The sequence below is a fragment of the Lytechinus variegatus genome, chromosome 15 (assembly GCF_018143015.1).
Source record: "Lytechinus variegatus isolate NC3 chromosome 15, Lvar_3.0, whole genome shotgun sequence".
Classification (NCBI taxonomy): domain Eukaryota; kingdom Metazoa; phylum Echinodermata; class Echinoidea; order Temnopleuroida; family Toxopneustidae; genus Lytechinus; species Lytechinus variegatus.
Window position 1 is genome coordinate 22,082,117 of NC_054754.1, and position 72,089 is coordinate 22,154,205.

The 72,089-nt window shown below is 37.3% G+C and overlaps 2 protein-coding genes and 1 pseudogene across 2 annotated transcripts; all 3 read right to left on the minus strand.

Annotated features, from left to right (window-relative positions):
• Positions 1-24,910: 24,910 nt before the first annotated feature.
• Positions 24,911-30,357, minus strand: LOC121429089 (annotated as a pseudogene).
• Positions 29,897-36,889, minus strand: LOC121428460 (B lymphocyte-induced maturation protein 1 homolog). Its single transcript, XM_041625075.1, has 3 exons — positions 36,083-36,889; positions 35,068-35,425; positions 29,897-30,653 (listed from the first exon to the last, which is right to left on the minus strand). The coding sequence occupies exons 1-3, from the start codon at positions 36,525-36,527 to the stop codon at positions 30,542-30,544; spliced, it is 915 nt and encodes a 304-aa protein (XP_041481009.1). The 5' UTR covers positions 36,528-36,889; the 3' UTR covers positions 29,897-30,541.
• A 27,218-nt stretch (positions 36,890-64,107) lies between these two features.
• On the minus strand, positions 64,108-65,431 carry LOC121429091. The gene is made up of 2 exons (XM_041625994.1): positions 64,235-65,431; positions 64,108-64,131 (listed from the first exon to the last, which is right to left on the minus strand). Exons 1-2 carry the CDS (start codon positions 65,429-65,431, stop codon positions 64,108-64,110), a joined length of 1,221 nt encoding a protein of 406 aa, XP_041481928.1.
• Positions 65,432-72,089: the final 6,658 nt, after the last annotated feature.

Sequence of the window (72,089 nt, forward strand, 5' to 3'; positions counted from 1 at the left end):
AAAACTATTGTAAATGTAAATGATTGTTGGAAATGGAAAAATAAATGAAATGAAATGAAATTTACAAATGGTATTAGATCTTTGATTTCAGGTGGACATTTACTGCTTTTGAATCCAAATTTGCTATCTTCAGAGTGGGTGTTCTGGTCTATGACGTTGTTATTATCGCTGTCTTCATGATCTCTCAGGAAAAATACGGCCTTCCCACTCATGCTTTTGATGACGTTTTCAACCTTTTCAGTCAGTCTCTTCTTGAATGAATTGCGTGATGGTATTTGGATGTTCTTCGTAGAGTAGTTGAAGTTCACACGGCTTAATATATGATCCATGTCGCCATCCTTATACGTATAGAAGAGAGTGCTCGACAGGTATCAGGGGCATGAATACTTGAAAAATTCAATCCTTCTATACCGAGTGCTAGATGTCCTTCGCAGCAAGAGCTTTGAATAATATTTCAAGATCACACGGTTGATTATTGGTTCATGACATTTATTGCTACTCCGAGTTTAATACGAACTTCGTGATGTTCGATCATCAGGCAACTAATAAAGCTTTTCTGATAATCGTTATTACGCGATGGGTTTTTTTATTAATCGATTATTATAGAAGATGCCAGCTGTTAATAATGAAAATCGTCGGTAATGGAAATAATCTGTTGTCTCACGATGCGGCAAGCTGAAATTGCGACGTTTCGACTGCACCTGCTAGTCTTCGTCAGACAATGAAGTGAACAGTCGTTGCGTGCGCCTTTCATACCGTAAGCTGCGTGCCGTCGGTGCCGGAACCGCCGCGCTGCGATTGGTAGGAGCAACCGACCAATCAGAAGCCGCGGACGGTGCGATCGCTGGGCGGCATGCGGACATCGGGATAATCCCGTCGGCTGCCGGCGGTGTGGAAAGCAGGCGATTTGCGGACGTCGAGAATTTATCAGCGGCAGCTGTACAAATACACCCTCTGACGTCTGACTCTAACCACACTAGTATTTGTACAGCTGCCGCTGGTAACTTCTCGACGTCCGCGAGTCGCCCATATGAATTTCGACAGCTCCATTCTGTTTTTGTCCCTTTTGTGTCTGAAGGAAAAGAGGTGGATATTGTACCTGGAATTGAATGGGGGGGGGGGGCTCCTGGAGACCCATGTAGGTCATTCTTTTTTCTGGGGTTGTTACTTTAGCGTTTTAGATGACGTTGGTATCTAAGCACTTCCCTTGGAGGGGCAGAAGTTTTTTTTTCCGGCAGTTGCATTTTCAGTGTATGATTTACTGACAGTGTCTACCGTAAGGGCTTGCTTATTGTTAGTTTTAAAGGTGCCGGAGGCGTTCGGCATACAGCTATAACCTCTATTGCCATCCTCTATTATTCTATCCAAAATCCAATTTCATTTTCATTTAGTATTTTTCAGTTAGGGTTCTTAATTATAAAGAAATGAAATCCTATAGTTAACGACACTTCTCCGTCCAAATATATCGAAAATAATCAGTGATAACAAAAACATTGCCAATCCGCTATATAGGGACACTCAATACTCATTAAGAATGATTACGTTAAAATATCCTACACAATATTGATGATGAATGGACACCAATGAAGATTCTTTTAGATCGATGTTGATATGATCGGAATCTCACAGGAATCGAACCTGTCCCATCGCATCAACTTCATTGTGTGATTTTTGGTTTAGCCTAAGATTAAAATGGAGAACAAAATTACAAGTATATTAAATCATTATTTCCTAAAGATATTTAGCCAAATGCATAGTGCATTATGCATTATTTCTTACCCACCATTAAGAGTTTTGATAGAGGTTGCAATAAATTTTTCTATCATTTAATTTGTGCTACATAGAAAAACCGGGAGCGAATTCTTCATCCAGCACGAGGAACACAAAACCCAACAACGACAAAAGCGACTAGGACAAGTCAGCCATCGTCAAAAACGCTCAAGGAGAAGACTACCGCATTCACAAGGATAAGAATAACCTTATTACCACCATCCCACACTGGACCACCCGTCTCCGACCGAGGCCTTATATCCATCGATTAGATGTTTGATAGAGTCTAAGAGGAATAATTCGTCGAACTATTTTTAGTTTAACGCTATATCGTGAAAAGCGGGCACAATGTCTACACCCAGCTCATGGAACACAAGACCCAACATCGACAAAGCCACACCGACTAGTCAGCACCGTAAAACACGCTAAACAAGAAGACCGCCGCATTAACTGGGACATCAGTCACCTCGTCGTCACAATCTTATACTAAAGCAGTCGTCCGAGAAAGCCGTCCATCACCAATAAGATGTTTGATAGAGGCTTAGGGGATAATTCGTCAAATTATTATTTTTTATTTCACGATATATCGTGAAAAGCGGGCGCAATTTCTACATCCGACTGAAGGTCGGAACACAAGACGCACCATCGACAAAGTCACCCCGACAAATCAACATCGTCAAACATGCTCAACGAGACGACTAACTCATTCACTAGGATATGGGCCACCTCATCGTCACAATCCCATACTCATTCAACCGTCCGAGAAAGCCGTATTTCCATCGATAAGATGATTGATAGAGGATACGAGGGATAATTCGTCGAATTGTTTTTAATTTAGCGCTATATTGTGAAAACCGTCACAATGTCTACACCCAATTCAAGGAACATAAGACCCACTACCACCAAAGCGACCCCGACAAGTCATCATCGTCAAACATGCTCAACGAGACGACACCTCATTCACTAGGATATGGGCCACTTCGTTGTCACAATCCCATACTGAAGCAACCGTCCAAAAAAGCCGTCTATCCATCGATAAGATGTTTGATAGAGCCTACGAGGGATATTTCGTCGAACTTTTTTTTAATTTGACGCTATATTATAAAAACCGGGCGCAATGTCTACACTCAACTCCAGGAATACATGGAATACTACAAGTGATAATTCGACGAACTATCTTTATTTAACGCTATATTGAGAAGACCAGGCATAATTTTCACACCAAACTCAAGCAACACAAGACCCACCACCGTAGGGTTAGGGTTAGCAACTGGGACAACTTGGCAATCGTCAAACACGCTCAAAAAAATGACTACCGCATTCACTCGGATATGAGCCACCTCGTTGTCACAATCCCACACTGAAGCAACCGTCTGAGAAAGCCGTCTATCCATCGATAAGATGTTTGATAGAGGCTACGAGGGATAATACGTCGAACTATCTTTAATTTAACGCTTTATCGAAAAAAGTCGCAATGTCTACTCCAAACTGAAGGAAGAAAAGACCAACCACCGACAAAGCCACCCCGACAAGTCAGCACCGTCAAACGCTCTCAACGTGATGACTACCGCGTTCACTTCGATAAGAGAGACTCCAATACCACCATCCTAAACTGGAGCACCCGTCTGAGAAGACCGTTATTCCACCGACACTGGAACACTCGTCCGACATGTCCGAAGCCTTGTCTCCACCGATGAGATGCTTGACATAGGCTACGATGGATAATTTGTCGAACTATCTTTCATTTAACGCTGTATCGAGAAGACCAAGCACTAGTTTTACACCAAACTCAAGCAACACAAGACCCACCACCGTAGGGTTAGGGTTAGCAACTGGGACAACTTGGCAATCGTCAAACACGGTCAAGAAAATGACTACCGCATTCACTCGGATATGAGCCACCTCGTTGTCACAATCCCATACTGAAGCAACCGTCTGAGAAAGCCGTCTATCCATCGATAAGATGTTTGATAGAGGCTACGAGGGATAATACGTCGAACTATCTTTAATTTAAAGCTATATCGAAACAAAGTCGCAATGTCTACTCCAAACTGAAGGAAGAAGAGACCAACCACCGACAAAGCCACCCGCCAAGCCAGCACCGTCAAACACTCTCAACAAGATGACTACCGCGTTCACTTCGATAAGAGAGATTCCATCCAAAACTGGAGCACCCGTCTGAGAAGACCTTCGATCCACCGACACTGGAGCACTCGTCCGACATGTCCGAAGCCTTGTCTCCACCGATGAGATGTTGGACAGAGGCTACGAGTGATAATTTGTCGGAGGAAAAAATATTAACATTAAAAAGATATTTTTTCTACTTTGGTATATAATAGCTCGAAACTATTCCATCTGCCAGCAATGTTAGTATTCACGTCTGTGGTGCCCCGACAAATACCACTCGCATCTCTAAGAATTTCGTTTTGAGGTTTGCACCTTCTCAAAGGTAACGAACTACAGGAATTACTAGTCTTGGCTAAAACTGAAGACTTGGATATAATTTGCATCACAGAAACATGGTTAAACTAAGATTTGCATGATAGTGAGCCTTTAGACACGGATGCTTATCAGATCTTTCGAAAAGATCGAAATCGAAATGGAGGTGGAGTACTATTTGCCTGTAAATCTGACTACCAGGCCACTCGACGGGAATATTTTGAAATACCCAATTGCGAACTGCTGTGGGTTCAAATTGCTATGCCGAATTCTCAAGGAAAACTGATTTGGGTATGCTTCGTCGAACTATTTTTAGTTTAACGCTATATCGTGAAAAGCGGGCGCAATGTCTACACCCAGCTCATGGAACACAAGACCCAACATCGACAAAGCCACACCGACTAGTCAGCACCGTAAAACACGCTAAACAAGAAGACCGCCGCATTTACTGGGACATCAGTCACCTCGTCGTCACAATCTTATACTAAAGCAGTCGTCCGAGAAAGCCGTCCATCACCAATAAGATGTTTGATAGAGGCTTAGGGGATAATTCGTCAAATTATTATTTTTTATTTCACGATATATCGTGAAAAGCGGGCGCAATTTCTACATCCGACTGAAGGTCGGAACACAAGACGCACCATCGACAAAGTCACCCCGACAAATCAACATCGTCAAACATGCTCAACGAGACGACTAACTCATTCACTAGGATATGGGCCACCTCATCGTCACAATCCCATACTCATTCAACCGTCCGAGAAAGCCGTATTTCCATCGATAAGATGATTGATAGAGGATACGAGGGATAATTCGTCGAATTGTTTTTAATTTAGCGCTATATTGTGAAAACCGTCACAATGTCTACACCCAATTCAAGGAACATAAGACCCACTACCACCAAAGCGACCCCGACAAGTCAGCATCGTCAAACATGCTCAACGAGACGACACCTCATTCACTAGGATATGGGCCACCTCGTTGTCACAATCCCATACTGAAGCAACCGTCCAAAAAAGCCGTCTATCCATCGATAAGATGTTTGATAGAGCCTACGAGGGATATTTCGTCGAACTTTTTTTTAATTTGACGCTATATTATAAAAACCGGGCGCAATGTCTACACCCAACTCAAGGAATACATGGAATACTACAAGTGATAATTCGACGAACTATCTTTTATTTAACGCTATATTGAGAAGACCAGGCATAATTTTCACACCAAACTCAAGCAACACAAGACCCACCACCGTAGGGTTAGGGTTAGCAACTGGGACAACTTGGCAATCGTCAAACACGCTCAAAAAATGACTACCGCATTCACTCGGATATGAGCCACCTCGTTGTCACAATCCCATACTGAAGCAACCGTCTGAGAAAGCCGTCTATCCATCGATAAGATGTTTGATAGAGGCTACGAGGGATAATACGTCGAACTATCTTTAATTTAACGCTTTATCGAAAAAAGTCGCAATGTCTACTCCAAACTGAAGGAAGAAAAGACCAACCACCGACAAAGCCACCCCGACAAGTCAGCACCGTCAAACGCTCTCAACGTGATGACTACCGCGTTCACTTCGATAAGAGAAACTCCAATACCACCATCCTTAACTGGAGCACCCGTCTGAGAAGACCGTTATTCCACCGACACTGGAACACTCGTCCGACATGTCCGAAGCCTTGTCTCCACCGATGAGATGCTTGACATAGGCTACGATGGATAATTTGTCGAACTATCTTTCATTTAACGCTGTATCGAGAAGACCAAGCACTAGTTTTACACCAAACTCAAGCAACACAAGACCCACCACCGTAGGGTTAGGGTTAGCAACTGGGACAACTTGGCAATCGTCAAACACGGTCAAGAAAATGACTACCGCATTCACTCGGATATGAGCCACCTCGTTGTCACAATCCCATACTGAAGCAACCGTCTGACAAAGCCGTCTATCCATCGATAAGATGTTTGATAGAGGCTACGATGGATAATACGTCGAACTATCTTTAATTTAAAGCTATATCGAAACAAAGTCGCAATGTCTACTCCAAACTGAAGGAAGAAGAGACCAACCACCGACAAAGCCACCCGCCAAGCCAGCACCGTCAAACACTCTCAACAAGATGACTACCGCGTTCACTTCGATAAGAGAGATTCCATCCAAAACTGGAGCACCCGTCTGAGAAGACCTTCGATCCACCGACACTGGAGCACTCGTCCGACATGTCCGAAGCCTTGTCTCCACCGATGAGATGTTGGACAGAGGCTACGAGTGATAATTTGTCGGAGGAAAAAATATTAACATTAAAAAGATATTTTTTCTACTTTGGTATATAATAGCTCGAAACTATTCCATCTGCCAGCAATGTTAGTATTCACGTCTGTGGTGCCCCGACAAATACCACTCGCATCTCTAAGAATTTCGTTTTGAGGTTTGCACCTTCTCAAAGGTAACGAACCACAGGAATTACTAGTCTTGGCTAAAACTGAAGACTTGGATATAATTTGCATCACAGAAACATGGTTAAACTAAGATTTGCATGATAGTGAGCCTTTAGACACGGATGCTTATCAGATCTATCGAAAAGATCGAAATCGAAATGGAGGTGGAGTACTATTTGCCTGTAAATCTGACTACCAGGCCACTCGACGGGAATATTTTGAAATACCGAATTGCGAACTGCTGTGGGTTCAAATTGCTATGCCGAATTCTCAAGGAAAACTGATTTGGGTATGCTTCGTCGAACTATTTTTAGTTTAACGCTATATCGTGAAAAGCGGGCGCAATGTCTACACCCAGCTCATGGAACACAAGACCCAACATCGACAAAGCCACACCGACTAGTCAGCACCGTAAAACACGCTAAACAAGAAGACCGCCGCATTTACTGGGACATCAGTCACCTCGTCGTCACAATCTTATACTAAAGCAGTCGTCCGAGAAAGCCGTCCATCACCAATAAGATGTTTGATAGAGGCTTAGGGGATAATTCGTCAAATTATTATTTTTTATTTCACGATATATCGTGAAAAGCGGGCGCAATTTCTACATCCGACTGAAGGTCGGAACACAAGACGCACCATCGACAAAGTCACCCCGACAAATCAACATCGTCAAACATGCTCAACGAGACGACTAACTCATTCACTAGGATATGGGCCACCTCATCGTCACAATCCCATACTCATTCAACCGTCCGAGAAAGCCGTATTTCCATCGATAAGATGATTGATAGAGGATACGAGGGATATTTCGTCGAACTTTTTTTTAATTTGACGCATCTCTAAGAATTTCGTTTTGAGGTTTGCACCTTCTCAAAGGTAACGAACTACAGGAATTACTAGTCTTGGCTAAAACTGAAAACTTGGATATAATTTGCATCACAGAAACATGGTTAAACTAAGATTTGCATGATAGTGAGCCTTTATACACGGATGCTTATCAGATCTATCGAAAAGATCGAAATCGAAATGGAGGTGGAGTACTATTTGCCTGTAAATCTGACTACCAGGCCACTCGACGGGAATATTTTGAAATACCCAATTACGAACTGCTGTGGGTTCAAATTGCTATGCCGAATTCTCAAGGAAAACTGATTGGGGTATGCTATAGACCTCCATCTTCTAAGATGCAATTTAAGGAAGCCTGTGAAAACTCTCTCAATCGTGTTCTCCCGTATATTTCTTCCTACAAGACAATTCTCTTATGTGGAGATTTTAATCTCCAGCTACCGATTACGACTTCTGAAGATGATGTATCTAATTTGAATAAAAACACAAGGGAAATTATAGACATAACCTCCTCACTTGGCATATCTCAGTTAGTATCCTTTCCCACTCGTTCTGATTCCCTACTAGATCTTGTTTCCTGCAACGACCCCGATCTGATATCCAATATGAACCCTGGTCCACACATTGGCAATAGTGACCACGAAACCGTTTGTTTCTCTATCAACTTTCAGCATTCTCAGCAAACGCTTCCTCGTCTGTTTCATCAGTTCCACAAGGCTGACTTTCAGAGAACAATAGAATGCATCCCATGGGATCTTTTTTGACAAAGATAATATTAACGATACGTACGATAACTTTAAGTTACTGATCCATACAGCTGTTAAAGATGTTGTTCACATAGCGGTATCAAAAAGGAAACGCCGTACTCCTTGGATTACCCAAGAAATTGTTAACCTCTCAAGAAAGAAGAAAAGTGCGTACAAAAAAGTGAAGAGAATGATGTTAATCTGCAACTAGAAATCCTGCTGAAATCGAAACAAAATAAGAGACTCTGGACTAAATATCAAGAGATTTCTCGAGAAGTGAAGCGCGTATGTAAATTTTCCTACAATGACTATGTACACAACCTTGCCATAAATGCCAACAATGACCCGAAACGATTTTTGCCGTTCGTTAAGGTGAAACGTTGTACTTGTAATGTTAACAAATTTGTTTACAATGGTAACTCATATGATTCTGCTGATATGATCGCACAGGCATTTAATGAGTTTTTCTGTAGCAATTTTTCTGATTGTACTGGATCTGTTTCCAATATTAATGACATGACCAATAATTGTAATGCCCAACATGTTTTTTTTAACCCCTTTCTCACAAATTAAGATTGAAAATGCAGATGTTCGAAAATCAATTGAGAATCTGAAATCTTCCAAACCTCCTGGCCCAGACCTGCCTAACTTAATTTCTGCAGGTACTTGCTTGCCCCAATATGCTGACAACACAGTGCTTTATCGCACAATATGTACCCAGAATGACATTGAAGTTCTCCAGTCTGACCTAGACTCCATAATCCTTTGGTGCAATAATAATTCCATTGAATTGAATGCATTGAAATGTAAGATAATGCACATCACTAGATCTCGAAAGGTTATTACAGATCAATACTTTGCTGGTAACCATGCTCTCGATGTTGTTGATTCTTATAAATCCCTTGGCTTGGCTTTTTCACATGATTTGACATTGTCAAAGCATGTGAATCTTGTTGTATCCAAATGTTCCAAACTATCAGGATTTATCCGCAAAATCGTGAATTCCCGAAATCCTTTCATTCTGAAACGTTTGTTCAGTTCACTTTGTCGGCCTATTATTGAATACGGTATACCAGTCTGGCTACCCCATCAAAAAAACCACATATCCTCTCTTGAAGCAGTTCAACGTCGTTTCACCTACTTCTGCTTTCCTTATGATCAAGCAAATTCACTCTCTTATGATGAAAGATTGCACATCTTAGAACTCCCACCATTGTATAACAGACTGGTCTACCTGTCTACCGCCTTTGATGTAAATCGTTGTTTAGAACTTATAACATACCTACTCATATCTTACCCAGGCCAAGGACTCGGAACTGTCACAAGCTACTCTTCATCCATGAATTTGCACGATGTAATGGCCTGAAATTTTCTTGTTTCTTTTCTTTCCCCAGATTCTGGGAAATCTATCCCTTCAGAGATCTTTCTTCCTTGGTGTATCTGTTACTCCTTTCCTTAATGCTCTACGTGAACACTTATTTTCCATGCCTCCAATTGAATCTGCGTTTTAATGAGACATGCAGAGTATTGTTTCGTCTTGTCTCTGTTTAGACCTCTCCAATTTCTTTCTTTCCCTTCCTTCATCTTACTTTTCTCTTTTTTTCTCATTCTTTGCAGGCTAAATTGCATGTATTTAGCCTTATATACTTGGCTTAAATATTAATAATAATAATATAGGGTATTTATATTCCCCCTCTATCCACCTTGTTAGGTGCTCAAGGCGCTCCTATATTGTACTCTTTGTTATGCATTTTGTTAATTACTTCCATGAAATTGTTTGCTCTTGCACCGTTCATTATGTTTATTCCTATGCTAGTTTACCAACTGTACTCATCATAGTAGAATTTAGATTTTTGTATATCGATCATGCTTCGTCTCTTTATTGCCCCCCTCTCTCTCTCTTTCATTTCATTCTACCCCAGTTCTCTAAACTCTTTATTCCTCCTTCTCTCTCCCTCTCCATCTGTCTCTCTCTCTTTCTCTCTATCTCTGAATATTGTATACATGTATTTGACAATAACTTTGATACTATGTTTTTTGCTTTTTGTGTTACTTTGTAGCATGATAATTATTGTCAAGTTCGACTATTGTTTATTTTCTGATATGGTAACATTTAAGTTTTTACAATATATTATGCAACTCCACCTCCTCAGGCTTTACTATCTGATAATAACATCACATTGTTTATTTAAATAAATATACGAACATTCCATATTGACTGTATATTATAATTACACATGAAAACAAACGCTCTTTATTGTTAGGTTTTTGTTTTAATAAGTAATGTATCTAAACATATATTGTCATTTTATACCGATTTTATTTTTGTATATTCGTAAACCCCGACTAGTGAGAAGAGCTTCATAACAGAAACTAGTTTTTCTTTTAGTCATCCTCAAGCACTAGTCGGTGGTAATTTGTCCTTCTTGTACTTATTCTTGTTGTGTTTTGCCTGGAAATAAAATAAATGAAATAAAATAAATAAAGGTAAGAAAGTTTATTGCATTGTCTTTTACCACCACAGTGTTCTTTTTGCTTAAGGTGACAAAGTCACCAAACTCAAGCAACACAAGACCCACCACCGACAAAGCAACTAGGACAACTTGGCAATCGTCAAACACGCTCAAGAAGATGACTACCGCATTCACTCGGATATGAGCCACCTCGTTGTCACATTTCCATACTGAAGCAACTGTCTGAGAAAGCCGTCTATCCATTGATAAGATGTTTGATAGAGGCTACGAGGGATAATACGTCGAACTATCTTTAATTTAACGCTTTATCGAAAAAGTCGCAATGTCTACTCCAAACTGAAGGAAGAAAAGACCAACCACCGACAAAGCCACCCGCCAAGCCAGCACCGTCAAACACTCTCAACGAGATTACTACCGCGTTCACTTCGATAAGAGAGACTCCAATACCACCATCCTAAACTGGAGCACCCGTCTGAGAAGACCGTCGATCCACCGACACTGGAGCACTCGTCCGACATGTCCAAAACCTCGTCTCCACCGATGAGATGTTAGACAGAGGCTACGAGTGATAATTCATTAGAGGAAAAAAATCATTAACATTAAAAAAATATTTTTTTTCTACTTTGGTATATAATAGCTCGAAACTATTCCATCTGCCAGCAATGTTAGTATTCACGTCTGTGGTGCCCCGACAAATACCACTCGCATCTGTAACAATTTCGGTTTGAGGTTTGCACTCTCTCAAAGGTAAGAAAGTTTATTGCATTGTCTTTTACCACCACAGTGTTCTTTTTGCATATGGTGACAAAGTCATCTTTCTTTTTACGGTGTACCTGCTATGGTTTTATCACCAGACGATGAAGACAGCAGGACTGTGATGGTAGAGATGAGAGCGGGGGTAACAGGGCCGAGATGGTAGGGATAATTCGTCGAACTCTTTTTAATTTAACGCAATATCTTAAAAAATTGACGCGATTTCTACACTCAACTTACGTAACACAAGACCAACCACCGACAGAGCCACCCCGACAAGTCAGCAACGTCAAACACGCTCAACGAGATGTCCACCGCATTCACTTGGATATTAGCCACCTCGTCGTTACAATCCCATTCTGAAGCAAATGTCAGAGAAAGCCGTCTATCCACCGATAAAATGTTTATTAGAGGCTAAGAGGATAATTCGTCGATTATTTTTAATTAACGCTATATCGTGAAAACCGTCGCAATGTCAACATCTAACTCAAGGAACAAAAGACCCACCACCGACAAAGCCACCCCGACTAGTCAGCATTCACTTTGACAAGAGAGAATGCAATACCACCATTCCAAACTGGAGCACCCGTCTGAGAAGACCGTCGTTGTCGATCCACCGACACTGGAACACCCGTCCAAAGCCTTGTCTCCACCGATGAGATGTTTGACAGAGGCTACGAGGGATAATTCGTTGGGAAAAATCATTGACATTTTAAAAAGGAAACGTTTACTCATTTATTGACAAAACATGCAGGCGCTTAAGACATGGCAAGAACATTTTCTCATTGAGCATGACAGTAATGACAGTGCTTTCTTCACAAAAATACAATTTCCCCTGGGTGATGATACACATAGATAGGGGTGGAAGAAGATGCTAGAGAGATTAAAAAAAAGAAATTGCAAATCGAGATACATGCATAGGAGAATGATAAAATGACAGAAAGGATGGGAGGGAAAAAAAGAGGAAATAGACCAAAAAGGTATAATGCAAACCACAATGTGCGCTTTTGCTATGGCATGAACATTTACTTATAAAGAATTATAGAATACTAGTCCCCCACCTCAATTTGTAATTCACGCCATTTTATAGAATGAATTTGTCATGTCAGGTTTTAGAAGCTCTTCATCTCATTCTTTCTTTCTCTCCAATGTGAAAATTTTTGCACTGAAAATTCGACAAAAGCATAATCAGTTCAAACGCTAAAACTAACAATGAACTAAAAGTTTCCTCGCCGGAAATTGAGGAAATAGAACGAGAATTTACGTTGAGGCATACATCTAAAAAAAACACGTTTGTCTGACATGTCTCGACAAACCCCTTTCAATCTTACACCTACCGCCCTAAAAATGTTATTTTTTTTGGCCAGTTTCTTCTTTTTATTTTTTTGATCTTTTGTTTTTCTGGCGAACAGCGTGGCAGAAAAGGGTCCATATAAAGAAAAAAGGCAGGTTGACCTTATATTTTTTTACGGCAAACATACTATTGGGGCGCTTACCCTGGTGAGCATCAACACCCAAATATTTGAAAAAGTCATATAAATAACAGGGGCCGCTGAGCATTTTTGATAATGGAGGGGTTGAGCTGAATGTGGGAGGGAGTGATCCGGCCCCTAAAAATCACAAATTTATGGACTTCGCATTTTTGTATACGTTTGATGAATGGAGGGGGAGGTGGACTGACGCCTCCTACCGACTCCAACGCATCTGTATTCAATTGAACGATAGAGACAAATCGGGATACAAATTTTTATTGGTTTATTCATTACTTTTGTTTTTGGTTGTGAAAAAATCCAGAACGGTTACAAAATGAATAAAAAGAATGAACAAAATAAAACACCTTTAATTTAGATGCTACAATTTCAATCGATATAAATAATCTTATTTCTCTTATTGTGACGAACAGTAATTGGTAGCATGGTTATTTTGGAGGGAAAAAAGAGATGAAAAATGAAAGAATGCAACATGAAACGTATAATGAGACAGGGAGAGCGTTGGAAGGTATGATTTCAGATCCACTCTTTGAGTCACATTTACCCCCTTCGCTCTTTGAAATTGCAACAGGAAAACTGGTATCCAATCTTCAGAAACAATTTTTTTTATTACAAACTATGATTCATGAAAATAAGAAACCAAAGGCGATTTTTAGTGAAACATTGAGGCCACCGTCTTGACGCCCAGAAGCCAAAAATCACAAAGTAGTTTCAAACTTTCGTTGCGCAGCATCGTCATCGTACTTGCAAGGGAATATTCACCCCTTTTATTCATTCTGGAAATTGAAGGTATTTGGTATACTGTGATTTCACCCAAAACGGATTATCGTCGTAATTATACACTTTGCAAATGATTGTTTACAAGGGGGTAAAGAGACCATTCATGAGTAGAGTGACAAAAGGCAATAAAAAAAGCACCAGAGCAGACAACAAAGCGGTATCGATCGAACCCGACTTGTCCGCGCGTGCTGATTGCCCTTACGCATTTTTGTACACAGCGCCTATTGACTTTGGAAAAAGCGAAGATATGACAAAATAAGTCGACTTTTTCCTCGTAAATTTCTTGTCTATTCTGTCGATTAGAGAAGCGAGACCTTTAATTCTAGAAAGAAAAATGTCTGATCTTTCATCTTTACTTTTACTAAAAATCCTGAAAATACTACAGTTTGGCGCAATTAGCAATAGATTAGGAAAACACCGTCACAGATCCAAATACCAGCAATGTACAAAAACTGCTCCGCCGCGGGGAGAGGTATCCAGTTTCGCGGGCCCGCACGCAAAGGGTTAAGATACATTACCATAGGAATTACCATGGCTCAACTTGCCCCATGCTGTTTGGCTCAACTTACCCCAGTCCGAACTTTGTGCGATAATTTTGTATCCACACATTTATTATGCATCCATCATATAAAAGACTATGACAAGAATGAAGATCCATACCTGGACTAATAATGTTGTTATCACGTCTTTATTATATTCAAAGACTTGTGTGTTTATAAAGCACTTATCTATTTCACACTCTTACTTTTTTTGGCTGAAATTCATGTTTTTCCCTCTAAAAAAAACCTACTTTTTATTTCAAACTTGAAAACAATGTGGTGGGGTTAGGGGGTATGCTATGGGTCATCAATACATGACACCACCACAATGTCTGACTCATTCATTATTGGCCTGGGGCTGGTGGCTCAACTTGCCCCTATGCTCAACTTACCCCGCCTTCCCCTACAGTTTGATACAGAGTTGAATATGAAAGAACATATAGCTTCTGTTTTTAAATCAGCATATTACATGGTCTATAACTTTCTTCGTGTCAGAATACATTTAGATATCGGGATGTTACAAAAGAGATTGTCCATGCATGCATCATTAGCAAACTGGATTACTGTAATAGTGTACTACATGGGATCCCTGACTCATAGTTATTATTGAAAATTGCACAGGGTGCAAGACACCTGCGCAAGGCTTATATTTGATTGTACAAAATATGCACGTATCTTATCAATACTAAGACACCTACATTGGTTACCAATACGGCAGAGAATAGCATTCAAAGTCTTACTTAGCATTCTTTTTCAAGCTCCTGGCTACATTACAGAGTTATTGAGGTATAAAACCAGTATATGGTTGCAATTTGCGCAGTTCAACGGATCATCTGCTTTTACAGATACCATCCTTCAAAACAAAAGTAACGCTGGGTGATTGAGCATTTGATTGTGTAGCCCCCAAGCTCTGGAATAGCTTTCCCCTGGAAGTTAAAGCTCAAAACACATCTACTTAATTGATAACAAGAATTTTAGGAGTCCCATAAAGCGCAGTAAAATATATATTTTATGGAATAGTTTCTGCGCTCTATAAATGTATATTATTATTATTATTATACTATTATTATCCATAGGCAGCTGCACCCCTGGTATTCTTGTAGGCGTTACAAAATGGAAAAGCGTAACCAAAATACCGATTTTTTTTTTTTTTTGATTGTCGAACGTCTTTGGGCCAAAATGACCTTCATTTATAGTAAAACTCATTTTGGGGGCTTTTCAGTAAAAAAAGCAATCGTTCCAAGGGGCCTCATCTTACCTTACCGCATGTTTCACAGTGACATTGTACAAGTTTGCACACCGTAAATATAAAATGTGGGTAAGAAACCGTTTCACTCATCTGATCACCACAAATATCAATATCCAAGTCCGGCCAAGACCCACATCTAACATGTCTAACAGCATCCTCGATCAAACAACACACAGTTCGAATTTCGCGACCTTTGTACGAACTTTATTTTCTTGATTGTTTTACACACATGCGAAATACAATGACTCGATTTCAGAAACACTCAATATCGTTGAGTTTTGTAATACATGAATTGATTCCAGGGTAGGAATGGACACACCTTTTTCCCACAGCGGTCTTCCGAACATACCGAAGATGATTATTACAAACTCGAACATCAAATTCATCGATATCCATCGATAAGAAAACCAGGAATATTTCTCTACGATCAATGTGATTATAGGGTGTTGGCAGTGCGTGTTCTCTCAAGAAAGTCCCGCGCTGAAATGACCAAAGTATGGTAGCAACTGTTAGCTCCATGGTAGCAATATCAATGCAATTCACACCGCTAGCTCTGGATGGGTTGGTACAGTGTCGTTGTAAGACGATGATTGGCTGCAAATGTGATTCGTCATATCCTCTATATCCAATCAGAGATTGTTCTTCATTGTTGCGACATTACATCACGGGGAATAACCTCAAGACCGGTTGGAACCAGAATGTACAATATATTGTTGTTGATTTAAATATCATTGAACCTCAAAAATTATAAGCAGTCATGTCTAATATACTTCTTTATTTCATATTTCAAATAGTAAAACTGAAAGGTAATTTCGAGCAGAGAAACAAACATAACTAGAAATTTTTCTCATCATTGGGAGAGATAATCTATTGAATCCCTGTGTTTTTCACAAGAATGAAAACATATATTTGAAAGATAAAATGATTAAACACCTAAAGTTGGAAGAAAAATATGCAAATACAGGTCCGTATTTAAACAATACAGGTCGTGCACAGTTATCGTACTATAATAAGCATGTATGACTTATCTTTATCATGGACGGATACATATAGACTAGATGAAGTCGGATCCAATTTCAATACATATGTTGGTCTTAAGGCAAAAAGTCATCAATGTATTACCATTTCATTTTTTTGCTTATGTATTGTTTATGATTATTAAAAAAAACATTCCTTCAGACCAGTTGTAAACAGAATTTATTGGAGGTGGAGTGATTCCTTTCAATATATTTCAGATTGGACAAAGGTAGTTTCTTACAAAGAAAAAAGAACATAAATTGATATTATTAATAATTCGGGTGAAGGAATGATTTATGATACCAATTTGCTTGCGAGAAGTAAAAAAATAGAGATCAGCAATTGAGAATCTGGAAATAAAAACGACCCAAGTCCAATTTTGGGCGAAATTGAGTTAAATATGGGAATATTTGTTCCTTTACAATGATTAATCTTGCGTATTTCATCAAGGAGTTGCTGGTAACTCCTTGATTTCATGTATTAAATTAAATTGCAGCATATTTTTCTTTCTAGTTCTTTGAGGAATATTACATCATCAGTATGCTTATTGAATATTTATGAAGACATGCATGGGAATGATTCACCGAAAAAATGCACATTTTTAAAATGCCATAACGTTGATATTCGCGCCCGATTTTTGATGAAATTTTCAGTGCTGTGGTTGTCTGATTTTTCTTTATCTGTCCAAATCATATGATTTTCAGCCTGGAGTACCCCTTTAACAGGCTCTGTGTCGGATTATGCATATCTATGTGGAATTTCTGTACTTACTCTGGACACAATATCATGAGAAGGTTTAATATGGCGGAAGCGTGGTAATTATACCTTTCTTGAACCCTCATTGTGGTGTCAGGACTGAAACAATGACTGAAATGATTAAAACCGTGATATATTCCATGTGAATAAAATTGCAAGGGATTGCACATTTATTCCTTTTGAGTGTAATCCATGTGAAATTATGAAGCAATATTATGTTATAATGCTGAATGCACAACCAGATGTCGTTTATACGTTTGAATATAAAACACTGGTAGTCGAGCTTAATTCGATTTATTTGATTTATTGTTTTCTTTTGCATTGTGGCTGATAACCAGGAATGTGATGATGATGATGATGAGGGTGATGATGGTGATAACGATGATGGTTGGTGATGACGATGATAATGATGACGATGGTGATGATGATAACACTGATGAGAATGACGATGAAGATAAGTGTAGTAGATTTCACGGTACACCATGTATCTTTCTTGGGCAAATGTTGGTCCTGAAAAGGACCACCCAATCTCGACGTTTCGACAATTACAAGTGTGTTCTTGTCGTCCTCAGGAGAATGAGCAAAGTTTGTAAAAGCAGGCCTTATATACTCTGTCGAAGTGCCGTCTGCCCGGTATCTCGCAGGGTACATGTGTCTGATTGGCTAGATAAGTCACATGGTGTACCGTGAAATCTACTACACTATTGTTCTTCGCCATGGAAACCTTCAGAAGTTATACGATGAAGATTATTCTGACGACGATGAAGATAATCATGATGACGATCATGATGATGATGGTAATATCACTGGTGATAATGACGGTGGTGGTGAATGATGTTAAGAATGTTATAAACTATTTCCTCCGTTTTCCTCCTCTCCCTTTTTCCTTCTTTTTTTCCTTCTTCTTCTTTTCTCCTTCTTCTTTTCTTCTTCTCCTCACTGAAATCATTGTAATAAAACCTGGCACATGAATTATTTGTCGCCAAGAAAATTTACAAAATAGCAGTATATTCTTTCCCTCTCTCTCTCTCTCTCTCTCTTTCTCCATCTATTATTTCGATTTCGTGTCTTTCATACATTCTGTCTCTATTCTCTTCTTCAAACTACCGTCCAATTTCCAGTCAATTTGCAAAAACAAGAAAGAAAGACAACACGAGTGAATATGTCACATTCTCCTAAACTTGACCTGTGGCGACACCTTTTCATTCATCCATTTAGATTAAAAAAGTATTATGAGCTCATATAACTCATATCATAGAAAGGTGACTTGAACAATAAAATGATATAAATTTCATTTTAAAAAAACGTCAAATACATTGCAATACATGATATAACATAAAAATTGATATGAATCTTTTAAAGATTCAAGCTATTAGAATTGACAAGGATGGGGGGGGGGGATAAAACAGAAATAGAGTAACTGAAAGTAAATGATTCAGAGCCGGGTAAATAGCTAAATCATAACTAACTTGTTAAAGATATATTGCATCGCGATAAAAAAAATATATATGTTTCACGCCAGTGTACGATTTCGGGATTATGGATTTGAAGTTTAAGCCCATAGATAACATACTAAAATTAGATTTTATTTAAACTCACACGGCTACATTAGGTAGGTATATGAATAAAACAAATTCAATTGGCACTAACCTCTCCGGTCAAATTTTACGAAAATATTGTAGTGAAAATTATCAAAGTGATAAATAGAATATACCCCCATAGGGTATATTCATTGAAATGAAGAATGATTATATTATCATGTTAAAAAAACAACATTGATGATGAATGGACAGCAATGAAGTTTTTTTTTGGGGGGGGTAAGAACATTTATCAATCATTCAGTTCAAAATCAAAGTGGTGGTACATTGTAGAATATTACAATATCAATATTAACAAAACACTGTTCACGAAAGACAAATAATTATCCATAATACAAATAATCGTTCAAACTGTCACAGTAATAACATATCATATACAGTGGATAAATTCAGTAACAAAAATTGACAATTTATAACCAGTATAAATTCACAGAATAATACAAAAGTTATGCAGAAAATTCATAGCTCAACATTGATGAAACTGAATTAAAAGAAGATTCTTTGTGGTCGATGTTGATATGATCGGAATCTCACAGGAATCGAACCTGTCCCATTGCATCAACTTTATTGTGGTATTTTTGTTTATCCGAAGATTGAAATGTGCAGTATTACAGGCTTATAAAATTGTTATTTACTAAACATGTTGGACCAGCTACATTGGATTATTTCTTACCTTACTATTTCTTCCAGACGCGCGTGAATCAATATTACTGTTTACGTCTGACATCATCATTTATCTTCATATTCTATCATTGCCACCTCTACAATTTTGTTTCATCACATATGACAATGTAAAGTCTCAATTACACGATTTAGACACAATAAATGTTTTTACACTAGATATTTCTTTTGAAACGCTCGATCTATCCATTTCTGCAAGTCAAGAAGTTAAAACTCAACCTCAAAACTTCGATCCTTCTAATATTCTTTCTTTCCTCTTATCGTCTATCTAACTTCACTCCCCTTCAGCATGCTCAACATAATTATTATTCACTCGATCTGCTTTTTTCCCAACTATACTTTACTCATCGTTTTCATCCTTTCTTCGATTCTCATAACATCAAGCTACACACTGACAAAAATTAATTAGACACATCATTTCGGGTATGAACATTTATTGTATTTTCATCACACAATAATTGCATGAACAAAATAATATACGTATATTATAGGTATTGTTTAACTTTGTGAGCAGCCGATTTAAAAAATTCTCAAACCAAGAGGAATCATGTGTACAAGTGCATGTATTAGAACCAATAAACGCTGAAAACAACCATTATTGAGAATGAAAAGCTAAAACTACAAGGTAAACCCCGATTTTGTACATAGGTGTCTTATAGACGCCTAAATACTACACATAAGTGTTTGGGATAAAATTAAGATGGTGTTTCCGGTCACTTTATATTTCAATTTTTGAAGCACTAAATAGTTATTTTCGAACGCAATTTTTTCTGGGCTTCATTTTGTAACATATCGCAGACACAGGTGACAAGTGTGACCTTCTAGCTCAGATTTTTTAAAAGTCAAACCAATGTTAACTAATCACTTTAGTGATGGAACACAAATAACACATGTAGTTTAGACATAATTGCATATAAACTGCAGATAATGATCTTGCACAATTGCACTTTGCTGTATCTTATGTTTACAAATAATTTATCACACAAATGTCACGCATACCTTCTTCAAAGTATAGTTCATAACTTAACCATGTTTACAATTGTATCAAAGTATCAAAATAGGATAACATAATTAAAATACACGTTGGTTGTATTTGCAATATTACGGACAAAGTATAAAACCTATTTTCGTTTAATTTTCTTATGCTTGATTTTGGAGAAGAGAACGATAATACGTGTTTTATTGAAGCAAACGATAATACATGTTTAATTGAAGCAAACGATAATTGAAGCAAACGATAATACATGTTTAATTGAAGGAAACGATAATACATGTTTAATTGAAGCAAACGATAATACATGGTTTTTTTTAATGATGTTTGATTATATTCTCTCAAATCAAAATACACAATCAGATTCTATAAACAATTTGTACAAACTATTTGAAATATAATTATAAATTATACAATAAATCCATTACAATATAATTATACAACTTATACATCAAACTTCAAAAATACTAGAAATTAATACTAATGCGTTTCAGCAATTACAAAATGAAATATTAACAAAATATATGACATGATCAGAGAGAAAAGAAGATAAAAAAAATGTTGTTCCACCTCCCACCCCCCCCCTCCCCTCCGTCCCAAGATTAGGAGCATTCTCCCCTTTATGCCTATACTCTACAAGGAAGGGACTGCAATTCTCCGTACTGCTTTTTTCTGTGTTTTTATTTATTTTGTTTTGTGGCTTTGTCTCTCGTATGTATACCTTTGCCTCACTCTCCCTATTTATTCTTTTATTTAAGATTTTCCCATTTTCTTAAATGAAAAGACATCTTGCCTCTACCTAGCGCCAGCCTTCTTTCTTCCCATTCTTCTTCTTTAAATTTCCTTTTAATTTCATCCAAGGTTATAAGTGCACCCTTTTCCCTCCCTTTGAAGATTAAAAATTTAACAAAGATTAAAAAGTGATTGATTAAGCGTTCTTTTCCTTCGTCCTTTAATTCTACCCCTACAGGAATTTCCTCCAAGCTTAAATTACCCGTAGAACTAAAACCAAACATCTTCTTACAATTATCCCAAACCAGACAAGCATATTCACATTCCAAAAAAAGATGTCGATATGTTTCCTCCTCTTTTTTACAATAACAACAAAGGTTATTTTGTGAGATTTTAAAACGGAACAAGTGATGATTTGTATAAGCAATGCCGTGCAACATTTTAAACTGAAATTCTCTTAATCTACTGTTCAGAGTACATTGTCTTGGTCTCATAAAAATGTGTTCAATCTTTTCATAAGAGAAACTATATTTGTTTTTTAACCTTTCGAAAACATCAGGTATTGAGAAGTTGCAGTTCATAAAATTTGCACAAACGTTTTTAGATACTAACTCCTCTATTGACAAAATTCTTTTTCCAGATATAAATGATATTTCTTCCCTAAGAGAAGCCTCTTTGCTATCTATTTTCATATTCCGATTCCAGCTGACTGGAAAAGTTTTATAAATTGACTCTATCAAATGAAAATCATTTATGTTCAAACCCTGTCTTTGGAAGTACGAAAATGGTTTCCATCATAATCCATAATATGTTTCAATCTGTAAATATTTTTTTTCATACATTTTTTGGTTAAATATGCATTTCCCTTCAATTCGTACAAATTTATTGTTAAAAAATATCTCATTTCCTTTAAATGTTTCAGATTTTAAACGAAAATCCTTCGTCTCTATCCATACTTCTAACAAATCTCTATAAAATTGCGGCAATGCTATCTCCAACAATCCAAGCAAATAATCACATGAAAATATAAAATTTCCTCCCAGATGTTTTGTGGCATAATTGAAATATTGTTTCCATTTCATTGCATTAATTTCTTTTAGTCTTCTAATCCACATAACTCTCTGTGCCTTTATTAACCATTGAAAATTCATCATTTTCAAGCCACCTTGATGGTAATCTAAATACACCGTTCTTTTGTTAATCTTATTTCTGCCACCCCACAAAAAAGTAAAAGTCAACTGATCAAGCTCAACATAAACCCATTCTGAAATTGGTGTAAGAGATGCCACATATATGAATTTCGAAAAGATAAACTGCTTTAATAGTTGTATTTTGTCCATCAAAGTTAAATCTCTTTGCTTCCACCAGTTTAACAACTTCTTTATTTTACTTAATATTTCTTTATAATTCAATCTTTCTTTTACTTCTACATCTAAAGAAAAAAATACACTGAGAATCTTTATAAAATCCACCTTTTGGCCAAAAGATAAATCATATGATTTTCCTTGGGAGGAACCTAATGATAAAACCTTTGTCTCATCGTTATTAACTTTGAGTCTTGACACTTTTCTGAATTTTTTTAAAATTTCTATTACTTTTTTTTACTGAATCTAGATCTCGGACAAATATAGACATATCATCTGCATACATAACCTGTTTTACTTCTTCCTTTCCAAAGGAAATTCCTTTAACATCAGTATTATATCTTAATAATGCATAAAACGAAAAGATATGGTGAAAGCGGATCTCCCTGCCTTACCCCTCTTTCAACATGAAAATAGCTTGTAGAATCTCCCCCAGTAAAAAAATACAACTTTGGCTATTTGTATATAATATTTTGACCCATTTGCGAAATTGCTGGCCAAGACCGAATGAACCTAATGTTTGATGTGAAAATTTGTGGGATATCGAATCAAAGGCTTTTTCTAAATCAATTGCTACATGTATCATATACCCAGGGATATTATTATATAACGTATGAAAAAGCATATCATCAATTAATCTGATAGCTTCTCCTATATTCCTGTTTTTAATAAATCCTATTTGATCTGCTACACAACAATCTCCAAAACCTGTTTAATTGAAGAAAACGATAATACATGTTTAATTGAAGCAAACGATAATACATGTTTAATTGAAGCAAACGATAATACATGATTAATTGAGGCAAACGATAATACATGTTTAATTGAAGCAAACCATAATACATGTTTTATTGAAGCAAACGATAATACATGTTTAATTGAAGCAATCACAATTTGAATTATATGAGATGATAATCACGCTACATTTACTGAAATTTTTATTATAATAGTATAAAACTTATACGCCTCTATTTACAAAATTTCATATGGCATGTGAAAAGCAATATGTGTTGTTTCTTATGTTGCATAGTCTATATACAATAATAACATAGCAATGATGAATTCATCGTTATTCTTTTCAATTAACATTTTCTTGCAGGATTCCCAGTCCATCAGGAAAATCAGAGTAAATCATTTTACTTTTTTCCTGTCAGGGAAAAATGGGGGGAAAATAGGGGAATTTTGATCGACCCAATAGTCGAAAATACGTTAGTCAGTCATACTATGTTATATTTTGTTTTCGAAAATACATGAAATTCAGTGCAACAAAAGTATAAAAGACGCAAAACTGGGAATGGGTTTAAAGAATTATCAGGGATTTTTTTTATCAGGCAACTTTGTTTTCTTGAAAAGCTGAGAACACTGTCTTGGTAACATCCCCGCTTGATGACATCATAGAGCTATTAACAGACATAATCAACATAATCAAACTGTAGAAGTGAAAGATAGAGATACTGTTTGATGATATTGATATCATACCTCCCAGAATTAATCCCAACCACAGGGAGTTCTGTGATATGGTTCATGAAACACTCCTTTAATCTCTTAAGATGTGTGGCTTTGTGAGGCGTTTCATTGTTTGCCTTCTGCCAACTCTCGTATTCTTGTACTTTTTCATCTATTTTTTCAATCACATCCTGGTAAGAAGATTCTAGAAGAGAACAAGAGTGCTTACTTATTTCCAGGAGGTACAATATAGAGTCATCAATTAATTTTTGACGGTCTCCATCAGATACTTTGCAGTATGGTTCTGTGTACCCTGGAACATTTGAGTTGATACTCATGCTCATAGGGATATGTCTTGAAGTGAACATTAGATTATCAGTTGGAGCATTGTTGGGATCTTTATCATTTTCTATCCTCTCTAAGTACGACTCCATGTCAAATGTGGCAAAGTATGGAAAATAACGCCGTTCTTCTTCGACAAAGATACCTTCGTCAGCCAGCTCTTCCCATATTGTCAAAGGGTTATGAAATGTTGCCCTTCCTTTGGGGAAAATATGCTTGGTGGCTGTTGAGGTGCATTTTTTCTCATGCACATGAAGTAATTTGCGAGTTTTCCATAGTTTGTCACGTGTGCGACATTTATAGTTTTGGCAATAGAGGTCAATATCTGAAATGAAACTGAAATGGTTTACATACAGATTGACATACATTGTTTCTGGGAACTTGTCCAGTCCTCGTCTCAAGAGCTTAGCAGCAACTGTACTTTCACTATCTACCAATTCACATTCATTTTCAAGAAGAATATTATCACCGTTGGTAAGTTTGGCTGGTTGTAGTTCGTACACCATGATATTAATCTTGAAGAATTCTTCGACTTTTTCCAATTTGCTTAGATCTATTTCTTCAAAACCTGATTTTTTATGTGAAGCACATGCTGTTTAAATAATCTTTAGCTGTAGTTTCAAGACCATGAGAATTAGCACCTTGAAATAGAGCTAAGCATCTAAAAATGCACAAATTATCTGAATGTGCAACAATGAAATATACCATTAATTTTCTTGTTTAATTTAAAATACGTCATAATTCCGGTATACTTATGTCTAAATATTATACGTGTACATACTAGGCCTATACACCACTCTATATAACTTATTACAAAATATGAATGTATTAAATTAAGTATTATCATCGTTTATAACGAAGAACTCATACATAATTCTTAGTATGTTGAAATATCATTATATACCGTTATTGTTATAGAATTAATGCATACTCTCTTATTCAAATTAGATCTTTAAAAGTTTCATTTTATATTTCATGTATGCATCTTTATCATTGTATGTATGTCATGTATGTATTGTCTATGTATACACCCTGCCAATGGCATAACGATTATACGGTTATAGTCCTATGCCATGAACCTGGTTGAATGTATAACTTCTTTTGATTAATAAAGATGAAACATATATATATACATCTGATAATGACTAATAACCAGAGATACGATAGCTTGATTATTTTGTATATAATCTGAGAGGTCAATTCCGCGGCCAATGGGATGATCAGCGATTAGAAATACATAGAAGTGACATTTGTGACGTACTGAACGACCCATTTAGAATTTGGGCGCAGGGTTCGAGCATATTCAAGGGTATCTTCCTTGAGGAATGTATCCATAAACCTATAAGAACAGGTTCATTCAGAATCTTTGTGTTTCTACTAGCGTAATAATATCTAGGTGTAAAGAATTATCAGGAATTTTTTTGATCAGGCAGCTTTGTTTTCTTAAAAAGCTGAGAACCCTGTCTTGGTAACATCCCCAAATATTTCATACATCTCCCCAACAAACATTTATACCGAATTTAATTAACTAGCAGATTATATTTCTTTTAAATCCAGAAATCTGCGAAATACAAAGGTATATGAACATTTTAATTTATATATAATTTTATTTAAATCAAAGCCAACTCTGATTGAAAAAACAGATATACAACATCATACTATTATTCAAAACAACAAATTACATCGTCAGGTTTGATACAACAATGAAACATCCTTAAGATCATTTTCTTGTTTCAAATGTATGAAAATAGTTTGCTACAAACAATAATAATATTTTGTAAAAGTAAATCGTATTTTAATAATCGTAATATCAATATAAAAGTACATTACTGAAAGCCAATTGTGAAAGCAAAATGTGAAACATTTTGTAAAAGCATCTTTTACTCCAGCCATTTTTATATCGTTGAAAAGAATTGTAAAACTAACGTTGCTCCCAAGAGTATTCAAGTGTATAACAAATATCAATGAAATCTTGATTTGAACACCATTACATTTTACGTTATTCCGATGAAAATGCTTGAAAAATATGCAGAATCACTCTCAACACACATGGTGAACAAGTAGATTACCAAAAGAAAATTATACGCAGATCATTCTCCTGAATGTTTGAAATGGACACAGATAATCACAGCTAGTTTTTAAAATCAGCAACTGAGATTTAAAGTAAAGATAGAAAAATTGGGTTGAAATAAGAAGTTCACAAGTTAGATATCTAAGTAGGTAGTGGACACATTATCATCCAATACTTTTCTCTTTGAATAGAAATAGGTGAATGCATTCTTTATTTGTGAGTAGGTGGAGATTCCATTTTGGACGACACGAAACCCTTTGTTTACACCACTCCCAGCGACTTGTGAACGAAGAACGTTCAAGTACGTATCTTTTGTAATGTTATTTTGCGTTTTATTAACACCCTTGCAGCTGAATTTGTCAGTAGCACCAAAGCAATAATATGTTTTGCTGCAGAGGGATATGATTCCATCGCCTTCCCATTCGACCTTGAACAACCCAGGAGTTCTCTTATCATATCTAGCATTCTCCTGGGTATCATTTCGAGGGAACCAGTTGGCTTTGTCTTTTTCGTACCTTTCCCTCATACATGGTTTGATTATGTCATCGAAAGAATCGGATGAAATGGCGATGTAAGCAGAATCTGTGTCCATCTCACACATTTGAAAATCGGATGGGTCAACATATTGTAGAAGAAAGTCATAATAGAACTGTAGCATGCGCAGTTTGGCCAACTGGTATACAGCATGACCAATCTGGACTGGTAGGTCCATGTTGATCTTCCGTTTAGCCATATCGACTTCATAGCAATTGTCTGAGATTGGGTTTAGATCCCTGAAAAGGGTATTGTTGACATGTTTCTGGGCTTTAGCCGCATCACAGACATTAACATTTCGATGTCTTTCCTTATTGGTAATTGTCTTGCCGTAAGACGAATTGCCTATCAGCTTCATCGTGTCGGCGATAATGCTCTTTGAGGGATCAACATCACCTTTGCGTCGAGCGTTAGAAACGCTTTCACCAAAGTGCTTGAAGCAGGCAACTGGTTTGTACTCAATGAATTGGTGAATCCCGGTGACCACCAATCCATGATTAAGATACCATCTTAGCAGTGGCGTGTAGAGCAGAATATTCTTACCAAACATACTACCGATAAGACCACGCCTTGGAGTTTTCATGATACCATGTTCCTTTGCGTAGGAGCCCATCACATCTCCGATGTCTTCTCTTGATATATCTACATTTTTGAAAATGGGACACATTTCAGAGAAGTATTCCCTGAGATGATCAGGAACATGGATATCACACTGCACAAACCCAAACAGAGCACCACAATGAATAGCAGAGAGAAGGTTGTCTTGGGTTAACCCTTGACCGTATTTAGGCGGGGGAAACGTCTTTGTAAGAAATGAACTGAGCTTGTGATCAGTTTTACGCATTTCTCTATATTGGCATTCCCAGATGAAGATGTATTCGTAACCCAACCCTTCTACATACTTTTGTTTCTCCTGAGTCTTTTTGAGTAAGTCTGCCATAGACTTCCCAACCTTCGTATTTTTTGTTTGGTCTTTGTTGAGATGGCATGAATGCCCATGGTAGTAACATCCATGGAATTCAAATACCTGTTTAGTTTGAGCGCAAAAACCATCGACAGGGAGCTGAAGGGGACCAATTCTCTTTTCTGAATGATTACCTGCATGTCGGATATGGATCTGTCGGGAGAAGCTTTGGTATTGAAGCCATTCTTGAGCGATTGGATGCCCATTTTCAGGCCTAAAATCTTTCTCTGCCCTTCGTCTGACATAGTGCCCTGTTGGCATGTTTTGCATTATTGCATGCAGGTACAAGGCATTTGCATCGAAACCAATTATTTTTTCACATGGCTTGCCCCCACGAATCTTTGTTACACTGCGTTCATGGTACCTATGAAATATAATGGATGGACCTCCTACCAGGTTATCGCGGAAAATATAATATAGATCCTCGTCTTCCTCAGAGATTAAGCTGAAATGTGCATCTGGACTACATTTCATGAGGTATTTCATGGTAAGCCCAGGTACAGAAATACCATCTTTGAACAGATCAATTTTAAGATTCTTGTAAAAATGGCGCATTTTCTCTACCGCCTCAATGAACGGTGTAACATCGAGGTTATTGTACCATATTAGATAATCTCTTAGACTTGTCATGTTATTCTCTTTCCAGATTCGCTGACAGTATTCATATTGGTCTTGTGATAAAGCAGTATGATTGAGTTTGTTGCTGAAAGTTTCAATAGGGGGAAGTTCAGGTACTTTGAGTTTTTCAAGACAATCTACCCACCCGTGAGGAAAGAAACCTTTCATTTGTTCACAGTCATATGCTTTAAGAAAGGCTGCGTATGAAAAGCCATGTGCAAGAAAATTAGAAATATCAAGAAACTGAAGGTGCTTTGATTTCAGAGCCATATGATTATGGTTCCGCTTGATGACGTAATCAACAGAATCAAACTGTAGAAGTGAAGGATAGAGGTATTGTTTGATGGCATTGATATCATACCTCCCAGAATTAAACCCAACCACAGGGAGTTCTGTGATATGGTTCATGAAACGCTCCTTTAATCATGTTAATCTCTTAAGATGTGTGGCTTTGTGAGGCGTTACATTGTTTGCCTTCTCGTATTCTTGTATTTGTTCATCTAATTTTTCAATCACATCCTGGTAAGAAGATTCTAGAAGAGAACAAGAGTGCTTACTTATTTCCAGGAGGTACAATATAGAGTCATCAATTAATTTTTGACGGTCTCCATCAGATACTTTGCAGTATGGTTCTGTGTACCCTGGAACATTTGAGTTGATACTCATGCTCATAGGGATATGTCTTGAAGTGAACATTAGATTATCAGTTGGAGCATTGTTGGGATCTTTATCATTTTCTATCCTCTCTAAGTACGACTCCATGTCAAATGTGGCAAAGTATGGAAAATAACGCCGTTCTTCTTCGACAAAGATACCTTCGTCAGCCAGCTCTTCCCATATTGTCAAAGGGTTATGAAATGTAGCCCTTCCTTTGGGGAAAATATGCTTGGTGGCTGTTGAGGTGCATTTTTTCTCATGCAGATGAAGTAATTTGCGAGTTTTCCATAGTTTGTCACGTGTGCGACATTTATAGTTTTGGCAATAGAGGTCAATATCTGAAATGAAACTGAAATGGTTTACATACAGATTGACATACATTGTTTCTGGGAACTTGTCCAGTCCTCGTCTCAAGAGCTTAGCAGCAACTGTACTTTCACTATCTACCAATTCACCTTCATTTTCAAGAAGAATATTATCACCGTTGGTAAGTTTGGCTGGTTGTAGTTCGTACACCATGATATTAATCTTGAAGAATTCTTCGACTTTTTCCAATTTGCTTAGATCTATTTCTTCAAAACCTGATTTTTTATGTGAAGCACATGCTGTTTAAATAATCTTTAGCTGTAGTTTCAAGACCATGAGAATTAGCACCTTGAAATAGAGCTAAGCATCTAAAAATGCACAAATTATCTGAATGTGCAACAATGAAATATACCATTAATTTTCTTGTTTAATTTAAAATACGTCATATTTCCGGTATACTTATGTCTAAATATTATACGTGTACATACTAGGCCTATACACCACTCTATATAACTTATTACAAAATATGAATGTATTAAATTAAGTATTATCATCGTTTATAACGAAGAACTCATACATAATTCTTAGTATGTTGAAATATCATTATATACCGTTATTGTTATAGAATTAATGCATACTCTCTTATTCAAATTAGATCTTTAAAAGTTTCATTTTATATTTCATGTATGCATCTTTATCATTGTATGTATGTCATGTATGTATTGTCTATGTATACACCCTGCCAATGGCATAACGATTATACGGTTATAGTCCTATGCCATGAACCTGGTTGAATGTATAACTTCTTTTGATTAATAAAGATGAAACATATATATATATACATCTGATAATGACTAATAACCAGAGATACGATAGCTTGATTATTTTGTATATAATCTGAGAGGTCAATTCCGCGGCCAATGGGATGATCAGCGATTAGAAATACATAGAAGTGACATTTGTGACGTACTGAACGACCCATTTAGAATTTGGGCGCAGGGTTCGAGCATATTCAAGGGTATCTTCCTTGAGGAATGTATCCATAAACCTATAAGAACAGGTTCATTCAGAATCTTTGTGTTTCTACTAGCGTAATAATATCTAGGTGTAAAGAATTATCAGGAATTTTTTTGATCAGGCAGCTTTGTTTTCTTAAAAAGCTGAGAACCCTGTCTTGGTAACATCCCCAAATATTTCATACATCTCCCCAACAAACATTTATACCGAATTTAATTAACTAGCAGATTATATTTCTTTTAAATCCAGAAATCTGCGAAATACAAAGGTATATGAACATTTTAATTTATATATAATTTTATTTAAATCAAAGCCAACTCTGATTGAAAAAACAGATATACAACATCATACTATTATTCAAAACAACAAATTACATCGTCAGGTTTGATACAACAATGAAACATCCTTAAGATCATTTTCTTGTTTCAAATGTATGAAAATAGTTTGCTACAAACAATAATAATATTTTGTAAAAGTAAATCGTATTTTAATAATCGTAATATCAATATAAAAGTACATTACTGAAAGCCAATTGTGAAAGCAAAATGTGAAACATTTTGTAAAAGCATCTTTTACTCCAGCCATTTTTATATCGTTGAAAAGAATTGTAAAACTAACGTTGCTCCCAAGAGTATTCAAGTGTATAACAAATATCAATGAAATCTTGATTTGAACACCATTACATTTTACGTTATTCCGATGAAAATGCTTGAAAAAAATATGCAGAATCACTCTCAACACACGTGGTGAACAAGTAGATTACCAAAAGAAAATTATACGCAGATCATTCTCCTGAATGTTTGAAATGGACACAGATAATCACAGCTAGTTTTTAAAATCAGCAACTGAGATTTAAAGTAAAGATAGAAAAAATGGGTTGAAATAAGAAGTTCACAAGTTAGATATCTAAGTAGGTAGTGGACACATTATCATCCAATACTTTTCTCTTTGAATAGAAATAGGTGAATGCATTCTTTATTTGTGAGTAGGTGGAGATTCCATTTTGGACGACACGAAACCCTTTGTTTACACCACTCCCAGCGACTTGTGAACGAAGAACGTTCAAGTACGTATCTTTTGTAATGTTATTTTGCGTTTTATTAACACCCTTGCAGCTGAATTTGTCAGTAGCACCAAAGCAATAATATGTTTTGCTGCATAGGGCTATGATCCCATCGCCTTCCCATTCGACTTTGAACAACCCAGGAGTTCTCTTATCATATCTAGCATTCTCCTGGGTATCATTTCGAGGGAACCAGTTGGTTTTGTCTTTTTCGTATCTTTCCCTCATACATGGTTTGATTATGTCATCGAAAGAATCGGATGAAATGGCGATATAAGCAGAATCTGTGTCCATCTCACACATTTGAAAATCGGATGGGTCAACATATTCTAGTAGAAAGTCATAATAAAACTGCAGCATGCGCAGTTTGGCCAAATGATATACAGCATGACCAATCTGGACTGGTAGGTCCATGTTGATCTTCCGTTTAGCCGTATCGACTTCATAGCAATTGTCTGAGATTGGGTTTAGATCTCTGAAAAGGGTATTGTTGACATGTTTCTGGGCTTTAGCCGCATCACAGACATTAACATTTCGATGTCTTTCCTTATTGGTAATTGTCTTGCCGTAAGACGAATTGCCTATCAGCTTCATCGTGTCGGCGATAATGCTCTTTGAGGGATCAACATCACCTTTGCGTCGAGCGTTAGAAACGCTTTCACCAAAGTGCTTGAAGCAGGCAACTGGTTTGTACTCAATGAATTGGTGAATCCCGGTGACCACCAATCCATGATTAAGATACCATCTTAGCAGTGGCGTGTAGAGCAGAATATTCTTACCAAACATACTACCGATAAGACCACGCCTTGGAGTTTTCATGATACCATGTTCCTTTGCGTAGGAGCCCATCACATCTCCGATGTCTTCTCTTGATATATCTACATTTTTGAAAATGGGACACATTTCAGAGAAGTATTCCCTGAGATGATCAGGAACATGGATATCACACTGCACAAACCCAAACAGAGCACCACAATGAATAGCAGAGAGAAGGTTGTCTTGGGTTAACCCTTGACCGTATTTAGGCGGGGGAAACGTCTTTGTAAGAAATGAACTGAGCTTGTGATCAGTTTTACGCATTTCTCTATATTGGCATTCCCAGATGAAGATGTATTCGTAACCCAACCCTTCTACATACTTTTGTTTCTCCTGAGTCTTTTTGAGTAAGTCTGCCATAGACTTCCCAACCTTCGTATTTTTTGTTTGGTCTTTGTTGAGATGGCATGAATGCCCATGGTAGTAACATCCATGGAATTCAAATACCTGTTTAGTTTGAGCGCAAAAACCATCGACAGGGAGCTGAAGGGGACCAATTCTCTTTTCTGAATGATTACCTGCATGTCGGATATGGATCTGTCGGGAGAAGCTTTGGTATTGAAGCCATTCTTGAGCGATTGGATGCACATTTTCAGGCCTAAAATCTTTCTCTGCCCTTCGTCTGACATAGTGCCCTGTTGGCATGTTTTGCATTATTGCATGCAGGTACAAGGCATTTGCATCGAAACCAATTATTTTTTCACATGGCTTGCCCCCACGAATCTTTGTTACACTGCGTTCATGGTACCTATGAAATATAATGGATGGACCTCCTACCAGGTTATCGCGGAAAATATAATATAGATCCTCATCTTCCTCAGAGATTAAGCTGAAATGTGCATCTGGACTACATTTCATGAGGTATTTCATGGTAAGCCCAGGTACAGAAATACCATCTTTGAACAGATCAATTTTAAGATTCTTGTAAAAATGGCGCATTTTCTCTACCGCCTCAATGAACGGTGTAACATCGAGGTTATTGTACCATATTAGATAATCTCTTAGACTTGTCATGTTATTCTCTTTCCAGATTCGCTGACAGTATTCATATTGGTCTTGTGATAAAGCAGTATGATTGAGTTTGTTGCTGAAAGTTTCAATAGGGGGAAGTTCAGGTACTTTGAGTTTTTCAAGACAATCTACCCACCCGTGAGGAAAGAAACCTTTCATTTGTTCACAGTCATATGCTTTAAGAAAGGCTGCGTATGAAAAGCCATGTGCAAGAAAATTAGAAATATCAAGAAACTGAAGGTGCTTTGATTTCAGAGCCATATGATTATGGTTCCGCTTGATGACGTAATCAACAGAATCAAACTGTAGAAGTGACGGATAGAGGTATTGTTTGATGGCATTGATATCATACCTCCCAGAATTAAACCCAACCACAGGGAGTTCTGTGATATGGTTCATGAAACGCTCCTTTAATCTCTTAAGATGTGTGGCTTTGTGAGGCGTTACATTGTTTGCCTTCTCGTATTCTTGTATTTGTTCATCTAATTTTTCAATCACATCCTGGTAAGAAGATTCTAGAAGAGAACAAGAGTGCTTACTTATTTCCAGAAGGTACAATATAGAGTCATCAATTAATTTTTGACGGTCTCCATCAGATACTTTGCAGTATGGTTCTGTGTACCCTGGAACATTTGAGTTGATACTCATGCTCATAGGGATATGTCTTGAAATGAACATTAGATTATCAGTTGGAGCATTGTTGGGATCTTTATCATTTTCTATCCTCTCTAAGTACGACTCCATGTCAAATGTGGCAAAGTATGGAAAATAATGCCGTTCTTCTTCGACAAAGATACCTTCGTCAGCCAGCTCTTCCCATATTGTCAAAGGGTTATGAAATGTAGCCCTTCCTTTGGGGAAACTATGCTTGGTGGCTGTTGAGGTGCAATTTTTCTCATGCCGATGAAGTGATTTGCGATTTTTCCAAAGTTTGTCACATGTGCAACATTTATAGTTTTGGCAATATCTGTCAATATCTGAAATGAAACTGTAATGGTTTACATACAGATTGACATACATTGTGTCTGGGAACTTGTCCAGTCCTCGTCTCACGAGCTTAGCAGCAACTGTACTTTCACTATCTTCCAATTCGCCTTCATTTTCAAGGAGAATATTATCACCGTTGGTAAGTTTGGATGGTTGTAGTTCGTACACCATGATATTAATCTTGAAGAATTCTTCGACTTTTTCCAATTTGCTTAGATCTATTCCTTCAAAATCTGAAATTTTTATGTGAGGCACATACTGTTTAAATAATCTTTTAGCTGTTGTTTCAAGACCATGAGAATTAGCACCTTGAAATAGAGCTAAACATCTAAAAATGCACAAATTATCATCATACATCTGACAATCCCTATGACTCTTAACCAGAGATACGATAGATTGATTATTTTTTATATAATCTGGGAGGTCAATTCCGCGGCCGATGGGATGATCAGCGATTAGAAATACATAGAAAGTGACATTTGTCACGTACTGAACGACCCATTTAGAATTTGGGCGCAGGGTTCGAGCATATTCAAGGGTATCTTCCTTGAGGAATGTATCCATAAACCTTTGGAATGACAAATGGTCAGAAATAAGAACAGGTTCATTCAGAATCTTTGTGTTATTACTAGTGCAATAATACCTACATTCATTCGTTTCATTGTTGCAAAGAATAAATCCATACGATGCATTAATTTTGAATGCAGTAGATTGTTCCTCAAACACCTTCTGAGCTATCTCTCTAAGGATATCATTGCTTAGATCTGGAAGATGGTAGTTGTAAAACCGATGAACCCTTCCAAATGACCGTCTGTCTCTGATATTCAGCCAATGTTCCCTGTATACTTCGGCGGCACAACTCTCAGGATCGATGTCAGAAGGGAGGTTTACGGTGGTTGGTGCTAGGTTGGGTTGTTGTTGGCGTCCTGAGTCAAAATATAATATTGAGATGTAAGAGAGATTGGTCACCATGATTTTAGTAGAGTCTGAGCTAGTATTTTTGTTTGGATAACTTTTGTTTTAAATATTTGCCCATCCATTCATTTCAAATATTTCTTTTATCACCATGAAACTTTTAATAATCATGCAATAGATGTTTTCCACTCAGTTTTAAAGTTATCTGGGTTGTCATAATTAAGTCTTTCTAAAGTATTGGTAAAGAGTCAGTAATCATCAAACATTACAAAAAATTAAAGTGCAGCAGTGATTAAATGCATGTTGTTCCCATTAGAATATTGGTTTCTTTGTAATATCTCTTTGCACTTGCAATCTAGTACAGGAAAAAAAGAGGGTTTAAAAAAATTTATGAATGTAAATTTGAATCTATAGAGGGGGTCAAAATATGGACATACATAAATTATTCATGAAGACAAATCTAAAGAGAGAGGGGGGAGACGGTGAAAGCTCTTTTTTTGTTACCATGTTATATATTTTGGGATCTCAGGAGAACGAATTGAAAAAAATAGCATTGGTGCAACGATTAAAAGAGAAACTCTATTTCAAGACAGTTTTTGAAAGTTGAAAAAAGTACCAAGCCAAATTGACCTTCTATTGATAAAAATAAATAAAATAGAAATACCTACTTTTTGCTTGGTTTGACACTGGTCCATCGGCAACTCGCTTCTTTGGTAACTTTGGAGGAACGGGATTATGGTGTGACTTTTTATGTTTCATTAATTTCGCACGATTATGATATATTTGCCCACAAGTATGACAATGATAGGTTTCCTTGCGATGCGATTTCATGTGTTCATCAAGGTCTTTTTGCTCTAGGAACAGTGCGTTGCATTGTGAGCAGGTTGGTCGCTTGTTATCCTGATCAGGTTCAGCACCACTGCTAAAACCCTGATGAGTTTTCATATGACGTTTCAAATTATCCGGTCGACTTAAAGCTTTTCCACATGTATCGCAAACATGTAAAGTCATTTGCCCATGATGGAACATGCGATGATGACGCATCAAATTTCTTTTTAAAGTAAATTCTGCGTTGCAAACATCACAGCTGAAGGGAGTAGTGTTGTTCTCCATGATGATTGTAAATCCAAAATGTACTTGTACAGAAGACACATAAAGAGAACTCTATAGCTTTGGTTGCTGGAACACGTATGCTTAGGTATAACAGTGTATAAATGTCCTGCTCTAAAAGATTTCAGATTTCCTCCTCCAGTGCCCCTCAAAGGTGGAATGAACAAATTCTGTCATGCAGGTTGTTTAAATCTCCCGCTCCACTAGTTGAGGTAGGGGATTCCTGAAAGTAATGTAATACTGTCATGATTGAGTGATTTTACTGGCATGTTTTGACAAGAAATTAAACACATCCACCACACACTGACACGTGTACATGTTACTCTATTTCACACAACAAATTAAAAAAGCTACATAATATATTGGTAGTATCCACAACAATGATGATGGTTAATACTGTTTGATTACCAACGTTCAAATGTGTAGAACCGTCTTAAAAAAGGTATTTTCAAGATTATTTAGTTAAAAGATACGACAAAACATATATTAATTTATAAAAATAAAACAGATGCGACTGAAAATACTTATACCGAGGGTTTCAATTGTGATATAATAAACACCTACTTACAATACAACAACAAAATAAAATATTGTTAACCTGTGCACTAAATTGTGTACTAAAGGAGCTCTCGCTAAACAGCAAGATTTGTATGTGTTAGCCTTTGCGTGGAGGCACACTTGTTGATCAAAGTTTCAATCAGGGTCTGTGCCTGTAGACTAGGTGGGGTGATATATGCACATCCATCCAGCTTTCCGCCAGAGTCAGTAAACTGCTCCCGGACTGAGCAGGCATTTCCTTATACAGTATAGTAAGAAAATGATATAGGAAGATATTGTCGGATGAGCAAAATCCTCCAGTAGCTGAAACATGGACTCCAGTAGAATAAATACACATAAAAACAGCCGAGTGAAGCGTCGGAAACGTGCTTATACGACAACAATACAGTAAAAAAGTGGACTGTATGTAAATGACATTTAAACACTGCGAAGCATTCGAAAGGAGGTGTTCAACAACATGATCAACATCAGAATTTGTAATCTGAAAAAGTCAAAATTCAAGCAAAGCGTCCAAAAATAAATTTTGAGATACATACAAAACTATCCATCGAACGAAAAACAAATGATACTACGTGCTACTCTGAACGCCACGAAGAAAAGTGAAGAGGCAGGAGAGAAATCTTCTCGCCGAAAAGTTTAGGACAAACAGAACCGTAAAACTGGACCACCTGTCCACGACTAGATCGCCGGCCGAAGAGTTTTCAAAATTCGATCTCGGAGTCTAGACTGCGGATAACCGCTTGTTAACGATCTTCTTTCGTTAAAAGTTATTATGACGTCATTGAGGAGAAGTCCTGCTCCTCCGAGGACCCGAGGGGTACCTATATATACTACTACTAGTACTACAGTTGGCATCCTTGGGGGAATACCCAACAATATTTATCGATTGTGCTTGTGGAAAATGCTGCGCGAACGTACACAAAAGTCCATGCAATATTTTCAAAAGTTGTGCAATAGGCCTATCGTCAAGCTGTTTTTCAGGTTTCGTCGCTCTATGACGTCATACCGTTGCTACGGATTATCTTTTCTATAATCCATATTTCATAATTTATGGATACATAATTCATAATTAGGCTCCTCCGAGGACCAGAGGGGTACCTATATATACTACACTCTTATGGTATAAAAAATGTTTTAAGAAGATGAAACCCAAATCGAAAAAAAAGAAATGAGGCAACCACTCCTTTAAGGTTAGGGAGTACAAAATGCATCCTATTTGAATTGGCGTTTCCCTTATGGAACAAACACAGTGTTACCACAGTGTGTTCACATACTTGACTATGTGTAAACTATGTGTTAACTATGTGGTCACAGTGTTGTCACAGTGTGAGACTTCAGATCACATAGTTAATCACATAATGGCCCACATAGTTGGGTAAGAAACACAGTGTTACCACAGTGTGTTCACATAGTTGACTATGTGTAAACTATGTGTTAACTATGTGGTCACAGTGTGAGACTTCAGATCACATAGTTAATCACATAATTGCCCACATAGTTGGGTAACAAACACAGTGTTACCACAGTGTGTTCACATAGTTGACTATGTGTAAACTATGTGGTCACAGTGTTAGACTGCAGATCACATAGTTAATCACACAATTGCCCACATAGTTGGGTAACAAACACAGTGTTACCACAGTGTGTTCACATAGTTGACTATGTGTAAACTATGTGGTCACAGTGTGAGACTTCAGATCACATAGTTAATCATAATTGCCCACATAGTTTGGCAACAAACACAGTGTTGCCACAGTGTGTTCACATAGTTGACTATGTGTAAACTATGTGGTCACAGTGTGAGACTCAGATGACATAGTTAATCACATAATTGCCCACATAGTTGGGTAACAAACACAGTGTTACCACAGTGTGTTCACATAGTTGACTATGTGTAAACTATGTGGTCACAGTGTTAGACTTCAGATCACATTGTTAATCACATAATTGCCCACATAGTTGGGTAACAAACACAGTGTTACCACAATAAGTTCTTCAATCGTACCCGAAAAAAAATTAACAAGCAAAAAAGGGTCTTCAAGCTCGTCAGGGGGGGGGGGGGCGGGGAGCAGGGAGGAGTACTAAACTTGAAAAATTGTTTGATGCACTATTCCCAATACAATCTCCATTTAGTTTATAATTTACACTGAAATTTTGCCGGTAATTTGATATTTGATGATTTTTTATTTTCTTTTAAGATCATCATCGCAATGGATAAACTATCAGTAAAGGCTATAACGTTCAATAGAGTTATAGATCTATACTAGATATCCGGAACTCTTCGGTAAATCTCGGCCTCGGAAATCTATTTTCGGCGAGGCATGCTACATGTACATACCGCTAGCGCGCTCGTGTACATGTGCGTTTCAAATTCAAAGCTCACCGATCGACGCCCGTTACAGTTTATCACTTCATCCAATATTTACGCCCGTTAGAATCTGATCTTACTGCACTTTGTCTTAATCTTCTTGAATTGATAAGGATATCAACCATGTGGGTTCTAGAACAACACTGGGTGGGAACAAGGAACGGTTACTTCTAGCGATTTTGTAACAAAAAGATGTTGGTCAACTTGGTGGACCCGAACTTGAGATGAGGGCCTGGTGGAGTCCGGAACCCCCGGCAGAGAAACGGCCGGAACATTGGCTGGGATGTGGAAGGCCAAGGTGTTAGTGGCCAGTGGTAAATAATACATTATTATATCCTGATTTGTACCTAATTTGTAATTATTTATGCTCTCCCTTTGTCCAGGGGTAATTGTCGAACCGTGTCCGTATGTATATAGATCTATAGGCTATGTGCATAAGTGGTGCTCGACTAGCATGACTAGCCTGGCATGCCTGGACTCGTCTGAAACTGAAAGTCATGATTTTAACCCAGGCCAAGGAACTCCTGCCCGCCCGCTACGCGGGCGGGAGTTCCCTGGCCTGGGTTACTATGAATTTAGCTCTACACAGTACTCTACGTAGTCGTAGGGTTACTACTACTACACACTGACGCCTGGGATCACGAGCTATTCACCCACCACGTACGGTACTGCCACTGGTACAAAACCTGAAACTTTCGCCCCCGAGATTTCTACTTTCCCTCTAATTTCTAAATCTAGCCCTAAAACATGTAAAACATGTAGGCCTACGTGTGGGGTTCAACTTATTTTCCAAGTGAAGTAGATTACCGGGTGTAACATTTCTGCGATATTGATTTCATTTAAGAAGAATTCATAAAAAAAAACGAATCACGCGATTTGCGTGCTGTCGCCAAGCGAAAGACAAAGAAATCAAGATGGCGACATAAACACGGCCATAAGCTCTTTCCATCTTTTCTACTAGCCAGGAGGCTTCTAAAGAGTAAAAAAATCATTTACTAATACTAGGCCTATACTAACGGAGTCTTGAGGAAGCAATGTCAATGATGATTTTTTTAGATTCTCATCTACTTCATCATTGACGTCTTGACACTCTCTCCATAGTGTCTTAAGCGAAGGACCAAAACAAAGATGGATTTCCCTAGAAAATCCATCTTTTTAAACCAAAATCACAAGAATTCTATTCATTCTTACACCTTCCTACGCCTAATGCGTAGGAAGGTGTTAAATATTATTATATAAAAATATAAAATTTAGAGATAGAAATTAGAGATAAAAATTCTTATTCAACAAATATTAAAATTTATTTCGTGATCATAAATAATGTATATATATTGATATGAATTATTTATAATCAAAAAATAAATTTTAATATTTGTTTAATAAGAATTTTTATCTCTAAATTGTTCCTTAAGACGGGATTGCTTTCCGGAAGTACGTCATACATAAGCGGTTGAAGGGTCGACGCTATTGTATTGTATTTCCGTTGTTTACATGTGGAAGGGGGGGTCTACGCGGCATCAGTTAGGTAAGAAATCTTCATGTTTTATATTTTTATATAATAATATTTAAAACCTTCCTACGCATTAGGCGTAGGAAGGTGTAAGAATGAATAGAATTCTTGTGATTTTGGTTTAAAAAGATGGATTTTCTAGGGAAATCCATCTTTGTTTTAGTCCTTCGCTTAAGACACTATGGAGAGAGTGTCAAGACGTCAATGATGAAGAAGTATATGATAAAAAAAATCATCATCATTGTGTCCTCAAGACTAATACTAACGTATCTTAGGGTGTGTTTATGCTTCCATTGCGAGGACAGAATCAGCGATTTCAAACGTCGATTCAAAACGCCGATCGTAAACGTGGTTCTGGGAGTGCTGTTTATGCTTAACTTTTCATAGCAAATCATGATCTTGTAAAGCGAGGTCAAATTGGGCGCGCCTTTTTTTTTTTTGGGGGGGGGTTCCGATTATTGTTTTTACGTAGAGATATCAAGGAGCAATACGACTGTATTTGTCCGCGGATTTTCATCTCACCGGAAGCATGTACCAAATGACGTCATTTAAACACGTTTACGATCGTGGTTCTGTTTATACTTCCCCAGAAAGCCTGATTCTGGTCAAACGACATTTACAAATGCACATTTTTGTGAGTTTACGATTGGCGTTTTGAAACAGTGTTTAACTGAAAGTAAGCATGGACGCAACAGTGTTTTGGACTAATCACGTTTGGAAACGCTGATTCTGGCTTGAAAAGTGGAAGCATAAACACGGCCTTACTCTCACCTACATTGTAGCCAGGCGGCTTCTAGTTCTAGAGAGTAAAAATCAGTTACTAACGTAAGGTTACTCTCATCCGAAGCCAGGTCTTCCTTCTCATTGACCCACACGACGGAAGCCAAAACCTGAAACTTTCACCCCCGAGATTTCTACTTTCCTTAATAGAAAAGATCTAGCCCTAAATCATGTATATTGAAAAAACTTCATTTCCGACATTTCTACGCTCTCGTTATTTTTTAACAAGAATTCATCAAAAAAATGAGAGAAATATTGTGAAAAGACGGAAGAGACTTGCCCGATCTTACTTCCTATTGTTCTTCGCCAACGTTACCCGACGCACGCGTCTATGAGAAGGAAGACCTGGCTTCGTATGAGAGTAACCTTACGTTAGTAAATGATTTTTACTCTCTAGAAGCCGCCTGGCTACTCTCACCCACGTTACTCGACTCAAGCGTCCGTATCGTGGGTGAAGAACAATAGAAAACAAGATGGCGGTGTAAACATTGGGCAAGTCTCTTCTTTTCATGATATTTTTGTCATTTTTTTTAATGAATTCTTGTCTAAAAATCAAATCCATAGCATAGAAATGTCGGAAATGAAGTTGTATCCCAGGTACATGATTTAAGGCTAGATCTTTTTAGAGAGAAAGTAGAAATCTCGGGGGCAAAAGTTTCAGGTTTTGGCTGCCTACATGCACATGTATACAATAGAAGCCCTGGCTTCGTGTGAGAATAAGTTACGTTAGTAAATGATTTTTACTCTCTAGAAGCCTCCTGGCTAGACTGGATTAGCATTACATCTGCTAATTAACAAATTTGGGGGCAAATTTAATGATGTGAAAGATTCTTACTAGTTTTTAAATAATAATTATGTTATTTAGATCTACTGAAAAATATGTCTACAACTCAAAATAGTTTGTGTGTACAGAATAAAATTATTTACGTCTATAACTTAAAAACTGGTGTCTGAATTCTGATTTGATAACTTGTCTGTACTCTGTAGTAATAAATCTAATAATGCTAAAACTCCATTTTTACAATGCATTTCATAAATGGCTCTTTGAAATTACTCTGATTATTTATGTCTGTCCTTAATGTGCCTGTCCCTTACAGAAAAAAGCTGATGTACTAAAGAAAGAGAAGGAGTTCCTAAACACCGCAACCAGAGTAGATGAGGCTATGGATGAGTCTGATGCCACAGATGAGGACATGGAGGATGAGGCTTCAACCTCAAAAAAAGATGTGAGAAAGAGGGTACGTTGAAACTTTACATTCAACTTAAATTTTAAAGACGTGCATGGATCAGGAAATTTTGAAGCCTACTAGCCAGGAAATTCCAAAGTGATAAGTGTTTACCTGAAGCAGGCCAGACTTTATTCTGTGATTAATTTGCAAAAAATGACTTCTACATAACTTGATATCGCTGCCAGTGGTGATTAAAAAATTGCTCTTAAATTTCTACTTGAAAAAAAAATTGATGGAATTGGAAAGTATTGGTGGTACTACTTCAATAAAAGAAAATTCATTAGAAAAACTAAAAATAATGATACACTTATGAATTTTGTCTGGATTCCTAGTCTAGATACAGAATTGCATTGGATTTGCACATGACCGCGTACCCAGGTGTCGCAAATTTGAACTCAGAAGATATGCGAGACTTAAATGTGAGTGGCGCGGCGCGGTCACCCCAAAAAAATCGCAGCTGAATGGTCTTGAAAAATGTTGAGCGGGGGGGGGGCTCAATTAAATTTTAATTTTTAAAAATTCTAAACATATTCCATATGTGTTCATATTTTATTTCCATTTTTGGTTGCAGGTTGGGAAAGCTGACAGATCTGCTATGGCAGAGCTTCTAAAGAAGAAAAAGACTGAAGACCAGCGGAACCATGAAGGTCAGTTTAAAAGTTTATTATTTACGGCAAGATTCTGTGGCCAATTAAATTAAATGAAAAATCATGACCAGAAAACAAAATTCTCATATGTCCAGAAAGAGTATCTTCTCCAGAGCATTGCATTCATGCTTTTGGTGCAAATAGAATTTTACATCACAACAAAGAATACCTCTTAATTATCGAAGGTTAAACATATACCACATAAAAATGGTATCTGAAATTATGATGGAGTAGATGCTCTTTCAGGACATACATCTATATGAGATGAGAGTTATGTTTTCCGGACATGCTTTTTCATTAAATTGGTGATTTTTTTAAATGTTAAAGTTTTTTTCTGACTTTCTTGGTATATCATTGTAGGATATTGGCACTCTAAACGGATGAATTTCCATTGCTAGCCCTGGCATATCAACATTCACAAATAACACTGTCTCACACACAGATTTGCGTTATGGTAAATTCTAGTAGAAGGGGCTATGAAATGATGTGTCTGATGATATATCCACCGCAAAAATAAAGAAATCACTTTCAATTTTTGAAAAAATGGCATTTTGGGCAATTCATATCGTCTGTGATGTCATAAAATCATATTTAAAAAAATCTCTGTTCTTTAATGATATTTATCAAACCTTCACTGATATATTTCTCAATTTTTTTGCTTCTTATTACAACCAATTATTCATCAGGGTGAACTTCCCCTTTGATAGCTTTTACATTTTCTTGTGTATTTTGCCAAGAATGATTGTCTCTGCGTGAATCTACAAATGAATTCAGAATATCACAATTACTGTAAATAGGAAGATGCCCTGTAATTTCTCATATTACCAAGCTCGTCAATAATTTCAAGGCGGAGGGTTAGGGTGAATCTCCCTGAAAGAGAAACTACATGTACTACATGTAGAATAGCACAGTCTCTCCAAATGGTAATCTACCGTGAAAATAAGTTTTGATGTGGAAACAAAAACAAACGAACAGAAAAAGGAGGAAAAGGACACCGACTTTGATTTGAATCTACGTAACCATAGAAAACATTTTAATTTTTTAAGTAAGTGATTGATCTTCACAAATGTCTTGTCATTTTACATTTTACAACGATGCTGCCTGTCACCAGTACAATTTCTTCCAGAACGGCAGACCAAAGAAATTAGAGTCAAAGGCTTAGACAATCAACCAGTTTAAGAACTTAATTTCCTTTAAGTCACTTCCTTGTCATTTCATAAGATATTTTCAATCAAGTAGGACTATAGAAATAAGATTACCGAGCCTGAAATCTTGATTTTCTTGCTTTAACTTATCTGCCCCTAATATTATAATCCTGTTTCATGGGTATGCATGATTTTTTGTTATGTTTGTGACTCTTAGATACTCCACTGCAGCTGAGTAACCAACAGTCACAAACAGACGGAACTTGACTTGGCTTTAATTAATATTTATAAATGATGTAGAGTCTTTGATAAAAGTTTGAGACTTTGAGCCAGTTTTTGTGTCCTTTCATTTTCTTATTTTCAGCACACACAACAAGCAAATTTCCCTGCACTTCCATGGGCCAAGTACGTGCACGCATGGGCCAGAAGCTGAAAGATGTCCGTTCATCTCGAAGACGTGCAGAAAACCAGGTTTAACTGTGATACCTTTTTTTGTTTGGAAATAAGCCTTAATATTGCCTCATACAAGTCATTAAAAAACCCATTTTATTCTGATCATGGGTATATATTACACGAAAATGTCTTTCATGTATTATGACATGTCTGCTAATACAGCCAACTCAGGTTTATATAGTGTGTGCTTTCAAAATTTATCATGACATTCCAACTCCTGCTTTATCACCTTGTGCTATTCATCAAACTCAGATTGATATATTTTTATATTTATACTATGACAAATCATTTTCTTGCCATGTACCTTCCGTTTGATACTGTTTCCAAGTTCCAACTAATACAAAGGAATACTTATATGCAGCTATATGGACGCTAGTATATGCACTTCATGCAAGAGATTTGTGGACATTTTTTGGCTCTTGTTCATATTTTACTGATATTTGTCTATAGGTGTGAAAAGGCAAAATATATGCAAAGTGTTCTTATTTTTGAAAAATAAATGTTGGTTACTTCTTCCTGTTTCGAAATTTCACAACTCTCTGTGATGGTAGGGATTTGCTTTACTACATGTGTAGGCGTTGCTTTTCCGACTACGGCGGCGTCGTCGTCAACATTGAAATCTTAACTAAGGTTAAGTTTTTGAAATGTCGTCATAACTTAGGAAGTATATGGGCCTAGTTCATGAAACTTGGACATAAGTGTAACTAAGTATCACTGACCATCTTGCATGAGTGTCCAGGTTGCATGATCAAGGTCATTTAGGGTCTAATTTTTTTTATGTCATAACTTTAAAAATATAAGGGCCTATTTTATGAAACTTGTACAAAAGTTGCTGATAATCTTACATTAGTGTCAGCCTGTCAGGTCACATGATCAAAGTCAAAGGTCACAGCACTGAAATCTGAACTGTTAATTTTTTTAAGTGTCATCATCATGATCCTATTTCATGAACTTGAACATAAGGGTAATCAAGTACCACTGACAATGAGTTTCAGGTCACATTGTCAAGGCCAATGGTCATTTATGGTCAATAAAATTTGACCATGTTTGGTTATCAAAATCTTAACCAAAGTTTTTGAGATGTCATCTTAACTTTGGAATTTTATCGACCTAGTTCAGGAAAATTGGACATGAGTATTTAAGTTTCACTTATCATCTTGCATGAGTTTTAGGTCACATGATTATGGTCAAAGGTCGCTTAGGGTCAATGAACTGTGACCATGCATGCTCGAGATATTTTTTTAAATGTCATAACTTTGAAAGTTTATGGATCTGGTTCATGAAACTTGGATATAAGGGTAATCAAGTATCATTGATAGTCTTGCACTAGTTTTTAGTCAAATGATTAAGGTCAAATGTCATTTAGCATCAAAGAACTTTGACTATGTTGGTAATAATTTTGGAAATGTCTTCATAACTTTGAAAGTAAACTTGAACATTAGGGTAATCAAGTATCACTTTTTTTTATTCAAAGTCAGCATTGTTGCTATATTGAATTGCGTGACACAGGCGAGACTGTCAGAGGCGTTCCACTTGTTTTTTTTTCAAGTAACCTTTTCTTTTAAACAGGTTATTTTAGTTCGGTGTTTTCATCACTTGTAACCTTGCAAGTCTTGTTTCGAATGAAGATACTTGCATTTGAATGAAAGAACAACCTCAACGATAAATTTGTCAGAATATAGACTCATAAATGTTAGATACCTTAAAGGGGTACTCCAGGCTGAAAATAATCATATCAAAATACATATAGTAAAATCCACCGAGCAAAATGCTGAAAATCTGATAGCAAATAGCGAAGTTATAGTATTTCCAGCTTAGCATTATTTTGTGAAAATAGTCATATGCAAGTCATCATGAATGTGCAATAGGTTGACTAATGATGTCATGTCATTTTCCTACATGTGTACACAACATGTCTCCCTTGTAACAAAATAAGTTGGCACAATGATTTTCTTACAAACTAAATCAGTTGTCAATCCCATTTTTTTATTATATCTGGTGACAAAATTTGACTAAATATAATTTTTTGAAATAAAATACAAAAGATTACGTGGGGATATCATCAGCTTGCTCATTGCATATTCATGAAGACATGCATAGCACTGTTTTGCCCTAGTAATGCAAAAGTTAAAAATGTAATGACTTTGTCATCCTTGTCAGATTTTGATGAAATTTGCAGTATTTTATTTGTCTCCTTTTACTTTATTTGTTAAAATTGTATTATGTCAGCCTGGAGTACCCCGTTAATATGTTTACATTTAAGAAATATTTCATACCAGGCTTGTTTTCCCAAACAATTTCATTCCACAACGTATGTTTACTTGTGAAAATCGAGGAGAAAAATTCATGTTTGTATTCACAGTGCTTGTATTTATGACCCAGTTATTTTCATGTTGCTTTTATTATATTACTGTTTATTAAACTGAACAAAATGAATTTTTTCATTTTTTATTTCTAATTATATTTTCTTGTGTCTTGTAGATTGCTCTCCCTACTCTTCAGATTGGGACCAAAGCACAGTGTCTACCATGATACAACCACCCAAGTACCTATAGCCAGTGACAACAGACAAATTCTCAAATCAATTTTGTTGTGATCAGGAGGATGGAAGTTTTTAGTGTTGATTTTTTTTTTTTTACAAGTGGGTATGCAAAATGATGAAAGATATATTCTAAAATTTGATTTGAATTGGTGACACTATTATTAGCTTCCACTCCTATTGAGATCAGCACTAATTGGCAATGATGGTATACTTTTGTGGTCAAGATTGCAGGACACTGTGCTTCGTTCCAGTTGGCCTGTGTTGCAGTGGTCTACATGGTATGTGCTGCATGGGTATGTAGTGGACTGCATGTGGTAAACGAGCTAGTGGCACATGCATACCACAGTGTGGTGGACTGTGTAGTCAATGTCCGTGTGGTGGACTGTGGTAGACATCACAGTAAGATGAGCACCTTAGTGTGGGGGACTATGTGGTGTATGTCATAGTGTGGGGGACTATGTGGTGTATGTCATAGTGTGGTGGACTATGTGGTGTATGTCATAGTGTGGTGGACTCTGTGGTATATGTCATAGTGTGGTGGACTCTGTGGTATATGTCATAGTGTGGTGGACTATGTGGTATATGTCATAGTGTGGTGGACTATGTGGTATATGTCATAGTGTGGTGGACTATGTGGTGCATGTCATAGTGTGGTGGACTCTGTGGTATATGTCATAGTGTGGTGGACTATGTGGTTGATGTCATAGTGTGGTGGACTATGTGGTGTATGTCATAGTGTGGTGGACTATGTGGTGTATGTCATAGTGTGGTTGACTATGTGGTGAATGCCACAGTGTAAAGGACTATGTGGTTATAAACGTGTGGTACACAGTGTGTTTAATATGTGTTTCGGACTGTGTGGCGACTGTGTGGCAACACTGTGTTACACAGTGTTGTAAACACAGTGTTACCACACGTCCCAAAATAATATATTAAACACATGTGGTACACGCTGTGAACACACTGTGGTACACACTGTGGTACACACTGTGTTACACACTGTGGTACACACTGTGTTACACACTGTGTTACACACTGTGTTACACACTGTGTTACACACTGTGGTACACACTGTGGTACACACTGTGGTACACACTGTGGTAACACTGTGTTTGTTCCATAAGGGTTGGGCTGGTCGAACTTGGTGACGATAGTAATTCCGTTGATTCCATGCTAATAGTAGAAGCATTGGTTGGTTTGCAAGGCCGCGGCACAAAATCTGCATCTGTGCAAATCATTAGTTTTTATTTATCATTTATCTATTTATTTATTCATTTATATATTCATTCATTTATCAATTAATTCATTTATTTATTCATTCATTTATTAATTTCCTATATTAATCCATCGATTTTTTTTAATGTAATCATTATTCATTTTTGTATAGCAAATTTATTAAATAACAATAAAAACACATATGATAATTAGTATTGAGCAAAGAGAAAAGACCAATACGAAAAAACGGCAATTAGTCTGGCTTAAACGAAATTGCCGAACTCACAGAGATACGATCTTACGTATACGTAAGCTCCCGAAGGGAGCTAGAGAGGCAACTCTTTTCGCGCGTTTTTGATTTTCCATAGGTTTTGTACATAACAAACATGGCTGCCATTTGTCCAATTTGAAGGTTGATTTTGGAAGGTCAATGTTTAATTCATGAGTAATGACGTCAAAATACGCACAATGCACTTGTATGATTGGATAAAACGCTAATGTTTTATTCATGTCCTCATGCATTAAACATTTTTTCCCGTCCCACAATTCCCTACGATATCTGTGCGAAGTGTCGTTCTTTTTGATTCTGCGAAATTCAACTTTTTGAAATACAATAGCAAGTCTAATCATCTGTTTTTAGAATTGATGTTCGAAATCGTGATTTCTGAGTGAACTTCAATGGAGCAGAAAATCTTGGAGGAAACATTAATATCAATCTAATGACATTCCATAGGAATAAAAGTAAGTTAAATTCAATTCCTTACTTTGATCTTAGTTGAAATTGTAATGTGTTTGCTGGGGTTCGGCGTCGCATGCATGGCTTTAAGTGCAGTTTACAACGCAAACCACAATTTCCATATTTCCATTTCTTTTTCCTGTCCTGATCCCAAATAAGTCTGAAATCTGACTGACATATTTTCTCAGAAAATAATTTAGTTTTTCGTAGAACTAAGTTGGTTAATTGGGATGCTTCATGTCCGCCCTTAATAAATCTGTATTTCAGTTCTTATTGTCAAATATCAGGGGTAGATGTGGACTTGTTTAACGGCAAAGCTGCATCAAAATTAAGCCAAATATGTAGCCAGAGCGGGATGCGGACTTTGATATCGCCGGTGCCAGCCGGCTGCGAAATTGCCGATGTAGGCCTAGGCTAGGTCATTAGGTGTTGGAAATTAATTGTCAAACAAGCTTGAGTTGAAATTTGAAGTCATAGGCCATGGGCCTAGTACTGATTTTTCGACACCGCTACTTCAATATAATTATCTGCATTTAAAATGAAATGAAATTAAATCTAAATGAACTGAATCTGTTTGCCATGCCCAATTTGAGACAGATGTTAATGTTTTTTTTTTTTTAATAAAAGTAAGACCCTAGATAGGTCTAACTTAGATATAGATTAAAAAAAATAAAATTCTAGATCTGTCTGGTTTGACTTTTTTCTACAAAGATTTAAGTTAACTTTATTCTAGTTCCTGGCTGGACCGTTGGACTGAAATATAATTAGCCTAGCAACGGAGTTTAATGATTCTTTTTTTCGGGGGTGGGGGTGGGGCAGGGTTCAAACTGCTCAATTTTTTTTGGAAGGGTTGAGAAAATTTATAGTGCCCTATTTTGCATTGTTTAAGTCTAAGGCTAAGCAGAGAGAGCGGCTGGTCCAATTGATTTATCTTTATTGTCCTCACTTGACGTTATTTGTGGTGAAAGGCAAAGGGTCATTTAAACCTGCCAGCAAGTGAGTTAACCCTTTTTAAAAATAAAAATCAAACTTAAAGAGGAACTCACTTAACGTACAGATTCAAATCAGACATGTTTATAGACGAGTGCAAAAAATTTAATGATTGTCTCGCACTGATGAGCGAGAGCCATATTATCACACAAATGATAATTATCCTACATCTGTCAAAGCTGGCTTGGTGTACATATATATTGAAGATTGACAAAAGACCTCACTATAGTAGGCCACATATGCTTGAACCATTTAGTTTTTGGTCAAGACCTGCTTTTTCCTAGTTTGGAATTGTGAAAGCTGGAAACTCTGAAAAAATTGTTTTAAGAGAGGAATTTTGTTTATCACTTTTGAAGTTTTAAACTGTAAAGTATTGTATGTATATTGAATTGCAGATCAAATGGGATCCAGTTCTTAGCAGTCCCAGCCTAGTCAGAAGTACAAAGTCAAATACCATTTGCACATCACCAAGAGGTACAATCTGTTGAGTAACAGGATATCTGATCTAAAAGCTTGCAAGGTATGCTTGTTTTCATAAAAATATAAAAAACCTATTTTTTCTGAATCATTTTATCCCATAAAGTAAAGCTCCATTATGAGATATTTTTTTTGGATTCAGATTCACCAGTATTTCCATTATCATCAATGCATACTTATTGTCCATGTCTCTTAGCTATATAAATCATACATAAAATCACTTTAAAACTTTTACTCTGAAGACAGAAATAAAATAGGACAAAATATTGAGATTAATCTTTCGATATATATTTGAATGGGTTTTCACACTTAATAAAAAAAGTTATATGAATAATGATCTATAATAGTAATAAACTGGACTAGATGAGTAAGAATAATTTATATCAGCAGCTCATTTTGTTCCTTTCTCTTTTTTTACTATGCAGGTTTGAGTATCACCAGGGCAGATCAAGAAGAAATATGAAGGCCAGGTTCATAACAAGCAGTTACTTCATTGCAATTACAGATTTAAAAAAATGAAATAAATGTGTCAATACATATTGAATGTTGCTTAAACTACACATCTGTTGAAAAAAAAGATTAATTGGAGTATAGATATTTAGGTCCATAGGTTTCACACAAGATTGAAATATTTTTCCATAGAGCACACTTATTCCCCCCCCCCCCCCTTTATTAATGTTCTAATCATCTACATGTAGTACTTATAGTAGTGAAAGCACTTTGAATAATATTAGTAGTTTGAAAGGGAAAGGTTGTATTCTGGTAATCTAAACAATGCAGGATGGGCCTTTACTGAGGTCTGGGCTATGTAACATATATGCCTACAGACATACAAAAGGTGATAAGAAATAATGGATTTTCATTGAAAAAAATGTGCACAATAAAAACAATTTGACAGAACAAAGGGCGAAGAAATCACTCTCAGTCCTGGACCCCAATTCATTAAGACTAACCACTATTCTAACTTTGAAATTCTGGTAATTACTATGGAAACATTAAAGCAACAGATCAAAATTGGGGTTCCCATGCTAGTTGCTAGTTACATTTGGGGCCAATTTACCATAATTGAAGTCCTTATGAAACAAGAACCTGTCTGTATTGCTGGACATTAAGCTGTTGAATTCATTTTCTGGGGGAAGTGAAAAGTTGCACTTTTTTTTTTTCGTTTTTAATCTCTTTGTTTTTTAACACTGTATTGTCGATGTCCCGCATAATGAACTAGATTAGCTCTGCAAATAAAAGAATTTGTTGGAAATAGAACACAGCTCTAGCAGCACTTCACAACAATAGACAATAAGCAACTTTGTTACTGATTTTCTAATGTGCAGATTTGGGAAGGCACTCTTTAGAGAAATGTGGCAATGTGCTCCCCTTTTTTATGAAGTGTCCCCGATTAGATTAGCATGCTATTTCTTGTCAGCAAATGCTGTAAGTGAATATACGTACTTATTTTTTTAAAAAATTTTTTCTAGATTTTACCAAAAAAATATACATCCCCTCTCTTGTAATATCCTTGCAATTTCTGTTGCACTCATTATAGGCATTTTGCTGATGTAATTTGATGCTTTGGTGAGAAAAAAGAGAAAAAAATATTTTTATCATGTATTCAAAAATTTATTAATTAATAAACATTTTGATTTGAAGCTTTAAAAGAAATTTAAAAATACATTTCATGCAGAAAGTCTAATAGTAATACTGATATAGATACAATTGTATACTTATGTTATGTTTGTTGTTTTGTATTTCCTGATGCATTTTTTTATTGTGTTGTTTTGTGTTAATTTCAGGATCACTAACTTATAAGTTCCTTGTAACTTCTCAGTGATCCCTCCACTATTCTTGAATATACTCACTTTTGTTATAATGTATTTTATTGAAATATTTATTCTTCTTGATTTGTATGTTTTTTAAGATTGTGGTAAATAAAGTTTCAATTTGAAATATTACTTTCTAATCTTGATATTCGTGATTTAATTAATCCACCAATTTATATTCCGTGAAAGATATGTGATGATGATGTTATTGCTACCAAACTGTGTTGTGATGAAATGGCACTGAAGATTACTTCTATATGACTGGAATATGATGGTGCTACTGATTGATTGATTGATTCTGTATGTCGGGTATCCATGCATGGGTATAATACTAGTACAACAGGTATTTAGTATCAAAATAACATGCGTGGCAAGATAGCCCATAAAAGCCATTGCAACATGGCATACTGTGACATTCAGGTGCAGCTGAATTAAAGACATGAATGAGTTTGATTTTAAAAGTGGGATAGAAATTAAAATGAAATGAGAATAATTGTTTGCTCGCATGATTATGTGGAATGTGTGTGTGTGGAAGAAAGAGAGGGGGGGGGGGTGGAATCGATAGAGAAATATAGGGGGTGGGCAGGTACAAAATTTTTATTTTATTTGGAAGTGACCTTTAAGATAGTCTTGATGAGAGCAAATACATGGGGGGGGGGAACTGGGCTCTCTTTTGTTCCCATCCCAAACTCAGACTTTAAAAAACAAATCTTCATAAGATTTGCACCAGATTGTTCATTTCAATTTCAAAATAAAGACAAAATGACCTGATTGCTCTCTTGCTCAGATTTTTCTCATCATTTTAAGTATTTACCCCACCCCCCAAAATAATAAACAAATATTTGTGGCTATTCATGAAGTGTAATGAAAATAATGGGCAGTGATGAACACCAATACTATAGAGCAAGCAGATCCCTAAGTTCAATCCTACTAATGAATCTCTTGTAAGCTTCCAAAATGTCTTCCAGGGAAATATCTAGCAAATAAATAAGTGAATTAATTGATGTAGTAATAATCGCGAAAGAATTAAAAATATGTAAACAAGAAAAGATGAATAAACAACTGAATACCTTGAGGGGGGGGTGAACGGGGATGATCATAATGACGTGAATTTACCAAAGACGCAGCTCTATGAATACATTTCATATTCAATCACGTCGCGTATTATGCTAATTTGTGACAATTTGCTTATTTGCATATTTTTACGCTGTGCGCGCAGGCCAATTTATGACCACACCTCTGTTTCGCTGGTGTGCCATGAAGTTGCGGTGTCCATAGCCTTGTACGCGAAAAATGGGAGCAGTGTGCACTTTTGACCTTCCAAAATTTCCCCATGTCTGACCGGATGCAGAAGCGGAGTTTCACCCCCCTGGCCGAACTCCACAGCAGTGCCACTCCTTTAACGGCCCGACCCGTATTATCATCACGATCATGCCCATGGACATGATGGAACGAATAACATTATTCAGCAATATTCCCGAACCCACGACACGAACATCAAAACTTTAAGCACATGTCCACTGCCAACTGCTCAATAATATGCAACACCGGCCACCGGGGGCTTTCCGTGGCCTTAAAACTATATACTGCGGCCCCCGGGAAGAGCGGTCTAACAAAAATGAAGTACCTGAGCGCTGAGCGTCATCCCTTGAGCAGCTAAAACGATGTATTCACTTTTTTTTCTCATTTTTCATCGAACTAATACATATTTGTATTTTTTGCAGTATTTAATCAATCCTTAAGATCCATATAAATATTTTCATAAATATTTCATTTTCGTTTATTTATTCATTTATTTTATATTATCATTATTCGAGAGCAACAACGCTGCAGAGCTCATCATCCCGGTACCCTCGAGAAGTGGGGTGGTGGGAACGATGGGAAAGGATATCAGAGGTGCGATTTCAACAAAAAGGGGGTTAATTCAGAAAACTCCTGAGCTAAGCTTGCAAGTTACAATGGGAGGAGTGACCATGACCAAGCCAAGAGCCCCTACAGAATCAGACTCGTCGTTTTCGCTGCCTTCTTCGCCTCCTACGACGTATTCAACGGCGGGTGGGCCGGGCGAAGTCTGTTGGGCAAACCTTTCACTCGAGTATTAAAAGGGTCTGAATCGCAGCCTACTCCTGCTTTGTGTACTGAAGGACCTCTCGCTAAACTGCAAGATTCTAGAGAATAAATAAACATACATATATGTACATGTACTAATACATGTGAATACCTATATATGAGGCTGTTTATTATTTTTTTGTGTGTATATATTCAGGCTTATTTTTTAGGCTGACTTTAAAGTAGTATGTCGCATAACAATGTATAAATGTATATATGTAAATAGAGAGGAGGTGGAAAAAAAGACAACAAAACATTTATATCTGGAGATTCTATTGGGAATTCCATATAGATACAATTTTCTTTCTTCTGTTTCTCTCGGATTTTTAATAAACCAAAGGTACGGCAGTACAGCGCTTATAAATGCTTTCGAAAGACACTTTATTAAAACCAATAAACTAACACCCACATCCATGAAAGGAAAACACAAGCACGAGTACTAACTGTTAAATCTAACAAACGATGTTTAAACAAAATACTCATAAGATTTGAATACTACACAACGCCTTTCCTCGGTGAATCTATATCTCACACACAGTGCAATATAACAGAATCGAATGTCGAGAGCTGTACAGGGGAGGGTGAAATCCCTCTCGTTTAGCCTGGCGGAAATCATCGGATATCGATGGATAGCGCCACCTCTACACTAAACTCAACCAACCAACCAACCTGCTCCTCCGAGGACCCGAGGGGTACCTATATATACTACTACTAGTACTACGCTTGGCATGCTTGGGGGCATAGGCGGCGGAGCAGAGGATTATCTTTTGTGTTTGGGGGGGACGCAACGATAGCCGTCCCCCCAAACACAAAAGATAATCCTCTGCTCCGCCGCCAATGCTTGGGGGAATACCCAACAATATTTATCGATCGTGCTTGTGGAAAATGCTGCGCGAACGTACACAAAAGTCCATGCGATATTTTCAAAAGTTGTGCAATAGGCCTATCGTCAAGCTGTTTTTCAGGTTTCGTCGCTCTATGACGTCATACCGTTGCTACGGATTATCTTTTCTATAATCCATATTTCATAATTTATGGATACATTATTCATAATTAGGCTCCTCCGAGGACCAGAAGAGTACCTTTATATACTACACTCTCATGGTATAAAAATGTTTTAAGAAGATGAAACCCAAATCGAAAAACAGAAATGAGGCAATAAAATATCAAGGTTAGGGAGTAGAAAATGCATCCTATTTGAAATGGCATTTGGGCTGGTCGAACTTGTTGATGATAGTAATTCCGTTGATATTCCATGCTAATAGTGAAAGCATTGATTGGTTTGCGAGGCCGCGGCACAAAATCTGCATCTGTGCAAATCATTAGTTTTTATTTATTTATTTATTCATCATTTATATTTTTATTTATCATTTATCTATTTATTTATTCATTAATATATTCATTCATTCATTTATTCATTCATTTATTAATTACTTATATTAATCTATTAATTTTTTTAAATGTTATCATTATTCATTCTTGTATAGCAAATCTATTAAATAAACAATAAAAACACATAATATAATTAGTATTGAGCAAAGAGAAGAGACCAATACGAAACAAACGGCAATTAGTCTGGCTTAAACGAAAACGCCGCACTCCAAAGCAGCGCCACTCCTTTAACGGCCCGACCCGTATTATCATCACGATCATGCCCATGGACATGATGGAACGAATAATATTATTTAGCAATATTCCCGAACCCACGACTCAAAAAAACATCAGAACTTTAAGCACATGTCCACTGCCAACTGCTCAATAATATGCAACACCGGCCACCGGGGGCTTTCCGTGGCCTTAAAACTATATACTGCGGCCCCCGGGAAGAGCGGTCTAACAAAAATGAAGTACCTGAGCGCTGAGCGTCATCCCTTGAGCAGCTAAAACGATGTATTCACTTTTTGTTTTTATTTTTATTTTTCTCATTTTTCATCGAACTAATACATATTTGTATTTTTGCAGTATTTAATCAATCCTTAAGATCCATATAAATATTTACATAAATATTTCATTTTCGTTTATTTATTCATTTATTTTATATTATCATTATTCGAGAGCAACGACGCTGCCAAGCTCATCATCCCGGTACCCTCGAGCAGAGGGGTGGTGGGAACGATGGGAAAGGATATCAGAGGTGGGATTTCAACAAAAAGGGGGTTAATTCAGACAACTCCTGAGCTAAGCTTGCAAGTTACAATGGGAGGAGTGACCATGACCAAGCCAAGAGCCCCTACAGAATCAGACTCGTCGTTTTCGCTGCCTTCTTCGCCTCCTGCGACGTCTTCAACGGCGGGTGGGCCGGGCGAAGTCTGCTGGGCAAACCTTTCACTCGAGTATTAAAAGGGTCTGAATTGCAGCCTACTCCTGCCTTGTGTACTGAAGGACCTCTCGCTTAACAGCAAGATTTGTATGTGTTAGTCTTTGCGTGGAGGCACACATGTTGGTCAAAGTTTCAATCAGGGTCTGTGCCTGCAGACTGCATGTAGGTGGGGTGATATATGCACATCCAGCCTTTGCTTTCCGCCAGAGCCAGTAAACTGCTCCCGGACTGAGCAGGCATTTCCTTGTAAAGTATAGTAAGAAAATGCTATAGGACGATGTTGCGGATGAGCGAAATCCTCCTGAAGCTGATACATGGACGTATTGCGACGTATTCAACGGCGGGTGGGCCGGGCGAAGTCTGTTGGGCAAACCTTTCACTCGAGTATTAAAAGGGTCTGAATCGCAGCCTACTCCTGCTTTGTGTACTGAAGGACCTCTCGCTAAACTGCAAGATTCTAGAGAATAAATAAACATACATATATGTACATGTACTAATACATGTGAATACCTATATATGAGGCTGTTTATTATTTTTTTGTGTGTATATATTCAGGCTTATTTTTTAGGCTGACTTTAAAGTAGTATGTCGCATAACAATGTATAAATGTATATATGTAAATAGAGAGGAGGTGGAAAAAAAAAGAATTAAAAAAAAGACAACAAATCATTTATATCTGGAGATTCTATTGGGAATTCCATATAGATACCATTTTCTTTCTTCTGTTTCTCTCGGATTTTTGATAAACCAAAGGTACGGCAAACAAAATACTCATAAGATTTGAATACTACACAACGCCTTTCCTCGGTGAATCTATATCTCACACACAAAATCGAATGTCGAGAGCTGTACAGGGAGGGTGAAATCCCTCTCGTTTAGCCTGGCGGAAATCATCGGATATCGATGGATAGCGCCACCTCTACACTAAACTCAACCAACCAACCAACCTGCTCCTCCGAGGACCCGAGGGGTACGTATATATATTACTATATATATATATATACGAGCAGAGGGGTGGTGGGAACGATGGGAAAGGATATCAGAGGTGGGATTTCAACAAAAGGGGGTTAATTCAGACAACTCCTGAGCTAAGCTTGCAAGTTACAATGGGAGGAGTGACCATGGCCAAGCCAAGAGCCCCTACAGAATCAGACTCGCCGTTTTCGCTGCCTTCTTCGCCTCCTGCGACGTCTTCAACGGCGGGTGGGCAGGGCGAAGTCTGCTGGGCAAACCTTTCACTCGAGTATTAAAAGGGTCTGAATTGCAGCCTACTCCTGCCTTGTGTACTGAAGGACCTCTCGCTTAAAGGGGAATCCAACCCAAATAAAAACTTGTTCTTAGGGGAATAAGAAAAATCAGACAAGTTGATAGGTGAAAGTTTGAACACTATCTGACAAATAATAAGAAAGTTATGATTTTTTTAAAGTTGTGAATATTGGTAATCCCTGGATCCATGGAGACTGCAAATTGGCCACATATGCGATGTCACAGTGATGTAAGGCAAGGACTACTCTTCCATGTACTCCAATATATAAAATGGCTAATATGTCATTTTTTCAAATGTTTTACTTCAAGTTTTATTTTTCTTTCATGAGGACATAAAACAATATACTACCAGGGTTATATTTAGATTACTGCCCCAGGGGAATGGGCAGTTAGGAGAAAACCACAAATCCCTGATAATAAAGTACATGGCCTATGGGAAAGTTGTCCTTGCCTCTTGTCATAATTTACTTACCCAGTTGCCAATTTGAAATCTACATAATCATAGGGATTTCAATTTTAAAGCAGCCATAACTTTCTTATTGCTGGTCCAATTTCTTTCAAACTTTCACCATTCTGTTTTATCTATTTTTCTCCTTTCCAACACTACATTTTATGACCAAGGCTGGATTCCCCTTTAACAGCAAGATTTGTATGTGTTAGTCTTTGCGTGGAGGCACACATGTTGGTCAAAGTTTCAATCAGGGTCTGTGCCTGCAGACTGCATGTAGGTGGGGTGATATATGCACATCCAGCCTTTGCTTTCCGCCAGAGCCAGTAAACTGCTCCCGGACTGAGCAGGCATTTCCTTGTAAAGTATAGTAAGAAAATGCTATAGGACGATGTTGCGGATGAGCGAAATCCTCCTGAAGCTGATACATGGACGTATTGCGACGTATTCAACGGCGGGTGGGCCGGGCGAAGTCTGTTGGGCAAACCTTTCACTCGAGTATTAAAAGGGTCTGAATCGCAGCCTACTCCTGCTTTGTGTACTGAAGGACCTCTCGCTAAACTGCAAGATTCTAGAGAATAAATAAACATACATATATGTACATGTACTAATACATGTGAATACCTATACATGAGGCTGTTTATTATTTTTTGTGTGTATATATTCAGGCTTATTTTTTAGGCTGACTTTAAAGTAGTATGTCGCATAACAATGTATAAATGTATATATGTAAATAGAGAGGAGGTGGAAAAAAAAGACAACAAAACATTTATATCTGGAGATTCTATTGGGAATTCCATATAGATACAATTTTCTTTCTTCTGTTTCTCTCGGATTTTTAATAAACCAAAGGTACGGCAAACAAAATACTCATAAGATTTGAATACTACACAACGCCTTTCCTCGGTGAATCTATATCTCACACACAGTGCAATATAACAGAATCGAATGTCGAGAGCTGTACAGGGGAGGATGATCCCTCTCGTTTAGCCTGGCGGAAATCATCGGATATCGATGGATAGCGCCACCTCTACACTAAACTCAACCAACCAACCAACCTGCTCCTCCGAGGACCCGAGGGGTACCTATATATACTACTATATATACGAGCAGAGGGGTGGTGGGAACGATGGGAAAGGATATCAGAGGTGGGATTTCAACAAAAAGGGGGTTAATTCAGACAACTCCTGAGCTAAGCTTGCAAGTTACAATGGGAGGAGTGACCATGGCCAAGCCAAGAGCCCCTACAGAATCAGACTCGCGCGTTTTCGCTGCCTTCTTCGCCTCCTCCGACGTCTTCAACGGCGGGTGGGCAGGGCGAAGTCTGCTGGGCAAACCTTTCACTCGAGTATTAAAAGGGTCTGAATTGCAGCCTACTCCTGCCTTGTGTACTGAAGACCTCTCGCTTAACAGCAAGATTTGTATGTGTTAGTCTTTGCGTGGAGGCACACATGTTGGTCAAAGTTTCAATCAGGGTCTGTGCCTGCAGACTGCATGTAGGTGGGGTGATATATGCACATCCAGCCTTTGCTTTCCGCCAGAGCCAGTAAACTGCTCCCGGACTGAGCAGGCATTTCCTTGTAAAGTATAGTAAGAAAATGCTATAGGACGATGTTGCGGATGAGCGAAATCCTCCTGAAGCTGATACATGGACGTATTGCGACGTATTCAACGGCGGGTGGGCCGGGCGAAGTCTGTTGGGCAAACCTTTCACTCGAGTATTAAAAGGGTCTGAATCGCAGCCTACTCCTGCTTTGTGTACTGAAGGACCTCTCGCTAAACTGCAAGATTCTAGAGAATAAATAAACATACATATATGTACATGTACTAATACATGTGAATACCTATATATGAGGCTGTTTATTATTTTTTTGTGTGTATATATTCAGGCTTATTTTTTAGGCTGACTTTAAAGTAGTATGTCGCATAACAATGTATAAATGTATATATGTAAATAGAGAGGAGGTGGAAAAAAAAGACAACAAAACATTTATATCTGGAGATTCTATTGGGAATTCCATATAGATACAATTTTCTTTCTTCTGTTTCTCTCGGATTTTTAATAAAACAAAGGTTGTTTAAACAAAATACTCATAAGATTTGAATACTACACAACGCCTTTCCTCGGTGAATCTATATCTCACACACAGTGCAATATAACAGAATCGAATGTCGAGAGCTGTACAGGGGAGGGTGAAATCCCTCTCGTTTAGCCTGGCGGAAATCATCGGATATCGATGGATAGCGCCACCTCTACACTAAACTCAACCAACCAACCAACCTGCTCCTCCGAGGACCCGAGGGGTACCTATATATACTACTACTACTAGTACTACGCTTGGCATGCTTGGGGGAATACCCAACAATATTTATCGATTGTGCTTGTGGAAAATGCTGCGCGAACGTACACAAAAGTCCATGCAATATTTTCAAAAGTTGTGCAATAGGCCTATCGTCAAGCTGTTTTTCAGGTTTCGTCGCTCTATGACGTCATACCGTTGCTACGGATTATCTTTTCTATAATCCATATTTCATAATTTATGGATACATAATTCATAATTAGGCTCCTCCGAGGACCAGAGGAGTACCTATATATACTACACTCTTATGGTATAAAAAATGTTTTAAGAAGATGAAACCCAAATCGAAAAACAGAAATGAGGCAATAAAAAATTAAGGTTAGGGAGTACGAAATGCATCCTATTTGAATTGGCGTTTGGGCTGGTCGAACTTGTTGACGATAGTAATTCCGTTGATATTCCATGCTAATAGTAAACGCATTGGTTGGTTTGCGAGGCCGCGGCACAAAAGCTGCATCTGTGCAAATCATTAGTTTTTATTTATCATTTATCTATTTATTTATTCATTAATATATTCATTCATTCATTCATTTATTCATTCATTTATTAATTACTTATATTAATCTATTAATTTTTTTTAATGTTATCATTATTCATTCTTGTATAGCAAATATTTTAAATAAACAATAAAAACACATAATATAATTAGTATTGAGCAAAGAGAAGAGACCAATACGAAACAAACGGCAATTAGTCTGGCTTAAACGAAAACGCCGCACTCCAAAGCAGCGCCACTCCTTTAACGGCCCGACCCGTATTATCATCACGATCATGCCCATGGACATGATGGAACGAATAATATTATTTAGCAATATTCCCGAACCCACGACACGAATATCAAAACCTTAAGCAGATGTCCACTGCCAACTGCTCAATAATATGCAACGCCGGCCACCGGGGGCTTTCCGTGGTATTAAAACTATATCCTGCGGCCCCCGGGAAGAGCGGTCTGACAAAAATGAAGTAGCTGCCGCTGAGCGTCATCCCTTGACCACTAAATAATAATAATAATAATAATAATAATGGGTATTTAGAGGCGCTAAAAACAAAAAGTACCATAGCGCGTACAAAAGTATGAAACATTTAATATTTGCAATGATTACAATACAATATTCAAGATAAAAAGGAAAAATATTAATTATTGAGGAAAAGGGTATGTCTTAAGGGATGATTTGAAGCCAAGAACACTGGAAACATTTCTTATTGAAAGAGGGATAGCATTCCAAGTCTTGGCAGCTGCTACGGCAAACCGTTTTTCGGCAGAGGAGAGTTTTGACAAGGGAATGCAAAGTCTGCATGTGTCAGTGATTGAACGAAGATTACGAGTGGGTGTGTATAATTTGATGGTATTATTAAGATATTCAGGTGCTAATTGATTTAGAGTTTTGTATACGTATAAACAGACTTTAAACTGAATGCGTTGGAATAGAGGTAACCAGTGGAGTTCCTTAAGTAGGGGTGTAGTATGAGTTCGGGATCCAAAGCCAAAAATTAAACGAGCGGCACGATTCTGTATAACTTCAAGCTTTCTTCTATCTCTAGCTGACAAAACAGTATATAAACTATTACAGTAATCTAACCGAGAAAGGATAAGTGCTCGCACAGCATGGTGACATGTCTTAAGATCAATAAATCTACGAATCCTCCACAAATTGCTGAGATGATAATTACAATTACGGACAACCTGATTTACTTGAGCAGACAGTGTGAACATGTTATCAATGCATACTCCAAGAACAGTAGTTTTAGTGGAGATGGGGATGCATTGACCATTAACATTAAGCTGAATATGTGATATTGATTGCAGATGGCGGGTAGAAGAACAAAGAGCTATGAATTCAGTTTTGCTATTATTCAGCTCGAGTTAATTAGATGACATCCACCTACTAATTTCTGAAATACAAAGAGAGGTTTTCGCAAGTGTTTCATTTATATTTTCAAAAGAGCGCGGGTCAAAGGAACAATACAGTTGTATATCATCTGCATAACAAATATACTGTAGACCATGTTTATTAATAATGTCAGAGATGGGAGTGATATACAAACTAAACAGAATCGGCCCGAGAACTGACCCTTGGGGTACCCCAAACTCAGTGACCCACGGGTCAGACAACTCCCCGGCTATGCTTACCCTAGATGACCAACCAGTCAGGTAAGACTTAAACCATTTAAGAGCTAGACCAGATATGTGAAATCGAGATTTTAAGCGATTCAGTAGTATGGTATGATCCACAGTGTCAAAAGCTGCACTTAGGTCCAATGAGACTAAGAAAACACACTTATGCTGATCGAAAAATGACAGAACGTCATTCTGCAATTTCAAAAGGGCTGTCTCAGTGCTGAAATAGGATCTATATGCTGACTGCATTGGATCGTATAAGCCATTATCATTTACGTGTTCTGTTAGTTGAATTGATACTACCTTTTCTATCACTTTAGCAATATGTGAAATATTACTAACAGGCCTGTAATTACATAATGTGTCTTTATTCAGATTGTTTCTCTTGATTATTGGTGTAACTATAGCCTGGTGAACACCATCTGGAAATGTACCAGATGATAATGAGCTGTTTACAATAGAGGTCAGAGTAGGTATATTGCAATTGACAAGTTTTTTCAAAAGCCAAGTAGGTTGAGAATCTGACAAAGAAGTGGCATTAGACATATTGTTCACAATGCGTTTGATATTATCCTCACTGACAACCTCAAAACAATTCAGCATACTTTCATGAAAAGAACTGACCTGATTTTCTACACTTCTAGGTTCAGATGTATTTGTGACATTGTTGCGGATATCACTTATCTTCTTGACAAAGAACAAAGAAAAACGATTTGCTAGATCAAGAGGATTATCATACTCGGGGAGAAACTTAACATTCTTGTGGAGCAGATTATTAACAACATTAAAAACTGTTTTGATATTGGCTTTACATAGTAACTCCGTATAGTATTTTTGCTTAGCCTTAACTATGAGGTCGTTAACATGCTTGTTAGCTAGCTTAAAAGATGTGTGATCAGTGTCAGAAGAACTTTTGATCCATTTCCGTTCAATCCGTCTTCTTTCTCGACGGGCAGTATGGATTTCCTCATTGAACCAAGGATTGCGAACCCTTGTGGAGCGGAGACATGATTTCTGTGGAGCAAACTCATTAACGCAGGCTGCAACAGATGTGTTATACGCAGTAAGAACTGAATCAACATCACCCGCCGAGGACAAGTCATTAAGTTTGTCAATCAGTGCCTCACTAAATCCTTCAATGTCCATTTCCTTGAAGTTCCTGAAAGTCCGCTTAACTTTCTTAACCACCGGCCGAGGATACCTGAGTACAAACCGGATGCAGTGATGATCAGACATGAGACTCTGATGAATGACAATGTCTTCAATGATGCAGCCATGACAGGTAGGACTGATGTCTGCAGAGTATTGTCCTTGACGATTACTCTCATCTCTGGTCATTACAAGGTCCAAAGTGTGACCCATGTTATGGGTAGCTCCGATGACATGTTGAACCAAGTTAGCAGATTCTATGATGGATAGGAACTGAGCTACATCAGACTTTGAAGGTTTATCGACGTGAATGTTAAAGTCCCCAAGAAGAAGAACACGCCCAGCCAATCGTGATATCTCAGCAGTAAGGTCATCGAATTCTCGAAGAAAGTCCGCTGTACGGAGCTGATTCTGCACAGAAGGTGGTGGTCGGTAGACTACAAAGAAATGCACTTGACCTGCATTGCTAACAACGTGTGCAAGCTCAAATGTAGAATAGGTCATAGAGTTGTCCATTTTCAGCTGCAGTTGAAGTGGAGACTTAAAAATAACCGCGATGCCGCCATGAGGATCTGTTGGTCTTGGAGCATTCACAACCACATATCCAGCTGGTAGGCATTCTGCGATGACGACTGGATCTTCTGCTCGAAGCCATGTTTCTGTTATAATCATTACATCAGTATTGTGTTCAGAAATATAATCATTGAGTAGGAATGTCTTATTACGTACAGAGTGAGCATTCCATAAACATATCTTTAAACAGGACTCATGAACCTTTTTATTATTGGTATCAATAACAATCAAGTTATGATGATTAATTCCCTGTACAGAAGATTTGTCGTTCAGACTAAACTGAGAGATACCAGTAAGTACTGGGATTCTACGTTGCTTTCTACAACCTCCCCGTTTCCCACGATGAGCTTTCTTTTTGAGTTTACGATTTATTCCTAACCTCTTGATATTTCTCAAAACATCAGGATGGAGGAAATGGTATTGTAGTTTATTGGGTAAAACATTACATTGGAAAAGATCAAGTCTAGTGTAAGATTTACCCACCACATCATGAACAATATGTCTGTCATCTGTGAGTGCTTGTGTACAATTCTCAGAGAACAAAGGTCCAGGATTTGGACTGACATCACCAGATATAAGTATTATCAACCTAAAAGAGGCATTCGAGTTGGAATAGTACAACATATGTGATCCAATAACTTTTACTCTAGATGGTGATATTACACTACAGGGTCTATACTGTAATACTACATGACAATCAACAACATGTACACTGGCCAGTGTAAGAACCATAACAAAGGTGACAACCCTGATAATCTCCATTGTTAAACCAAATCACATTCATGTACACATAAAGAAAGAATGACACGGATGGTTGACATTGAATAGTCAAGTACATTGAAAGAAACACAGTATGGCAGCAAGTACAAACTCACCTAACATGTACAGCATAGGTATATGCAAAATATAAATCAATCACTGACAATACAATATGTCGAAATCACTCAAAACTTGTCTAGCAGCTTCTATGACATACAAAGACTCATATATATACAAAAGATAAGGTAACATAAACAAATAACACAATTAATCTTAATGCAAAGACAGAGCAACAGAGAGTCGCCAGCTAAGCGCACACCTCTGTAACCTGCAAAAACGATCTATTCACTCACTATTTGGTTTTATTTTTATTTTTCTAATTTTTCATCGAACTAATAAATATTTGTATTTTTTGCAGTATTTAATCAATCATTAAAATCTATATAAATATATACATAAATATTTCATTTTCGTTTGTTTATTCATTTATTTTATATTCTCATTATTCGAGAGCAACGACGCTGCCAAGCTCATCATCCCGGTACCCTCGAGCAGAGGGGTGGTGGGAACGATGGGAAAGGATATCAGAGGTGGGATTTCAACAAAAGGGGGTTGATTCAGACAACTTCTGAGCATGCTGAGCTGAGCTTGCAAGTTACAATGGGAGGAGTGACCATGGCCAAGCCAAGAGCCCCGGGCGAAGTCTGCTGGGCAAACCTTTTACCCGAGTATTAAAAGGGTCTGAATTGCAGCCTACTCATGACTTGTGTACTGAAGGACATCTCGCTAAACAGCAAGATTTGTATGTGTTAGTCTTTGCGTGGAGGCACACTTGTTAATGAAAATTTCAATCAGGGTCTGTGCCTGCAGCCTAGGTGGGGGCGATATATGCGCATCCAGCTTTCCGCCAGAGCCAGTGATATTGTGGATGAGCGAAATCCTCCAGAAGGTGATACATGGACTCTAGAATAAATACACATAACAGCCGAGCATGCCGAGTGAAGCGTCGGAAACGTGCTTATACGACCACAATACAGTAAAAAGTGGATTGTATGTAAATGACATTTAAACACTGCGAAGCGTTCGAAAGGAGATGTTCAACAACATGATCAACATCAGAATTTGTAATCTGAAAAAGTCAAAATTCAAGCAAAGCGTCCAAAAATAAATTTTGAGATACATACAAAACTATCCATCGAACGAAAAACAAATGATACGACGTGCTAAATCTGAACTCCAAGAAGAAAAGTGAAGAGGCAAGAGAGAAATTTTCTCGCCGAAAAGTTTAGGACAAACAAAACCGTAAAACTGGACTACCTGTCCACTACTAGATCACCGGCCGAAGAGATTTCAAAATTCGACCTCGGAGTCTAGACTGTGGATAACCGCTTGTTAACGATCTTCTTTCGTTAAAAGTTATTATGACGTCATTGAGGAGAAGTCCTGCTCCTCCGAGGACCCGAGGGGTACCTATATATACTACTACAAACAAAACCGTAAAACTTGACCATTTGTCCACGACTAGATCGCCGGCCGAAGAGATTTCAAAATTCGATCTCGGAGTCTAGACTGTGGATAACCGCTTGTTAACGATCTTCTTTCGTTAAAAGTTATTATGACGTCATTGAGGAGCAGTCCTGCTCCTGCTCCTCCGAGGATCCGAGGGGTACCTATATATACTACTACTTCTCCGCTTGGCATGCTTGGGGGAATACCCAATAATATTTATCGACTGTGCTTGTGGAAAATGCTGTGCGAACGTGCACAAAAGTCCATGCGATATTCTTAAAAGTTGTGCAATAGGCCTATCGTCAAGCTGTTTTTAAGGTTTCGCACTCTATGACGTCATAGAGGGGTACCTATATATATACTACTCAAGTACAATCATTAAAAGGTTAAACAACACAAAAAGTAAAAAAAAAAGAAAAGAAAAATATACATAATAGTTATATCGAAGTATACTATTAACAGAGGGTAAATAGTTAAACATGCAAGGAGCAGGTAAAAAGGGGGAGAAAGTAAATTCAAAGAAATATTGATATGCAGAACACACATTCGTTCACAAGAAAAAATAACACACATTCGTTCACAAGAAAAAATGAAAATATACAGCACGCGATTAATTGTGTCAACTGTGTGTAATGCATAGCACTACAGGAAACTATGACATTCTACCACTCTTCTATAAGTTGCTAAGAGATCATGAATTAAAAAAATATACATTCACAAGCAGTGTCTACTCACATGTTCGAAGTTGAGTTGATCATTAATTCATCATGTACAGATGTACCAACATTCCATCCATCTTAATTTGTCCATGATTAATCAAACGCAACCAAAAACATACAGAAATATATTTTCAAATAACAGGAAAACTAACGGCATTTTTCAAAATGGCATCGAATAAGTTCCCACACCGTAAATCACAAATGTGGTTGAGGAATCATTTCACATCTGATCATCAAAAAGAAAGATGAAAATATTCAAATCGGTCCTTTTAACTTCTACTGCAATGTAACATCATCCTCGATCTAAAATCAGTTTGAAATTTGCTAAATAAGTAGATGACGAACTTTATTTTCCAAAATATTATTGTTAGGCATATGAGCAATACAACGACTATATTGTTTTTCTCAAGCGTGCCAAAAAACCCTGAAATTTAAAGCTGCCCCGTGAAATGATATTCTGGGACCGATAGCAGAAAGCGTTGCAATAAAACGAAAATCCGACAAATCGATAAAACGCTTTTTCTCGTCTATTTTTGAAGGGTGAAAAGATGTATGATTGAACATAACTTTTCCGCAGCGGTGCTACGAATATGATTATTACAAGCTCTCCATTTACAGCTGTATCTTTATTTCACAATAAAACTAGAAATATTTCTCTATGATCCATCTGATTATAATGTTAATCAAGGATTATAGACTGGACACCTATACAATGTTCACTCGATGAAGCCAAACGTCGAAAATGTGAACCACTGCAATGCGCATCGCGAGCTCTGTAATCTGGTGTTAGTACAGTGACGTAAGATGATGATTGGCTGAAAATGTGATTCGTCATATCCTCTCTATCCAATCAGAGATGGTTCTAAATGGTTGCGACATTACATTACAGGGAATACCCTCAAGAGCGGTGTGAAGCAGAATGTACATATTGCTTGGTTATAGACTTTATAATGAATGTGCATTATGTTTCATCCCAGAGAAAACTCTGAAAACAATACTAAAAGACAATATCAATGCCAAGCATTGCCGGTGTTAACATTTCGTTTCTAAAATTAGATTTTATTTACATTCAATATTAGGTAGGTTTTTGAATAAAAAATGAATTCCATTGAGGTCAAATATTACGAAAAATTGTAGTGAACTTTATCAAAGTGATAAATTTTACATCCTTTCATAGGGACAAATTTATATTCAATGACATTTAGAATTACTGTATTAATATATTGAACACAATATTGATGATGAATGGACACCGATGAAGATTCTTTGTGATCGATATTAATATGATCGGAATCTCACAGGAATCGAATCTGTCCCATCTCATCAACTTTATTGTGTGATTTTTGGTTTAGCCAAAGATTGAAATGTGCAGTATTACAAGCTCAAAAAATTGTTATTTCTCAAACACGTTTGACCAGCTACATATATCGTACCCCACCACATGACTAGCGTCCTTTTGCAAGGCCTTAATCTACATTGATTAGGCTACTCTCAACCTAGGTGTAGTAAATGGTTATCCGGCAGGAAGAAATTTCATGAATGCTCGAGAACCCGATCAGGGTAGCAGTACTAAATATGGGGTAACAGTATATGCTGTACTTAGAAACATTAAACATGTTAAAAGCACTATGTGAATGTAGCATATCATTAAGTAACGGATCAGATTGAAAATAATGTGATAGAATTTACTATGTACTACTGACATGAGATCACGTGATATTCCATAATTCCCATTCATGATTTCTGATGAGTTTCGATGTAAATAAAATTTTAACCCTGTTACTTAGAATGAACAGAGGGCGTTAACCACCCCCAACCCCTCCTTGACGAGCCTCAAGAAAGATTGGTGCCAATGGCGCTCCGACCTAGCAACCATGAATTATTGGGCGCCATTTTGAAAAGTGGTGCGCAGGTCGGTTGGAATGTTACAATACCCTCTTAATGCTAAGAGTCCTGACTTGTATTGACTGGCATGAATCCATAAGGGTGGGGTGTAGCGGGACGGAAGGGGGGGGGTGATGTAAGACTGAACGAGGGAACAGTCTTCTTGGTAAGGGAATGTTGTCAAAAATTATGATAATCCAGTCTAGATATCAAATTCTCTATACCAGTCAAGTACATTCACAAGTACGATAAACTACGATTTCAAATAGTAGGCATGCACGATGATGTATCGAATTTCATGAGTTCTTTAACTTAAGGGGGTACGAGCACGATCATAAAGAAATCATATCTTGTCGAGATAAAGGTCCTTCTCATGACTATTGTATAAATATAGCTTTCTTTTTACTTATGTAGATGTTCTACGGCTACGGACTAGGACTAGACTTCTACAAGTGCAAGACAAGTGCAATAATGAAAAAAGTTAGACAACATTTACAGTCAAAAAAATAAAAACATTGCATGATATGCCCCATAGTTTTATCGGAGGATATACTATCTTCCAAAAAATGAAATAATTTTTGTGCAAGGAACAGCTAGAGGGAGAGACAGGAAATTCAAAGAAGTATTGATACAGATCACACGTTCGTTCCTAAGAAAAAATATATATCCAGCACGCGATTTATTGTGCGTACATAACAGGATCGACACATGACATAGGCCTAATTTTATTAGTGTATGTTTTACTTTGATTCTTAACAAAAATTATACACAAGCAGTTTCTACTCACATGTTCGATCTTTAATACAGCATGTACAGATGTACCAAAATTCAATCCACCTTTGTCAAGGATTAATCAAACGCGACCAAGAATACACAGAAATATGTTTTTAAATCTAAAGCAGGCAAACTAACCGCATGTTTCATAGTGGCATCGAATAAGATCACACACTGTATATCAATTTGGTTGAGGAATCATTGCACTCCATCTGATCATCACAAAGATGAAAGTATTTCAAATCGGTCCTTCTACTCCAATGTAACATCATCCTCGATCCAAAATCAGTTTGAAATTTGCCATACGTACATGACGAACTTTATTTTCCAAAATATTACTGTTAGTCATATGAGCAATATAACGACTATAGTAATTGTTCTTCTCAAGCGTGCCACAAAACCTGAAATGTAAAGCTGCCCCGTGAAATCATATTCTGGGACCGATCGCAGAAAGCGTTGCATTAAAACGAAACTCCGAATCTATGAAACACCCTTTTCCGTCTATTTTGAAGATTGAAAAAAAAATGTATGATTGAACATAAATTTTCCCGCAACGGTGCTCCGAATATGATTATTACAAGCTCTCCATTTACAGCTGTATCTTTATTTCACAAGAAAAGTAGAAATATTTCTCTATGATCAATCTGATTAAGATATTAATCAATAATTATAATGACTGAGCAGTACAGCGTTTTCTTGAGAAAGCGTCACGTTGCAATGATAAAGGACTGCAATGGCTTGCGATATGCGAACTTTGCGTCTGGTAGGTTCGATTGTGTTGGTTAGTACCATTATGGTAGTGACGTAAGATGATGATTGGCTGAAAACGTGAATCGTCATATGCTCTCTATCCAATCAGAGATGGTTCTAAATGGTTGCGACATACATTACAGGGAATACCCTCAAGAGCGGTGTGAAGCAGAATCTACATTTTGATTGGCGATGACTTCTCTAGCCAATCAGAGACACTGTTTACCCTGCAAGGTATGCACCCCATACCATAGGCAGTGTTGTCTGATTCACTTCCTCATCCAATATTTCAAATGATAAAACTGCAGGGAAATTTCTGGCAGAGAAACATGCTTAAATGAATTTCTATTTTCATTCTTCGG

Coding starts and splice junctions, on each gene's coding strand:
- LOC121428460 (XM_041625075.1), bottom strand. CDS start 36,527: ATGGAGAACAACACTACTCCCTTCAGCTGTGATGTTTGCAACGCAGAA. Junction 35,426..36,082: donor AGTGTCAAACCAAGCAAAAA/GTAGGTATTTCT, acceptor ATTTTGACTCAG/GACGCCAACAACAACCCAAC. Junction 30,654..35,067: donor GACCATTTGTCATTCCAAAG/GTTTATGGATAC, acceptor CTGTTCTTATAG/GTTTATGGATACATTCCTCA.
- LOC121429091 (XM_041625994.1), bottom strand. CDS start 65,431: ATGATTATAACAGAAACATGGCTTCGAGCAGAAGATCCAGTCGTCATC. Junction 64,132..64,234: donor CTAGAAGTGTAGAAAATCAG/GTCAGTTCTTTT, acceptor CTTCTTTGTCAG/ATTCTCAACCTACTTGGCTT.